At 45.0% G+C, this 72,089-nt stretch overlaps 3 protein-coding genes across 4 annotated transcripts; 1 reads left to right on the top strand and 2 right to left on the bottom strand.

Annotated features, from left to right (window-relative positions):
* Positions 1-16,382: 16,382 nt before the first annotated feature.
* LOC129863471 (phosphatidylinositol-binding clathrin assembly protein-like) lies at positions 16,383-25,793 on the bottom strand. 2 transcript variants are annotated; one of them, XM_055935494.1, is made up of 12 exons: positions 24,990-25,793; positions 23,280-23,422; positions 22,324-22,399; positions 22,014-22,116; positions 21,591-21,684; positions 21,372-21,483; positions 21,063-21,169; positions 20,054-20,095; positions 18,161-18,246; positions 17,469-17,562; positions 17,074-17,207; positions 16,383-16,836 (listed from the first exon to the last, which is right to left on the bottom strand). In XM_055935494.1, the coding sequence occupies exons 1-12, from the start codon at positions 25,117-25,119 to the stop codon at positions 16,398-16,400; spliced, it is 1,560 nt and encodes a 519-aa protein (XP_055791469.1). In that variant the 5' UTR covers positions 25,120-25,793; the 3' UTR covers positions 16,383-16,397. The 2 variants fall into 2 exon arrangements, with proteins under 2 accessions (XP_055791469.1, XP_055791470.1); XM_055935495.1 differs by lacking the exon at positions 20,054-20,095.
* A 7,482-nt stretch (positions 25,794-33,275) lies between these two features.
* On the top strand, positions 33,276-47,696 carry LOC129863467 (ras-related protein Rab-39B-like). Its single transcript, XM_055935490.1, has 3 exons — positions 33,276-33,625; positions 34,402-34,628; positions 43,610-47,696. Exons 2-3 carry the CDS (start codon positions 34,414-34,416, stop codon positions 44,034-44,036), a joined length of 642 nt encoding a protein of 213 aa, XP_055791465.1. The 5' UTR covers positions 33,276-33,625; positions 34,402-34,413; the 3' UTR covers positions 44,037-47,696.
* Positions 47,697-50,529: 2,833 nt separating this feature from the next.
* On the bottom strand, positions 50,530-65,163 carry LOC129863465 (cationic amino acid transporter 3-like). The gene is made up of 12 exons (XM_055935488.1): positions 64,958-65,163; positions 56,236-56,704; positions 55,930-56,091; positions 55,493-55,682; positions 55,187-55,305; positions 54,588-54,810; positions 54,323-54,462; positions 53,881-53,983; positions 53,482-53,705; positions 53,191-53,357; positions 52,969-53,077; positions 50,530-52,824 (listed from the first exon to the last, which is right to left on the bottom strand). Exons 2-12 carry the CDS (start codon positions 56,600-56,602, stop codon positions 52,676-52,678), a joined length of 1,953 nt encoding a protein of 650 aa, XP_055791463.1. The 5' UTR covers positions 56,603-56,704; positions 64,958-65,163; the 3' UTR covers positions 50,530-52,675.
* Between the last annotated feature and the right edge of the window lie 6,926 nt (positions 65,164-72,089).

Raw genomic sequence — 72,089 nt, 5'->3', positions numbered from 1 at the left:
AGAGAGAGAGGGACCCAGCAGGGATAGTTATCATAGAGAGAGAGAGGGACCCAGCAGGGATAGTTATCATAGAGAGAGAGAGGGACCCAGCAGGGATAGTTATCATAGAGAGAGAGGGACCCAGCAGGGATAGTTATCATAGAGAGAGAGAGGGACCCAGCAGGGATAGTTATCATAGAGAGAGAGAGGGACCCAGCAGGGATAGTTATCATAGAGAGAGAGAGGGACCCAGCAGGGATAGTTATCATAGAGAGAGAGAGGGACCCAGCAGGGATAGTTATCATAGAGAGAGAGAGGGACCCAGCAGGGATAGTTATCATAGAGAGAGAGAGGGACCCAGCAGGGATAGTTATCATAGAGAGAGAGAGGGACCCAGCAGGGATAGTTATCATAGAGAGAGAGAGGGACCCAGCAGGGATAGTTATCATAGAGAGAGAGAGGGACCCAGCAGGGATAGTTATCATAGAGAGAGAGAGGGACCCAGCAGGGATAGTTATCATAGAGAGAGAGAGGGACCCAGCAGGGATAGTTATCATAGAGAGAGAGAGGGACCCAGCAGGGATAGTTATCATAGAGAGAGAGAGGGACCCAGCAGGGATAGTTATCATAGAGAGAGAGAGGGACCCAGCAGGGATAGTTATCATAGAGAGAGAGAGGGACCCAGCAGGGATAGTTATCATAGAGAGAGAGAGGGACCCAGCAGGGATAGTTATCATAGAGAGAGAGAGGGACCCAGCAGGGATAGTTATCATAGAGAGAGAGAGGGACCCAGCAGGGATAGTTATCATAGAGAGAGAGGGACCCAGCAGGGATAGTTATCATAGAGAGAGAGAGGGACCCAGCAGGGATAGTTATCATAGAGAGAGAGAGGGACCCAGCAGGGATAGTTATCATAGAGAGAGAGAGGGACCCAGCAGGGATAGTTATCATAGAGAGAGAGAGGGACCCAGCAGGGATAGTTATCATAGAGAGAGAGAGGGACCCAGCAGGGATAGTTATCATAGAGAGAGAGAGGGACCCAGCAGGGATAGTTATCATAGAGAGAGAGAGGGACCCAGCAGGGATAGTTATCATAGAGAGAGAGAGGGACCCAGCAGGGATAGTTATCATAGAGAGAGAGAGGGACCCAGCAGGGATAGTTATCATAGAGAGAGAGAGGGACCCAGCAGGGATAGTTATCATAGAGAGAGAGAGGGACCCAGCAGGGATAGTTATCATAGAGAGAGAGAGGGACCCAGCAGGGATAGTTATCATAGAGAGAGAGAGGGACCCAGCAGGGATAGTTATCATAGAGAGAGAGAGGGACCCAGCAGGGATAGTTATCATAGAGAGAGAGAGGGACCCAGCAGGGATAGTTATCAGAGAGAGAGAGAGGGACCCAGCAGGGATAGTTATCATAGAGAGAGAGAGGGACCCAGCAGGGATAGTTATCATAGAGAGAGAGAGGGACCCAGCAGGGATAGTTATCATAGAGAGAGAGAGGGACCCAGCAGGGATAGTTATCATAGAGAGAGAGAGGGACCCAGCAGGGATAGTTATCATAGAGAGAGAGAGGGACCCAGCAGGGATAGTTATCATAGAGAGAGAGGGACCCAGCAGGGATAGTTATCATAGAGAGAGAGAGGGACCCAGCAGGGATAGTTATCATAGAGAGAGAGAGGGACCCAGCAGGGATAGTTATCATAGAGAGAGAGAGGGACCCAGCAGGGATAGTTATCATAGAGAGAGAGAGGGACCCAGCAGGGATAGTTATCATAGAGAGAGAGAGGGACCCAGCAGGGATAGTTATCATAGAGAGAGAGAGGACCCAGCAGGGATAGTTATCATAGAGAGAGAGAGGGACCCAGCAGGGATAGTTATCATAGAGAGAGAGAGGGACCCAGCAGGGATAGTTATCATAGAGAGAGAGAGGGACCCAGCAGGGATAGTTATCATAGAGAGAGAGAGGGACCCAGCAGGGATAGTTATCATAGAGAGAGAGAGGGACCCAGCAGGGATAGTTATCATAGAGAGAGAGAGGGACCCAGCAGGGATAGTTATCATAGAGAGAGAGAGGGACCCAGCAGGGATAGTTATCATAGAGAGAGAGAGGGACCCAGCAGGGATAGTTATCATAGAGAGAGAGAGGGACCCAGCAGGGATAGTTATCATAGAGAGAGAGGGACCCAGCAGGGATAGTTATCATAGAGAGAGAGAGGGACCCAGCAGGGATAGTTATCATAGAGAGAGAGAGGGACCCAGCAGGGATAGTTATCATAGAGAGAGAGGGACCCAGCAGGGATAGTTATCATAGAGAGAGAGAGGGACCCAGCAGGGATAGTTATCATAGAGAGAGAGAGGGACCCAGCAGGGATAGTTATCATAGAGAGAGAGAGGGACCCAGCAGGGATAGTTATCATAGAGAGAGAGAGGGACCCAGCAGGGATAGTTATCATAGAGAGAGAGGGACCCAGCAGAGATAGTTATCATAGAGAGAGAGAGGGTCCCAGCAGGGATAGTTATCATAGAGAGAGAGAGGGACCCAGCAGAGATAGTTATCATAGAGAGAGAGAGGGACCCAGCAGGGATAGTTATCATAGAGAGAGAGAGGGACCCAGCAGGGATAGTTATCATAGAGAGAGAGAGGGACCCAGCAGGGATAGTTATCATAGAGAGAGAGAGGGACCAAGCAGGGATAGTTATCATAGAGAGAGAGAGGGACCCAGCAGGGATAGTTATCATAGAGAGAGAGAGGGACCCAGCAGGGATAGTTATCATAGAGAGAGAGGGACCCAGCAGGGATAGTTATCATAGAGAGAGAGGGGGACCCAGCAGGGATAGTTATCATAGAGAGAGAGGGGGACCCAGCAGGGATAGTTATCATAGAGAGAGAGAGGGACCCAGCAGGGATAGTTATCATAGAGAGAGAGGGACCCAGCAGGCATAGTTATCATAGAGAGAGAGGGCCAGCAGGGATAGTTATCATAGAGAGAGAGAGGGACCCAGCAAGGATAGTTATCATAGAGAGAGAGGGGGACCAAGCAGGGATAGTTATCATAGAGAGAGAGAGGGACCCAGCAGGGATAGTTATCATAGAGAGAGAGGGGGACCCAGCAGGGATAGTTATCATAGAGAGAGAGAGGGACCCAGCAGGGATAGTTATCATAGAGAGAGAGGGACCCAGCAGGCATAGTTATCATAGAGAGAGAGGGACCAGCAGGGATAGTTATCATAGAGAGAGAGAGGGACCCAGCAAGGATAGTTATCATAGAGAGAGAGGGGGACCCAGCAGGGATAGTTATCAGAGAGAGAGAGGGACCCAGCAGGGATAGTTATCATAGAGAGAGAGAGGGACCCAGCAGGGATAGTTATCATAGAGAGAGAGGACCCAGCAGGGATAGTTATCATAGAGAGAGGGGACCCAGCAGGGATAGTTATCATAGAGAGAGAGAGGGACCCAGCAGGGATAGTTATCATAGAGAGAGAGAGGGACCCAGCAGGGATAGTTATCATAGAGAGAGAGAGGGACCCAGCAGGGATAGTTATCATAGAAGAGAGAGGGACCCAGCAGGGATAGTTATCATAGAGAGAGAGAGGGACCCAGCAGGGATAGTTATCATAGAGAGAGAGAGGGACCCAGCAGGGATAGTTATCATAGAAGAGAGAGGGACCCAGCAGGGATAGTTATCATAGAGAGAGAGAGGGACCCAGCAGGGATAGTTATCATAGAGAGAGAGAAGGACCCAGCAGGGATAGTTATCATAGAGAGAGAGAGGGACCCAGCAGGGATAGTTATCATAGAGAGAGAGAGGGACCCAGCAGGGATAGTTATCATAGAGAGAGAGAGGGACCCAGCAGGGATAGTTATCATAGAGAGAGAGAGGGACCCAGCAGGGATAGTTATCATAGAGAGAGAGAGGGACCCAGCAGGGATAGTTATCATAGAGAGAGAGAGGGACCCAGCAGGGATAGTTATCATAGAGAGAGAGAGGGACCCAGCAGGGATAGTTATCATAGAGAGAGAGGGACCCAGCAGGGATAGTTATCATAGAGAGAGAGAGGGACCCAGCAGGGATAGTTATCATAGAGAGAGAGAGGGACCCAGCAGGGATAGTTATCATAGAGAGAGAGGGACCCAGCAGGGATAGTTATCATAGAGAGAGAGAGGGACCCAGCAGGGATAGTTATCATAGAGAGAGAGAGGGACCCAGCAGGGATAGTTATCATAGAGAGAGAGAGGGACCCAGCAGGGATAGTTATCATAGAGAGAGAGAGGGACCCAGCAGGGATAGTTATCATAGAGAGAGAGAGGGACCCAGCAGGGATAGTTATCATAGAGAGAGAGAGGGACCCAGCAGGGATAGTTATCATAGAGAGAGAGAGGGACCCAGCAGGGATAGTTATCATAGAGAGAGAGAGGGACCCAGCAGGGATAGTTATCATAGAGAGAGAGAGGGACCCAGCAGGGATAGTTATCATAGAGAGAGAGAGGGACCCAGCAGGGATAGTTATCATAGAGAGAGAGAGGGACCCAGCAGGGATAGTTATCATAGAGAGAGAGAGGGACCCAGCAGGGATAGTTATCATAGAGAGAGAGAGGGACCCAGCAGGGATAGTTATCATAGAGAGAGAGAGGGACCCAGCAGGGATAGTTATCATAGAGAGAGAGAGGGACCCAGCAGGGATAGTTATCATAGAGAGAGAGAGGGACCCAGCAGGGATAGTTATCATAGAGAGAGAGGGACCCAGCAGGGATAGTTATCATAGAGAGAGAGAGGGACCCAGCAGGGATAGTTATCATAGAGAGAGAGAGGGACCCAGCAGGGATAGTTATCATAGAGAGAGAGGGACCCAGCAGGGATAGTTATCATAGAGAGAGAGAGGGACCCAGCAGGGATAGTTATCATAGAGAGAGAGAGGGACCCAGCAGGGATAGTTATCATAGAGAGAGAGAGGGACCCAGCAGGGATAGTTATCATAGAGAGAGAGGGACCCAGCAGGGATAGTTATCATAGAGAGAGAGGGACCCAGCAGGGATAGTTATCATAGAGAGAGAGGGGGACCCAGCAGGGATAGTTATCATAGAGAGAGAGAGGGACCCAGCAGGGATAGTTATCATAGAGAGAGAGAGGGACCCAGCAGGGATAGTTATCATAGAGAGAGAGAGGGACCCAGCAGGGATAGTTATCATAGAGAGAGAGAGGGACCCAGCAGGGATAGTTATCATAGAGAGAGAGAGGGACCCAGCAGGGATAGTTATCATAGAGAGAGAGGGACCCAGCAGGGATAGTTATCATAGAGAGAGAGGGACCCAGCAGGGATAGTTATCATAGAGAGAGAGGGACCCAGCAGGGATAGTTATCATAGAGAGAGAGAGGGACCCAGCAGGGATAGTTATCATAGAGAGAGAGGGGGACCCAGCAGGGATAGTTATCATAGAGAGAGAGAGGGACCCAGCAGGGATAGTTATCATAGAGAGAGAGGGACCCAGCAGGCATAGTTATCATAGAGAGAGAGGGACCAGCAGGGATAGTTATCATAGAGAGAGAGAGGGACCCAGCAAGGATAGTTATCATAGAGAGAGAGGGGGACCAAGCAGGGATAGTTATCATAGAGAGAGAGAGGGACCCAGCAGGGATAGTTATCATAGAGAGAGAGGGGGACCCAGCAGGGATAGTTATCATAGAGAGAGAGAGGGACCCAGCAGGGATAGTTATCATAGAGAGAGAGGGACCCAGCAGGCATAGTTATCATAGAGAGAGAGGGACCAGCAGGGATAGTTATCATAGAGAGAGAGAGGGACCCAGCAGGGATAGTTATCATAGAGAGAGAGGGGGACCCAGCAGGGATAGTTATCAGAGAGAGAGAGGGACCCAGCAGGGATAGTTATCATAGAGAGAGAGAGGGACCCAGCAGGGATAGTTATCATAGAGAGAGAGGACCCAGCAGGGATAGTTATCATAGAGAGAGGGGACCCAGCAGGGATAGTTATCATAGAGAGAGAGAGGGACCCAGCAGGGATAGTTATCATAGAGAGAGAGAGGGACCCAGCAGGGATAGTTATCATAGAGAGAGAGAGGGACCCAGCAGGGATAGTTATCATAGACAGAGAGAGGGACCCAGCAGGGATAGTTATCATAGAGAGAGAGAGACCCAGCAGGGATAGTTATCATAGAGAGAGAGAGGGACCAGCAGGGATAGTTATCATAGAGAGAGAGGGACCCAGCAGGGATAGTTATCATAGAGAGAGAGAGAGGGACCCAGCAGGGATAGTTATCATAGAGAGAGAGAGACCCAGCAGAGATAGTTATCATAGAGAGAGAGAGGGACCCAGCAGGGATAGTTATCATAGAGAGAGAGAGGGACCAAGCAGGGATAGTTATCATAGAGAGAGAGAGGGACCAAGCAGGGATAGTTATCATAGAGAGAGAGAGGGACCAAGCAGGGATAGTTATCATAGAGAGAGAGAGGGACCAAGCAGGGATAGTTATCATAGAGAGAGAGAGGGACCAAGCAGGGATAGTTATCATAGAGAGAGAGAGGGACCAAGCAGGGATAGTTATCATAGAGAGAGAGGGACCCAGGAGGGATAGTTATCATAGAGAGAAAGAGGGACCCAGCAGGGATAGTTATCATAGAGAGAGAGAGGGACCCAGCAGGGATAGTTATCATAGAGAGAGAGGGACCCAGCAGGAGATAGTTATCATAGAGAGAGAGAGGGACCAAGCAGGGATAGTTATCATAGAGAGAGATAGGGACCCAGCAGAGATAATTATCATAGAGAGAGAGGGACCCAGCAGAGATAGTTATATTAGAGAGAGAGGGGGACCCAGCAGGGATAGTTATCATAGAGAGAGAGAGGGACCCAGCAGGGATAGTTATCATAGAGAGAGAGAGGGACCCAGCAGGGATAATTTATCATAGAGAGAGAGAGGGACCCAGCAGGGATAGTTATCATAGAGAGAGAGAGGGACCAAGCAGGGATAGTTATCATAGAGAGAGAGAGGGACCAAGCAGGGATAGTTATCATAGAGAGAGAGGGACCCAGCAGAGATAGTTATCATAGAGAGAGAGAGGGACCAAGCAGGGATAGTTATCATAGAGAGAGATAGGGACCCAGCAGAGATAGTTATCATAGAGAGAGAGGGACCCAGCAGAGATAGTTATCATAGAGAGAGAGAGGGACCAAGAATGGATAGTTATCATAGAGAGAGAGAGGGACCCAGCAGGGATAGTTATCATAGAGAGAGAGAGGGACCCAGCAGGGATAGTTATCATAGAGAGAGAGAGGGACCCAGCAGGGATAATTATCATAGAGAGAGAGAGGGACCCAGCAGGGATAATTATCATAGAGAGAGAGGGACCCAGCAGAGATAGTTATATTAGAGAGAGAGGGGGACCCAGCAGGGATAGTTATCATAGAGAGAGAGAGGGACCCAGCAGAAATAGTTATCATAGAGAGAGAGAGGGACCCAGCAGGGATAATTTATCATAGAGAGAGAGAGGGACCCAGCAGGGATAGTTATCATAGAGAGAGAGAGGGACCCAGCAGGGATAGTTATCATAGAGAGAGAGAGGGACCAAGCAGGGATAGTTATCATAGAGAGAGAGGGACCCAGCCGGGATAGTTATCATAGAGAGAGAGAGGGACCCAGCAGGGATAGTTATCATAGAGAGAGAGGGACCCAGCAGGGATAGTTATCATAGAGAGAGGGGGGGACCCAGCAGGGATAGTTATCATAGAGAGAGAGGGGGACCCAGCAGGGATAGTTATCATAGAGAGAGAGAGGGACCCAGCAGGGATAGTTATCATAGAGAGAGAGGGACCCAGCAGGCATAGTTATCATAGAGAGAGAGGGCCAGCAGGGATAGTTATCATAGAGAGAGAGAGGGACCCAGCAAGGATAGTTATCATAGAGAGAGAGGGGGACCAAGCAGGGATAGTTATCATAGAGAGAGAGAGGGACCCAGCAGGGATAGTTATCATAGAGAGAGAGGGGGACCCAGCAGGGATAGTTATCATAGAGAGAGAGAGGGACCCAGCAGGGATAGTTATCATAGAGAGAGAGGGACCCAGCAGGCATAGTTATCATAGAGAGAGAGGGACCAGCAGGGATAGTTATCATAGAGAGAGAGAGGGACCCAGCAAGGATAGTTATCATAGAGAGAGAGGGGGACCCAGCAGGGATAGTTATCAGAGAGAGAGAGGGACCCAGCAGGGATAGTTATCATAGAGAGAGAGAGGGACCCAGCAGGGATAGTTATCATAGAGAGAGAGACCCAGCAGGGATAGTTATCATAGAGAGAGGGACCCAGCAGGGATAGTTATCATAGAGAGAGAGAGGGACCCAGCAGGGATAGTTATCATAGAGAGAGAGAGGGACCCAGCAGGGATAGTTATCATAGAGAGAGAGAGACCCAGCAGGGATAGTTATCATAGAGAGAGAGGGACCCAGCAGGGATAGTTATCATAGAGAGAGAGAGGGACCCAGCAGGGATAGTTATCATAGAGAGAGAGGGACCCAGCAGGGATAGTTATCATAGAAAGAGAGAGGGACCCAGCAGGGATAGTTATCATAGAGAGAGAGAGACCCAGCAGGGATAGTTATCATAGAGAGAGAGGGTCCCAGCAGGGATAGTTATCATAGAGAGAGAGAGGGACCCAGCAGGCATAGTTATCAGAGAGAGAGAGGGACCCAGCAGGGATAGGTATCATAGAGAGAGAGGGACCCAGCAGGGATAGTTATCATAGAGAGAGAGAGGGACCCAGCAGGGATAGTTATCATAGAGAGAGAGAGACCCAGCAGGGATAGTTATCATAGAGAGAGAGAGGGACCCAGCAGGGATAGTTATCATAGAGAGAGAGGGACCCAGCAGGGATAGTTATCATAGAGAGAGAGAGGGACCCAGCAGGGATAGTTATCATAGAGAGAGAGGGACCCAGCAGGGATAGTTATCATAGAGAGAGAGAGAGACCCAGCAGGGATAGTTATCATAGAGAGAGAGAGAGACCCAGCAGGGATAGTTATCATAGAGAGAGAGGGACCCAGCAGGGATAGTTATCATAGAGAGAGGGGGGTACCCAGCAGGGATAGTTATCATAGAGAGAGAGAGGGACCAAGCAGGGATAGTTATCATAGAGAGAGAGGGGGACCCAGCAGGGATAGTTATCATAGAGATAGAGAGGGACCCAGCAGGGATAGTTATCATAGAGAGAGAGAGACCCAGCAGGGATAGTTATAATAGAGAGAGAGAGGGACCAGCAGGGATAGTTATCATAGAGAGAGAGGGACCCAGCAGGGATAGTTATCATAGAGAGAGAGAGGGGACCCAGCAGGGATAGTTATCATAGAGAGAGAGAGGACCCAGCAGAGATAGTTATCATAGAGAGAGAGAGGGACCCAGCAGGGATAGTTATCATAGAGAGAGAGAGGGACCAAGCAGGGATAGTTATCATAGAGAGAGAGAGGGACCAAGCAGGGATAGGTATCATAGAGAGAGAGAGGGACCAAGCAGGGATAGTTATCATAGAGAGAGAGAGAGACCCAGCAGGGATAGTTATCATAGAGAGAGAGGGACCCAGCAGGGATAGTTATCATAGAGAGAGAGAGGGACCCAGCAGGGATAGTTATCATAGAGAGAGAGGGACCCAGCAGGGATAGTTATCATAGAGAGAGAGGGACCCAGCAGGCATAGTTATCATAGAGAGAGAGGGCCAGCAGGGATAGTTATCATAGAGAGAGAGAGGGACCCAGCAAGGATAGTTATCATAGAGAGAGAGGGGGACCAAGCAGGGATAGTTATCATAGAGAGAGAGAGGGACCCAGCAGGGATAGTTATCATAGAGAGAGAGGGGGACCCAGCAGGGATAGTTATCATAGAGAGAGAGAGGGACCCAGCAGGGATAGTTATCATAGAGAGAGAGGGACCCAGCAGGCATAGTTATCATAGAGAGAGAGGGACCAGCAGGGATAGTTATCATAGAGAGAGAGAGGGACCCAGCAAGGATAGTTATCATAGAGAGAGAGGGGGACCCAGCAGGGATAGTTATCAGAGAGAGAGAGGGACCCAGCAGGGATAGTTATCATAGAGAGAGAGAGGGACCCAGCAGGGATAGTTATCATAGAGAGAGAGACCCAGCAGGGATAGCTATCATAGAGAGAGGGACCCAGCAGGGATAGTTATCATAGAGAGAGAGAGGGACCCAGCAGGGATAGTTATCATAGAGAGAGAGAGGGACCCAGCAGGGATAGTTATCATAGAGAGAGAGAGACCCAGCAGGGATAGTTATCATAGAGAGAGAGGGACCCAGCAGGGATAGTTATCATAGAGAGAGAGAGGGACCCAGCAGGGATAGTTATCATAGAGAGAGAGGGACCCAGCAGGGATAGTTATCATAGAAAGAGAGAGGGACCCAGCAGGGATAGTTATCATAGAGAGAGAGAGACCCAGCAGGGATAGTTATCATAGAGAGAGAGGGTCCCAGCAGGGATAGTTATCATAGAGAGAGAGAGGGACCCAGCAGGCATAGTTATCAGAGAGAGAGAGGGACCCAGCAGGGATAGGTATCATAGAGAGAGAGGGACCCAGCAGGGATAGTTATCATAGAGAGAGAGAGGGACCCAGCAGGGATAGTTATCATAGAGAGAGAGAGACCCAGCAGGGATAGTTATCATAGAGAGAGAGAGGGACCCAGCAGGGATAGTTATCATAGAGAGAGAGGGACCCAGCAGGGATAGTTATCATAGAGAGAGAGAGGGACCCAGCAGGGATAGTTATCATAGAGAGAGAGGGACCCAGCAGGGATAGTTATCATAGAGAGAGAGAGAGACCCAGCAGGGATAGTTATCATAGAGAGAGAGAGAGACCCAGCAGGGATAGTTATCATAGAGAGAGAGGGACCCAGCAGGGATAGTTATCATAGAGAGAGGGGGGTACCCAGCAGGGATAGTTATCATAGAGAGAGAGAGGGACCAAGCAGGGATAGTTATCATAGAGAGAGAGGGGGACCCAGCAGGGATAGTTATCATAGAGATAGAGAGGGACCCAGCAGGGATAGTTATCATAGAGAGAGAGAGACCCAGCAGGGATAGTTATAATAGAGAGAGAGAGGGACCAGCAGGGATAGTTATCATAGAGAGAGAGGGACCCAGCAGGGATAGTTATCATAGAGAGAGAGAGAGGGACCCAGCAGGGATAGTTATCATAGAGAGAGAGAGACCCAGCAGAGATAGTTATCATAGAGAGAGAGAGGGACCCAGCAGGGATAGTTATCATAGAGAGAGAGAGGGACCAAGCAGGGATAGTTATCATAGAGAGAGAGAGGGACCAAGCAGGGATAGGTATCATAGAGAGAGAGAGGGACCAAGCAGGGATAGTTATCATAGAGAGAGAGAGAGACCCAGCAGGGATAGTTATCATAGAGAGAGAGGGACCCAGCAGGGATAGTTATCATAGAGAGAGAGAGGGACCCAGCAGGGATAGTTATCATAGAGAGAGAGGGACCCAGCAGGGATAGTTATCATAGAAAGAGAGAGGGACCCAGCAGGGATAGTTATCATAGAGAGAGAGAGACCCAGCAGGGATAGTTATCATAGAGAGAGAGGGTCACAGCAGGGATAGTTATCATAGAGAGAGAGAGGGACCCAGCAGGCATAGTTATCAGAGAGAGAGAGGGACCCAGCAGGGATAGGTATCATAGAGAGAGAGGGACCCAGCAGGGATAGTTATCATAGAGAGAGAGAGGGACCCAGCAGGGATAGTTATCATAGAGAGAGAGAGACCCAGCAGGGATAGTTATCATAGAGAGAGAGAGGGACCCAGCAGGGATAGTTATCATAGAGAGAGAGGGACCCAGCAGGGATAGTTATCATAGAGAGAGAGAGGGACCCAGCAGGGATAGTTATCATAGAGAGAGAGGGACCCAGCAGGGATAGTTATCATAGAGAGAGAGAGAGACCCAGCAGGGATAGTTATCATAGAGAGAGAGAGAGACCCAGCAGGGATAGTTATCATAGAGAGAGAGGGACCCAGCAGGGATAGTTATCATAGAGAGAGGGGGGTACCCAGCAGGGATAGTTATCATAGAGAGAGAGAGGGACCAAGCAGGGATAGTTATCATAGAGAGAGAGGGGGACCCAGCAGGGATAGTTATCATAGAGATAGAGAGGGACCCAGCAGGGATAGTTATCATAGAGAGAGAGGGACCCAGCAGGCATAGTTATCATAGAGAGAGAGGGCCAGCAGGGATAGTTATCATAGAGAGAGAGAGGGACCCAGCAAGGATAGTTATCATAGAGAGAGAGGGGGACCAAGCAGGGATAGTTATCATAGAGAGAGAGAGGGACCCAGCAGGGATAGTTATCATAGAGAGAGAGGGGGACCCAGCAGGGATAGTTATCATAGAGAGAGAGAGGGACCCAGCAGGGATAGTTATCATAGAGAGAGAGGGACCCAGCAGGCATAGTTATCATAGAGAGAGAGGGACCAGCAGGGATAGTTATCATAGAGAGAGAGAGGGACCCAGCAAGGATAGTTATCATAGAGAGAGAGGGGGACCCAGCAGGGATAGTTATCAGAGAGAGAGAGGGACCCAGCAGGGATAGTTATCATAGAGAGAGAGAGGGACCCAGCAGGGATAGTTATCATAGAGAGAGAGACCCAGCAGGGATAGTTATCATAGAGAGAGGGACCCAGCAGGGATAGTTATCATAGAGAGAGAGAGGGACCCAGCAGGGATAGTTATCATAGAGAGAGAGAGGGACCCAGCAGGGATAGTTATCATAGAGAGAGAGAGGGACCTAGCAGGGATAGTTATCATAGACAGAGAGAGGGACCCAGCAGGGATAGTTATCATAGAGAGAGAGAGACCCAGCAGGGATAGTTATCATAGAGAGAGAGAGGGACCAGCAGGGATAGTTATCATAGAGAGAGAGGGACCCAGCAGGGATAGTTATCATAGAGAGAGAGAGAGGGACCCAGCAGGGATAGTTATCATAGAGAGAGAGAGACCCAGCAGAGATAGTTATCATAGAGAGAGAGAGGGACCCAGCAGGGATAGTTATCATAGAGAGAGAGAGGGACCAAGCAGGGATAGTTATCATAGAGAGAGAGAGGGACCAAGCAGGGATAGTTATCATAGAGAGAGAGAGGGACCAAGCAGGGATAGTTATCATAGAGAGAGAGAGGGACCAAGCAGGGATAGTTATCATAGAGAGAGAGAGGGACCAAGCAGGGATAGTTATCATAGAGAGAGAGAGGGACCAAGCAGGGATAGTTATCATAGAGAGAGAGAGGGACCAAGCAGGGATAGTTATCATAGAGAGAGAGGGACCCAGGAGGGATAATTTATCATAGAGAGAAAGAGGGACCCAGCAGGGATAGTTATCATAGAGAGAGAGAGGGACCCAGCAGGGATAGTTATCATAGAGAGAGAGGGACCCAGCGGAGATAGTTATCATAGAGAGAGAGAGGGACCAAGCAGGGATAGTTATCATAGAGAGAGATAGGGACCCAGCAGAGATAGTTATCATAGAGAGAGAGGGACCCAGCAGAGATAGTTATCATAGAGAGAGAGAGGGACCAAGCAGGGATAGTTATCATAGAGAGAGAGAGGGACCCAGCAGGGATAGTTATCATAGAGAGAGAGAGGGACCCAGCAGGGATAATTATCATAGAGAGAGAGAGGGACCCAGCAGGGATAATTATCATAGAGAGAGAGGGACCCAGCAGAGATAGTTATATTAGAGAGAGAGGGGGACCCAGCAGGGATAGTTATCATAGAGAGAGAGAGGGACCCAGCAGAAATAGTTATCATAGAGAGAGAGGGACCCAGCAGGGATAATTTATCATAGAGAGAGAGAGGGACCCAGCAGGGATAGTTATCATAGAGAGAGAGAGGGACCCAGCAGGGATAGTTATCATAGAGAGAGAGAGGGACCAAGCAGGGATAGTTATCATAGAGAGAGAGAGGGACCAAGCAGGGATAGTTATCATAGAGAGAGATAGGGACCCAGCAGAGATAGTTATCATAGAGAGAGAGGGACCCAGCAGAGATAGTTATCATAGAGAGAGAGAGGGACCAAGCAGGGATAGTTATCATAGAGAGAGATAGGGACCCAGCAGAGATAGTTATCATAGAGAGAGAGGGACCCAGCAGAGATAGTTATCATAGAGAGAGAGAGGGACCAAGCAGGGATAGTTATCATAGAGAGAGAGAGGGACCCAGCAGGGATAGTTATCATAGAGAGAGAGAGGGACCCAGCAGGGATAATTATCATAGAGAGAGAGAGGGACCCAGCAGGGATAATTATCATAGAGAGAGAGGGACCCAGCAGAGATAGTTATATTAGAGAGAGAGGGGGACCCAGCAGGGATAGTTATCATAGAGAGAGAGAGGGACCCAGCAGAAATAGTTATCATAGAGAGAGAGAGGGACCCAGCAGGGATAATTTATCATAGAGAGAGAGAGGGACCCAGCAGGGATAGTTATCATAGAGAGAGAGAGGGACCCAGCAGGGATAGTTATCATAGAGAGAGAGAGGGACCAAGCAGGGATAGTTATCATAGAGAGAGAGAGGGACCCAGCAGGGATAGTTATCATAGAGAGAGAGGGACCCAGCAGGGATAGTTATCATAGAGAGAGGGGGGGACCCAGCAGGGATAGTTATCATAGAGAGAGAGGGGGACCCAGCAGGGATAGTTATCATAGAGAGAGAGAGGGACCCAGCAGGGATAGTTATCATAGAGAGAGAGGGACCCAGCAGGCATAGTTATCATAGAGAGAGAGGGCCAGCAGGGATAGTTATCATAGAGAGAGAGAGGGACCCAGCAAGGATAGTTATCATAGAGAGAGAGGGGGACCAAGCAGGGATAGTTATCATAGAGAGAGAGAGGGACCCAGCAGGGATAGTTATCATAGAGAGAGAGGGGGACCCAGCAGGGATAGTTATCATAGAGAGAGAGAGGGACCCAGCAGGGATAGTTATCATAGAGAGAGAGGGACCCAGCAGGCATAGTTATCATAGAGAGAGAGGGACCAGCAGGGATAGTTATCATAGAGAGAGAGAGGGACCCAGCAAGGATAGTTATCATAGAGAGAGAGGGGGACCCAGCAGGGATAGTTATCAGAGAGAGAGAGGGACCCAGCAGGGATAGTTATCATAGAGAGAGAGAGGGACCCAGCAGGGATAGTTATCATAGAGAGAGAGACCCAGCAGGGATAGTTATCATAGAGAGAGGGACCCAGCAGGGATAGTTATCATAGAGAGAGAGAGGGACCCAGCAGGGATAGTTATCATAGAGAGAGAGAGGGACCCAGCAGGGATAGTTATCATAGAGAGAGAGAGACCCAGCAGGGATAGTTATCATAGAGAGAGAGGGACCCAGCAGGGATAGTTATCATAGAGAGAGAGAGGGACCCAGCAGGGATAGTTATCATAGAGAGAGAGGGACCCAGCAGGGATAGTTATCATAGAAAGAGAGAGGGACCCAGCAGGGATAGTTATCATAGAGAGAGAGAGACCCAGCAGGGATAGTTATCATAGAGAGAGAGGGTCCCAGCAGGGATAGTTATCATAGAGAGAGAGAGGGACCCAGCAGGCATAGTTATCAGAGAGAGAGAGGGACCCAGCAGGGATAGGTATCATAGAGAGAGAGGGACCCAGCAGGGATAGTTATCATAGAGAGAGAGAGGGACCCAGCAGGGATAGTTATCATAGAGAGAGAGAGACCCAGCAGGGATAGTTATCATAGAGAGAGAGAGGGACCCAGCAGGGATAGTTATCATAGAGAGAGAGGGACCCAGCAGGGATAGTTATCATAGAGAGAGAGAGGGACCCAGCAGGGATAGTTATCATAGAGAGAGAGGGACCCAGCAGGGATAGTTATCATAGAGAGAGAGAGAGACCCAGCAGGGATAGTTATCATAGAGAGAGAGAGAGAGAGACCCAGCAGGGATAGTTATCATAGAGAGAGAGGGACCCAGCAGGGATAGTTATCATAGAGAGAGGGGGGTACCCAGCAGGGATAGTTATCATAGAGAGAGAGAGGGACCAGCAGGGATAGTTATCATAGAGAGAGAGGGACCCAGCAGGGATAGTTATCATAGAGAGAGAGGGACCCAGCAGGGATAGTTATCATAGAGAGAGAGAGGGACCAGCAGGGATAGTTATCATAGAGAGAGAGGGACCCAGCAGGGATAGTTATCATAGAGAGAGAGAGGGACCAGCAGGGATAGTTATCATAGAGAGAGAGGAAACTGCATTAGGGACACAACTGGACATTTCACTTCTTCTAACAAAGGTTGGGTTCAATTCCACTTCAACTCAATTAACATCAATTCAGGATTATACAATTCACAAGCTGTTAAAATGAGCTTGACTTGGTTAGCTTGAAATAATGTGTGTAAGACTTCAGGATTATACAGTGTGTGTTTGTACTGTATGGATGTGTAGTCTGTGAGCCTCACCTCCCCAGGCGTTGCTGTTAGACGGTACAGTGTGTGTTTGTACTGTATGGATGTGTAGTCTGTGAGCCTCACCTCCCCAGGCGTTGCTGTTAGACGGTACAGTGTGTGTTTGTCCTGTATGGATGTTTAGTCTGTGAGCCTCACCTCCCCAGGCGTTGCTGTTAGACGGTACAGTGTGTGTTTGTACTGTATGGATGTGTAGTCTGTGAGCCTCACCTCCCCAGGCGTTGCTGTTAGACGGTACAGTGTGTGTTTGTACTGTATGGATGTGTAGTCTGTGAGCCTCACCTCCCCAGGCGTTGCTGTTAGACGGTACAGTGTGTGTTGTCTGGATGGTTGGGTTGTACGCGGGCTGGACGTTGAATAGGTCGCTGGTGAGGTTCGGCACGCTGGGGAGACAGAGGAGAGAGTCAGACAGCAGAGATAAAAAATGATAGCAGAGCAGACCCCTTCGGGGGGGGGGGGGGGGGCGGGGTTCCTATTCACCAATAACCCAACTAATATACTATAAAGTGATTTAGCTAGCTCCCATTTTTAATAAAATACATAGTGTAGTTATACAGAGCAAACAAACTGAATGAAACATACCCATATGTCTTAAACATGACAATTATCAGACAGCTTACTTATTTGTACCGGATAGAACAGATGAGTTGGAGAAGAGTTCTGTGACCCCACTGCTGCTGTTGGCACTGCCCACTGGCTGGGCACCGGGAGAGATGGTGGGCATCTGCATGTCAATCACCTTGGCTCCCTCATCCTGTGGGACAGACACACAGGAGTGAATCCACATGAGACAAAAGAAAGTACAACTGGGCTGGGTTTTACATGTGTTTCCTAATTAGTCTATATACGAGTACATTATGTGAAAGAACAATGTATAACAAGTGTTTATAATATGTAAATTATAAGCGTTATAATTTATTCTCATTTATATAAGTATTCATACAGTAATACATTTACATTGTACTGGGCTATTCAAGAAAGTTGTTCTACAGTGGTAGCAGTGACCCTGTCTGACCTGGAGGCTGTTGGGGTCCTCCTTCTGTTCCATGAGGCTGAGGGAGATTCCAGTACTGGACAGTGACGATACAGCACTGGTTAAGGTGCTGGCTCTAGAGAGACCACACAGCGCTTGTCAGGGACCACCACGCACACTAACTGTCACACATAACACTCTGGGACTAACCACAGGGATCAGAAAAACACTAATAATGTGTCTGACTATGTGCCTTTATTTTCAAGACATGACATACTAACTAATGGTGGAGCAGTGACTGATAAATATGTTGACGTGCCTGCTTCATTCAATCAATTCAATCAATTTTATTTTATATAGCCCTTCGTACATCAGCTAATATCTCGAAGTGCTGTACAGAAACCCAGCCTAAAACCCCAAACAGCTAGTAATGCAGTCATTGACTGATAAATATGTTGACGTGCCAGCTTCAGTGACTGATAAATATGTTGACGTGCCAGCTTCAGTGACTGATAAATATGTTGACGTGCCTGCTTCATTGACTGATAAATATGTTGACGTGCCTGCTTCATTGACTGATAAATATGTTGACGTGCCAGCTTCAGTGACTGATAAATATGTTGACGTGCCTGCTTCATTGACTGATGAATATGTTGACGTGCCAGCTTCAGTGACTGATAAATATGTTGACATGCCAGCTTCAGTGTAAATGCCTCCTTCAGACTCAGTGTTACCTGGTGTCTGTGGAGAGCTCCTTGGTTCTCCTCCCCTCCAGAGAGGCCAGATGCTGCTCCAGAGCTTCCAGGAGGCTACTAGGGGCCTGATGGAGAAAGGGGGGGGGGGGGTGAAGTAACAATACTTTACCAAGGGAGAACAGCATTGTGTAAAAAGATTGGGGTAACACACACACCCAAAAGCGTGCTGTCAGACACACAGGTGCGGTGCGTACAAATTTTTGCACGCACAGGCACACAGACACGCACAACGAGCCAAATAACACATTGTTCAGCATAGTCTCCATATTTGCAGCTATTTTTACATATCAATAGATCTGGTATAATTGGGTTTGGCTTCACGCCAGACATGCACAGATCAGTCATCTCTCTCATGCAATCAAGTAGACAGGCCTGTGAGGTCATTACAGTGTATGGGCCTGAGGGGTTCAGAATACAGAAAAGAGCTTAGCCCATGCATCTATGCCCCCACACACATCACAGTCCATTAATGGCCAGTTAACCAATGGATTCCGTTTTATATGCTAATTTGAGTATCACTATTCATTCATGAATATTCATTTAATAAATTGTATTTTACAGGTTAGAGGAGACATAATATTAGTGGATGCTACAATTTTGTCATTAGCTTAGTGTCCAATTCAAAAAGGGTTTGGGAGCCAAACAAGTTAACTGACAGAAAAGCCAAATATCTGATGAAAATCAGGTAAACACATTTGGCAAAAGAATAGCATATTTTATAAAGATATAAAAAAAGATGGTTGAAAAAAACAAGGATGAGCAAATTAATTTTGCACATGTCATACCCATGTTTCAACCAGAGGCTTGCTTTTCATTACAGAACACAATCTTAACTCATGCAGCAACTTGTAGAATAATTTGAGGGAAACATGAATAATTAGAATTCTGGATATCCTTCTTCAGAGAATGCTAGAATATTCTAAAAGTTTAAAGTAAAGAAAAAAACATCTACAGTTCAGTAAAGACATGGGTTACTATTTAGTTGAACAGGGATACATAAGGTCTTCATAAGCACTGCAAACATGACATAACAGTTGACAGAAACATTTGTTCATGATTATTTTTCCCAATGTGGAGGGAAACACCATGAGTGTCATTGAAGAAAGCTTCAACAAGTGTTTGTAGCGTCACATCAGCTGTTATGCACTGCTTAGGACGGCATTACGGACACTTTTCAAGAAATATTTGCAGAAACCAATTTGGTAGAAACCATTCGCTGCTCTCCCCACAGCTATTTCGATGGGATATCTTTTCAGGAAAAATAGGTACAATAGTGTTCATTTTGAGGCAACACAAAGTTAAACTGTATGAGAAATCATGAAGGGATGTACAAAAGGCTTATATGGGCAAACACCCTAGGCCCATATCTGCTAGGACAGAGGCTGAATTTGCCTGACTTTTCAGTGTCATTTCAAAATCAAACTAAATGTATTTTGTGATTATGTGATTCAACTAGAAAAAAATACTAAAATCAAGGTAAAGCAACAACAAGAAAATCACCAGCACTTGACCCTTTCTAGCTCTGACTCTACTGACAGCTACTTCATTGAGGTAAAATGTACTTTCTATGCCTGTGATATGTGGTTGTCCCACCTAGCTGTCTGAAGATGAATGCACTAACTGTAAGTCGCTCTGGATAAGAGCGTCTGCTATATCACTAAAACGTATGTTTTGCACAATCTTCAAAATTAGAAAGGGTCACATATTTGGAACCCATTTTGAAAGTAGCCCCCTCTGTACCCCAGAGCTCAGAGAGAGGGGGGTGCATCAGAATGAGAGGAAGGGCTTGTGGAAGTCTGTAGGGTGAGTAGGGAATGAGAGCGTTTACAATGGAGCCACATGGGAGATATTGAGATGAAATGTACCACTGACCTGTGTGAGATCGGGGATGTCACCCTGATCAATTCCAACTTGCTGTGTCACAAAAAAGGAGGGAAGGGGAGGTGGAGGGCAAAAACCAAACATAATAAACAAACAAACAAATAAACAAACAAACAAATAAACAAACAACCACGGAATAAAGGGGGGGTAGGTGTGTGGAGGAGGGAAAAAGAAGAATCAAACCAAAGGATCCATTACTCCATGCACTGACTACAAACAAAACAATAAAAAGACAACAGGGGAATTGGCATGCCCACACGTACATACAGTACACACACACAGGATCTGAAGACTGGTTTGAAATGAATGTTTACACACTGAAATGCCACTGACAGGTGGGCCGGGTACATTGGGCTGTAATACTCATGTGACTGCAAGGTGAGAAACATCCAAAAGAAACACACAACTAATGTTGACTTTGAAGGAAAAAGGCAGGGGCACAAATGACAAACACATTGTTAGATGACTAAATGAATGGGCCCTTAAAGTCAACGTTAGCCCGTATTTGGATAGAACCCCACCCCCATCACCCCAAACCTTCCTCCAAATAGTAACCAAATCAGTAAAGACAGCAAGAACGCCTTTTAATAAAAGAATGCAGGAGAAACTATAAAACTACAGAGAGATACTAATTATCTTCGCAATTTGGCCTTCTGAATTGCAAGTAGTACTTTACTTGGATAACAGCAGACATTCATCATTGCAATAGAGAGAAAGGGAAGGAAAGAGTAAGAAAAAACCTCTTGCTTAGACATGCAACGCAGGCATCAGAACAGGCAGCACATGGAGGGGCCTTCACTGTGAGATTTCTATGCCCACTAATAGGCTAACCTCTGCATTCATGACCTCAGCATTAGCCTCCACCACACGGCAACAGAGGGACAGAGAGAAAGAGAGAGAGACGGAGAGGAGCAGAGGTCTGGGAGAAGAGCCCTACCTTCCTGCTGGATCCATCTGAAACCTTCCTTTCCTCAACACAAGCGAAACAGGGAAACATTACCTCTGCAACTTTGAGAAACTCTGACAGCTTGGTCATTCTGTTCAGAAACGTCTTATAGATTTCCAGGGCGTCTTTGCATTGGTTCTTCTTCATGTCAAAATATTTCTCTTTAGGATAAGAAAAGAGGATATGTTAACTAAGCAAAGAACAAAACAAAAAGGGACAAAGGATTTTAGCTAGTTATTTTCTAGATACATTTACAAACATCCTAGAGACATGCTAGTAACATCCTAGTGACACCATAGTAACACCATAGTGACATCCTGGTAACATCCGAGTTCTCCTCTAACTAACAGATAGTGTACTTACCCAGCATGTTGATAACTCCTTCATTGTAGGCAGCAAAGAGGCGGATGGAGTCTTTAAAGAGCAGCAAGAAGGCGTTGTTGATGACGCCATTGGTCAATTCATTAGAGTTAGCCTGGGAAGAGAACAAATGAGACATTGAGAGTTCATACTGACAGCTAGCTCACTGTCATCCTGAAGCCCATATTATGGACCGCTCAACACCCCAACCATGCAGCCTACCTGAAAGTCCAGCAGAGCATCCAGCTGATTCTGAATGATAGGTAGAGTCTTGATCAGCTTGTCAACGGTCATGGTACGCATCATACCATCAACCCTGTCAGCAAGAGACACGCAGCGCCACTTTAACAGGACAAGTGATGACTGACTAACATGTTCATACAGAATGAATCAAACAACTCCCTGTCAATCATGTTGATACCTAATATAATTCACACATTATCCAAAGAGGTTGCTGAAATAAATGACTTGTTTAGCTGGATTACCTTGAATCTATTTAAAGGCTTGTCCCCAATTTTTGCCACTGTTTCTATGACAAAGTCACTGTTTCTCCCTCTTGAGGTGGGCCTGGCCACTGAGGTAAACTATGTATCCCAGTGTGACAATGTGGAGGTTTTCCACACTAGCCACTACAGGACATCTTACCCTCTCTTCATCTTGGTGAAGTCCACAGCCACCAGTCTGTAGGACAGGGCCTTCTCATTCAGATACCTGCTGTAGCGTCTGATGAACGTTGACATGTCATAACCTGGCAGAGAGGGAGCACTTACATTCATATTTAGAGTGCTGGCCTGGCAGCTTACAGAGCCACACCTCTGCAGCGCATTCAGAGTGACAGTTTGAATTGTTGTACTGCACACTGTTGTTCATGCATTGCACGATTATAATGTTTTTTATGCCTGTGAATTCAGTATGTCTCTGGTGTGAAATGGCGTTGAAAAATTCCCTACAGTACCTTGTAATGCCCCCTTATCCAAGAAGTTGCTCAGGTTAAAAAGTGTGTTTCTGGACGCCAGGTACTGGATTAATCGCTGGTGATAAAATACAGAGAGAGTGGGATCAAAACCAGTAGGAATAAAGATTAAATCAAATGTTTGAATTCCAGATGACTTGAACAGTGCATAATATAATAATACATTATATGCCATGTAGCAGACACTTTTAACCAAAGTGACTTACAGTCATGCGTGGATACATTTCACATACAGGTGGTCCCGGGAATTGAACCCACTATCCTGGCGTTACAAGTGTCATGCTCTACCAGTAACAATTAGGCTACAGTGAAGCCAGTCATTGCCGTACATCATTGGGCTCCCAAGTGGCGCAGCGGTCTAAGGCACTGCATCTCAGTGCTAGAGGTGTCACTACAGACACCCTGGTTCGAATCCCGCTGTATCACAACCGGCTGTGATTGGGCGGCGCACAATTGGCCCAGCGTCATCCGGGTTTGGCCGGTGTAGGCCGTCATTGGAAATAAGATTTTGTTCTTAACTGATTTGCCTAATTATATAAAGATAAAATAAAAAAATAATGAGGTGGTGTGATGAGGGTCTTGAACCCCAGCTACTAGTGTATGTGTGTGTTTGTTTTTAAACAAGGAAAAATCGGACAAGTGGGGACATTTTGCAAGTCCCGACAAGGAAAAATCGGACAAGTGGGGACATTTTGCAAGTCCCGACAAGGAAAAATCGGACAAGTGGGGACATTTTGCAAGTCCCGACAAGGAAAAATCGGACAAGTGGGGACATTTTGCCAGTCCCCATAAGGAAAAATGCTATTTTAGGCTTAGGGGTTATGGTTAGGAGTTTTTATTTTATTTAGTTAGGGTTAGGTCTAGTTTTAGGGTTAGGCTTAGTGTTAAGGTTAGGGTTAGGTTAAAACTGTGTGTGTGCGTGTATGTTTGTTACGCACCTCGTTGCCGTACATCATGAGGTGGTGCGTGGTGATGAGGGATTTGAACACCACCACCCAGCTGTTGTTGGCCGTCCTCTCAAACAACGTGTCAGCCAGGTGGGGGACACTCACGTTCAGCTCGTTGGTGCAGTGGATCAGGTCTGCCAAAAAACACGGCATGTGGACAATTAAACATTGGATAGTGCTTTCTGTGCTTTACATATAGTCTACTTTACAGGTTGATCAACTCATGCTGAACATTCCTAACAGCAGTTGGATCTCTGGTCGGCACCTCCCACCCTTGAAAAAGATCCTGTTACTAGTGAATTAACTATCACTTATTATACCTTAATTACAGTGACTAACCAGCAATTAACATTTCAAACTGGAAATCTGATTGTAAAGCAGACGGTGATCAAAATAACTCAAATATAATTATGTATTCCTTCTAGACATTTGACTGTAGGAGGGATTTCCCTCCCAGGAGTTTAAGCTTATGCTAAACCGTACAAGAGAATATAAAAGTACATTTCCTACATTCTTACCCACAGGATTTTCCCACTTTCCTCAAAGACTGAAATTTGAACTACGTGAGGAATCAGGATAATCCATAGCAGTACAGACTCTTTCAATAACTACATTTGCTGTAGGCTACCACATTTTGAAGTCCCATTTGAAGTCTTCGATTCCACTCAGAAATTACTATTTTTATTATTATAGCTTATGTAATTGCACACAAAATGACTCTAACATGACTCAAATTTGCACAATTGATTAGTTTCAATAAAGATTGGGTAAATAGAGAATTCTACAATGAAAAATTCCTTCCCAGAAAATAACCAGACCGGCAACACAAGATTTGTTAATTGAACCAATAACCCTCTGGGTCTACAGGACAGGACTGATTGAGCTTAATTGATTGACTGGACACAGTAATTATTTGGGTAGAAAGCCACCTAACCGAATCATCAGCAGTTAAATGTGGAGAAAATAGTTAATATCCAATACACACTCCAGTTCCACACCACACATAGATCAACAGAAATGTTGAGATCAAGGTTGTCTATGATACTTTTGTCATTGCACTAATATGAATGACCCATGGACACCAGCTCACCACAAACTAAAGTAGCTGAGAAACCTCAAAGGCTACATACAGCACAATATACTGTACCTTTAAGGCAGCAATAATATCTGAATAATACCATTGTTAATAAGTTATTAGTCTTAAGTTAGACTTATTTTAGTCTAAAACTCAGTAGGAAAAAGAGGAAATAATAGGTAGATGAACTCAAATTATGCCTCTAAACCTAAACTGCCAGAAAATGTTAGCCTACATAGCCGGTCCTATTAAAAGGGGAATTGATTGCATTATTATTTCATACAATGATGAATAAGGTAATAGGCTATGTATGATCACAATGTGTGCATTTACATGTATGACACTGAGTAATAACCTATTTGTCTCATTATGTTTAGGCTACAATACGATAGCCTACTGTAGGATGATGACACTGTAATGATTGACTACATGAACTGTTGAAGGCTATGATGCGCAATTATTCATAGCCTATTACCATAGAATGTCGAAAACCGTGCTATTAAAAATACACCAATGGCCAATCAAACATGATGAACATACAGGTCTTTTTGAATATTCAATGTTACCAATGCTTTTGTTGCGAAATATGTAGCAACGGCGGGACACTGGTGGTTTACTTAACCTACAGTCAAGGTGTTTCTTCTTGGGTCCGCTGACTTCATGCGTCGTGGCCTTGCAGACGGCTTTGCTTATAGCGGATCCTGTCATGCTGTGCTGAGCCGCAGCGATCCGATCCGTGATAGACTGTCCAGACATGTTCCAAAAGCAAGTAATCGGGGAATTAGAAATCAAAATGTCTTTAGTGGTGATTGGGAGCGTGCCCTCTAAACTGATTGCCCGTCTGAAAACAAAAAACGTACACTGACGCGAATCCGATGGTAGAATTCATACGGCAGCCAAATAAAATAGACGGCTACAGTCAGTAAACCATATATTTTATTGGCAATCCAATGGTCCACACATACAAATCCAAAAACCTTATCCCAAACGGACCACACCGAAATCAGCCGATAATGATTCGTTCGGATGGTCGTGAATGTATCCCAGTAAAAGCTTTCTAAGGGTGATGATGCCAGTTAGTGTACAGCCAGTACAGTATACTACATGAACAGCAGCAATCATTGATTAGTTAGCCTACCAATGCTCGGTTGGTGATCACACAACGTTCGCGCTGGTTAGATGATTGCTGCTAGACTGATTTTGAAGACGTTACAAAATAGCATATGATTAGTGTATTTTCTCTCGAGCTTCCCTGTGTTCGTGTCGAGGTCTTGTAGCAGTGACACCGAGTTTTTCCATATCCTATGGTTTAATCTGAAGACATTTACAAATGGTTCTTACATCTTACAAATGTTTTTTTGTTAGGTAGCTGATTATTCATTTTTTCAGTTAAACTTCATGTGTAAAATGGCAGTATCGCCTATGAATCAGGTGACTTAGAAAGGGGTTGATTGGCCAACACAGAAAGGGTCCGGGGAGGGCATCTTAAAGTGGAACACTGCAATTTAATTTTAGGAAGCTGGTTCATGATTTGAAGTGGATGGAATCTGTCTAAAACTCAAACCGATTAGGCCTGCAGTAGGCATGTTGTCCAATCAGATTCAGACACATCTGAAGACAAACCCCTGGGCTAGTATGGTATTGATGTTATATCATTAGTATTTGGCTATAAGAACAACCTTTCACAAAGCACTAGCTTCTCAGTTTCCTGGCTCTCGCTACAGTAGGGTTCTCCTAAGCAATAAAACCAAAAATATACAAATTATGGACAGCTAGGAGATAAGCTAGGAGACAGCTAGGAGACAGCTGGGAGACAACTAGGGGACCGCTAAGGGACAGCTAAGAGACAGCTAGGAGACAAGCTAGGAGACAGCTAGGAGACAACTAGGAGACCGCCAAGGGACAGCTAGGAGACAGCTAGGGGACAGCTAGGAGACAGAAGACAATAGATCTCAGATGGGGAGTAATCCCAGGGCAGATCTGCTCAGGATTTTAAATCCTTTTACATCAGACAGAAGGTTTCTTCTAATCTTTCATAATCTTTATCAATGTAAGCTATCAGCTGGGTTGGCCTCAGTGACATGTTCACCCAATCAACCTTCACACTGAACTGAATAACTCGCTAGAGAGTAGCTGTGAGTGTTCCCTTTCTCTCAGGTTCAGTCTGTGAGGAGGGAACACGCATTACACAGCCTGCTGGACCATTTTACATGTTCCTGTTCACATTCCCCTTGGCAAACTAGCCTGCGTTCTTCTCAAATGCCCCGCGGCATGCTAGCGTTTCATTCCAATTGATCGCATGTATTTGTGATTACATTCGAATGAGTTAAGTTAACCCAAGCTGACAATCAAAGGCTGCTGTCAAATGTGTTTGTGTTCTTTGTAAGAAATAGAGACCATTGTACAAAGTGATCTTCCATAGGACCAAGACTGTCAAATGTTATCAGCCAGGGAGCTCCCCAGCAGTCTGAAATGTGTTTAGATTAGAATCATTAATATACTGAGGCTAGTCTGTCTCACACACAGACACACACAGACACACAGACACACACACCATTTAAGTGTATCTTATCTTAGCCATTGTAAAGATACCCTCTAGAGCAGCCCACAGATGGCAGTTGTGAGAGACTAGGAGGACTACAGTAAGCTGAAGCGTTTCCCTATTTGTGTCATTATCTTCCTCCCTTACCTTGGCTGAGGTCTCAAACCAGCCCACAAATCCTTTTCCCCCACAGAATGTGTCCAGCACCACAGCTGGGACAGGTTTGCCATGACTGAGGGTGACCTTAGTGTCCAGGTCGTTCTTCCACTTGAGCACTGCATCAACTGTGGAGGCGTGGGTCACGTCACGTGTACTTATAATCTAATTACATTGCATTATGATTTGGCACATTCCAAAAACAGCAGAAAAGGTCAGGTTTTCATAGTACAGACACACACACATACAGAGAGCGAGAGAGTAACTGTAGTGCCCATATAGCTCTAATAAGCATGAGACCAGGTGAACCCTGTCATTGTCTGTCAGTGTATCAGTGTTTTGTTACTTGTCATGTTTTTTGTGGACCCCAGGAAGAATAGCTGCTGCCTGTAAAAGCTAATGGGGACCCTAATAAACAAATAGACAAGACACATGTTGCTCCACAGCACACATGAAATTCTGTAGGGAGAAAAACTGTACACTGGTGATTATGATGATACATGTATGGATAAGACAAAATATAATTATCAAAAGTGTGCTAATTCATTGATATTGAGTTGTTAAAAACATAAACTTGAATAAAGTCTGATGTAGACTGATTGTCTGCAGTTTTGTCCAAACCACTGGTGTTACAATGAATTGATAATATATCAAGTAATATCAAAGTAAAATGAAGTGGTTTGACATACTGGCAATAAAATGAAGTGGTTTGACATACTGGCAATAATCCAACTTGATTCCATAGTCCGTACATGAAAGGTCAAATTTTAATTTTATAAACTTGTCATTATATGTTCTCGTCAAAATATATACAGTACCAGTCAAAAGTTTGGACACACCTACTCATTCCAGATATTTTCATTATTTCTACTCGGGATACCTTATCAGAGTCGGTACAGCCACCCGATTTCTTCACGCATTGCGCCGACAGAAACAAACATCTCTCTGGTAAGAAGAAGGGCGGGGGTGTATGCCTTATGATTAACGAGTCGTGGTGTGATCATAACAATATACAGGAACTCAAGTCCTTTTGTTCACCTGACCTAGAATTCCTTACGATCAAATGCCGACTGCATTATCTACCAAGAGAATTCTCTTAGATTATAATCACAGCCGTCTATATCCCCCCCAAGCAGACACCTCGACGGCCCTGAATGAACTTCATTGGACTCTATGTAAACTGGAAACCACATATCCTGAGGCTGCATTTATTGTAGCTGGGGATTTTAACAAGGCTAATCTGAAAACAAGGCTCCCTAAATTTTATCAGTATATCGAATGCGCGACCCGGGGCTGGCAAAACTCTGGATCATTGCTACTCTAATTTCCGTGACGCATACAAAAGCCCCCCCTCGCCCTTCTTTCGGCAAATCTGACCACGACTCCATTTTGTTGCTCCCAGCCGATAGACAGAAACTAAAACAGGAAACGTCGTGCTCAGGTCTGTTCAATGCTTGTCTGACCGATCTGATTCCACGCTTCAAGATTGCTTCGATCACGTGGACTGGGATATGTTCTGGATAGCATCGGGAAAATAACATTGATGTATACACTGTTTCGGTGAGTGAGTTTATTAGCAAGTGCATCGGTGATGTGGTACCCACGATGACTATTTAATCCTTCCCCAACCAGAAACCGTGGATTGATGGCAGCATTCGCGCAAAACTGAAAGCGCGAACCACTGCTTTTAATCATGGCAAGGCGACTGGGAACATGACCGAATACAAGGCAATCAAACAAGCTAAGCGTCAGTATAGAGACAAAGTAGAGTAGCAATTCAACGGCTCAGACCCGAGACGTATGTGGCAAGGTCTACAGTCAATCACGGACTACAAAAAGAAAAACAGCCCCGTCGCGGACACCAATGTCTTGCTCCCAGACAAACTAAACAACTTCTTTGCTTGCTTTGAGGAAAATACAGTGCCATTGACACGGCCTGCTACCAAAACCTGCGGGCTCTCCTTCACCGCTGCCAACGTGAGCAAAACATTTAAACGTGTTAACCCTCGCAAGGCTGCCGGCCCAGACGGCATCCCTAGCCACGTCCTCAGAGCATGTGCAGACCAGCTGGCTGGGGTGTTTATGGACATATTCAATCAATCCCTATCCCGGTCTGCTGTTCCCACATGTTTCAAGAGGGCCACCATTGTTCCTATTCCCAAGAAAGCTAAGGTAACTGAGCTAAACGACTATCGCCCTGTAGCACTCACTTCCGTCATCATGAAGTGCTTTGAGAGACTAGTCAAGGATCATATCACCTCCACCCTACCTGACACCCTAGACCCACTCCAATTTGCTTACCGCTCCAATAGGTCCACAGACGACGCAATCGCAATCACACTGCACACTGCACACTGCCCTAACCCATCTGGACAACAGAAATACCTATGTAAGAATGCTGTTCATCGTTTACAGCACAGCATTTAACACCATTGTACCCTCCAAACTCGTCATTAAGCTCGAGACCCTGGGTCCCAACCCCGCCCTGTGCAACTGGGTCTTGGACTTTCTGACGGGCCGCCCCCAGGTGGTGAGGGTAGGAAACAACATCTCCACCCCGTTCTCAGCCCTCTCCTGTACTCCCTGTTCACCCATGACTGCGTGGCCATGCACGCCTACAACTCAATCATCAAGTTTGCAGACGACACTACAGTGGTAGGCTTGATTACCAACAACGACGAGACGGCCTACAGGGAGGAGGTGAGGGCCCTCGGAGTGTGGTGTCAGGAAAATAACCGCACACTCAACGTCAACAAAACAAAGGAGATGATCGTGGACTTCGGGAAACAGCAGAGGGAGCACCCCTCCATTCCATATCGACGGGACAGTAGTGGAGAAGGTGGAACATTTTAAGTTCCTCGGCATACACATCACGAACAAACTGAATTGGTCCACCCACACAGACAGCGTGGTGAAGAAGGCGCAGCAGCGCCTCTTCAACCTCAGGAGGCTGAAGAAATTTGGCTTGTCACCAAAAACACTCACAAACTTTTACAGATGCACAATCGAGGGCATCCTGTCGGGCTGTATCATCGCCTGGTACGGCAACTTCTCCGCCCACAACCGGAAGGCTCTCCAGAGGGTAGTGAGGTCTGTACAACGCATCACCGGGGGCAAACTACCTGCCCTCCAGGACATCTACACCTACCACCTGATGTCACAGGAAGGCCACAGAGATCATCAAGGACAACAACGACCCAAGCCACTGCCTGTTCACCCCGCTATCATCCTGAAGGCGAGTTCAGTACAGGTGCATCAAAGCAGGGACCGAGAGACTGAAAAACAGCTTCTATCTCAAGGCCATCAGACTGTTAAACAGCCATCACTAACATTGAGTGGCTGCTGCCAACATACAGACTCAATCTCTAGCCACGTTAATAATTAATAATTGGATGTAATAAATGCATCACTAGTCACTTAAACAATGAAACTTTATATAATGTTTACATACCCTACATTACTCATCTCATATGTATATACTGTACTTTATACCATCTACTGCATCTTGCCATTGCCGGTTGGCCATCGCTCATCCATATATTTATATATACATATTCTTAATCAATCCTTTACACTTGTGTGTATAAGGTAGATCTTGTGATATTGTTAGATGACTTGTTAGATATTACTGCACGGTCGGAACTAGAAGCACAAGCATTTTGCTACACTCGCATTAACATCTGCTAACCATGTGTATGTGAGCAATAACATCTACTAACCATGTGTATGTGAGCAATAACATCTACTAACCATGTGTATGTGACCATTAACATCTGCTAACCATGTGTATGTGACCAATAACATCTGCTAACCATGTGTATGTGAGCAATAACATCTACTAACCATGTGTATGTGAGCAATAACATTTGATTTGATGTGATTAGAATAATAGTGAAGACATCAAAACTATGAAATAACACATATGGAATCATGTAGTAACCAAAAAAGTGTTAAACCCTTTGCCTTGATGACAGTTTATCTCAACCAGCTTCATGAGGTAGTCACCTGGAAGGCATTTCAATTAACAGGTGTACCTTGTTAAAAGCTAATTTGTGGAATTCCTTTCCTTCTTAACGCATTTGAGCAAATCAGTCGTGCTGTGACAAGGTATGGGTGGTATACAGAAGATAGCCCTATTTGGTAAAAATCCATATTATGGCAAGAACAGCTCAAATAAGCAAAGAGAAACAACAGTCCATCATTACCTTAAGACATGAAGGTCAGTCAATGTGGAATATTTCAAGAACTTTGAACATTTCTTCAAGTGCATCTGCAAAAACCATCAAGCACTATGATGAAACTGGCTCTCATGAAGGACCACCACAGGAATGGAAGACCCCGAGTTACCTCTGCTGCAGAGGATAAGTTCATTAGAGTTACCAGCCTCAGAAATTGTAGCCCAAATAAATGCTTCACAGAGTTCAAGAAACAGACACATCTCAACATCAACTGTTCAGAGGAGACTGCGTGAATCAGGCCGTCATGCTCGAATTCCTTCAAAGAAACCACTACTTAAGGACACCAATAAGAAGAAGAGACTTGCTTGGGCCAAGAAACACGAGCAATGAACATTAGACCGGTGGAAATCTGCCCTTTGGTCTGATGAGTCCAAATTGGAGATTTTTGGTTCCATCCGCTGTGTCTTTGTGAGACGCAGAGTAGGTTAAACGGATGATCCTCCGCATGTGTGGTTCCCACTGTGAAGCATGGAGGAGGTGTGATGTATGGGGATGCTTCGCTGGTGACACTGTCAGTGATTTATTTAGAATTCAAGGCACACTTAACCAGCATGGCTACCACAGCATTCTGTACTGATACGCCATCCCATCTGGTTTGCTCTTTTTCAACAGGACAATTACCCAAAACACACCTCCAGGCTGTGTAAGGGCTATTTGACCAAGGAGAGTGCTGCATCGGATGACCTGGCCTCCACAATCACCCGACCTCAACCCAATTGAGATGGTTTGAGATGAGTTGAACCGCAGAGTGAAGGAAAAGCAGCCAACAAGTGCTCAGCATATGTGTGAACTCCTTCAAGACTGTTGGAAAAGCATTCCTCATGAAGCTGGTTGAGAAAATGCCAAGAGTGGTCAAAGCTGCCATCAAGGCAAAGGGTTTGTTCAGCACTTTTTTGGTTACTACATTATTCCAAATGTGTTATTTAATAGTTTTGATGTCTTCACTATTATTCTACAATGTAGAAAATAGTACAAATCAAGAATGAATAGGTGTGTCTTTGAATGAGTAGGTGTGTCCAAACTTTTGACTGGTACTGGATATAGATATATGTTATATGGATATATGTTATAGGTCTACTCGGTAGCTCTGCAACACGTCCGCAATGAGTTTCTGGCCCTCCAGTCACCTCGAGACCAGTGTGCTTTCTACCCGATGTCGGATGTCATAATAAACATAGTTGTTGTTTTTTACTGCCAAGCCACACTCATTCTCTTGTATCCTGCAGCCTACTGTAGACCTAACTCAGAGCATGATTCACACCCTAGCTATTTTGATCGTTCAGGTGGTTACACAGTCTAACATCTGCTTCAAACTCACACTCTCAAACACGTAGATCCCCTGAACGCAGCTCACTCTCCAGATCCCAATCACCTAAATGCTAATCACCTGTTCACACACCTGTATGTCATTATCACACACTATTTAGTTCAGTTCCCTGGACGTATTGTTTGTGACACACTTCTATTCGGAGTGCTGGTTTTCCCCTGTAATGTAATCCTTCAGTGTATGATAGTTTTGGCCTGCCTCACTAACAATGCCTTTTGCCTATTCCCTGCCTGTACTTTAGCTTATTGGATTTCCTGTTATAAACCTATTGCCTGATCTCCCGGATGACGTTACTAGCCTTTTCCTTGCTTGTACTGTTGCCTTTTTGGACCCCCTGTGTATGACCTTCTGCCTGCTGCTGGGCCCAGCTACCTGCCTCCTCCTGTGGTCCTTTATCAATAAACACCTGCTGCGCCCTGCACTTGGAACCAGCTCTATGTCTCCCCTGGTGTTCATGACACACAGTTGTCATCCTTTTTTTTCTCCCACAAAGACATTCCGTTTATGTCAGGTATGATAACCCGAATCTGATCTTCATGGGACTCAATTTAAATGCCCATTTGTAGCACCCAATGTAGTGCCCTCTGAGGCATAGAGATGTTTACTGCGTTGATGTGTGAGTTCTTACGGTAATGGTGCTGATGAGGAATGAGTAATGCTATGTGATGCTGTTGTTACTGCCATTTCATCAGCGGATTTTCACAAACATCTCCATCTTTAAACATGAAATTGCTATGAAATTAAACCATCGACAAGTTGTAAGGACGGCCATTAGCCAATTTTACATCAAACTCGCCATCACAGTAACAGTTCCCTGTGTAGAATAAAATAATACAAAAGGATACTAGGACAAGTCTTATTTGCGTATCACTGCTTGGGGTAAATCAGTGTTTGACTAGGCCTCCTGAGATCACTGTTTCAGAGAGCATCTTCGATATACGCGATTTCTCAAGATCATGGGGTTTGCTATTTCCAGCCGTTGATCGCTCATCTAACAAGGTAATTAATAGCACATAAATTAGTACACGACCATGTTCTAAAATGTATTATGGATTAATATGCCATTGCCACAGATAATACCGTTGTAAATCGATTTTAGATTAAGACTATTGTCTACGAAGAGCAGAAAGAAGATAAGTTAAATGTGTTTTAAATGTTAGGACTCGTTCAGATTTATGTAGCCCATAACTAATACGTTTTTTTTTTTTGCAATGGTGAAATTAGTATTCAATACGTAGCCTATTGTTTGTCCATAAAAATGTGCATAACTGCCCTTTTAATTGTGTTTTTAAGAAAAACGGTTTTTATGTCAACACATATTATTGCACTTGATCGGCTTTGCTATGCAACAACTGTGTATCCACATGTGAGCTGAATATGCGAGTGTTGTTTTTTAAGAGCTGTCTGTGCATTTACCAGGAAAGAGGAGAGGCCTTTCCCTCGTAATGTAGGGCAGGCAGATACGTTTTTCAAGAAAAAGCAAATAAACCGTGCGCTGTGGGCTATTGAGCTTTTAAAGTAGGGCAAACAATCAAGCCGGCTTTCGATGTTGTGCGCGGTTCTGCGGACACATCCTCACTAATAGGTTTTAAAAATATAGGCAGGCCTACCACACAGAACTACATTTGTAAAAAATAGCCCGATAAAGATATCACTGATAGTGGATTGGATAGCCTACCCTTAGGGCCAAAACAAGTGTTAAGTTATTTGATTAGATGTAGACGGGTCATGCCCATGATTTACTAATCGTCAAATGTATCATTTTTTCCCCATAGATTCTATGAGAGATGGAAGCGATATGGCTGTACCAGTTTCGACTCATCGTCATTGGGGACTCGACAGTAGGAAAGTCGTGCCTGATCCGGCGATTCACAGAGGGACGCTTTGCGCATGTGTCCGACCCCACAGTAGGTGTAGACTTCTTCTCACGCCTAGTGGAGATAGAACCAGGCAAACGCATTAAACTTCAAATCTGGGACACAGCCGGACAAGAGCGATTCAGGTGACACTTTTTAGATTTTTTTTTTATCTTCCATTGTAAAGACCACACATTTTGTGAAATAAATCACAATTATTTTTTTTATAGTCATCTGTAATTATTATTACACTGCCAGTCAAAAGTTTTTGAACATCTACTCATTCAATGGTTTTTCTTTATTTTTACTATTTTCTAAATTGTAACGCTTTTCCAACAATCTTGAAGGAGTTCCCACATATGCTGAGCACTTGTTGGCTGCTTTTCCTTCACTCTGCGGTCCGACTCCTTCCAAACCATCTCAATTTGGTTGAAGTCGGGGGATTGTGGAGGCCAGGTCATCTGATGCCGCACTCCATCACTCTTCTTCTTGGTTAAATAGCCCTTAAACAGCCTAGAGGTGTGTTGGGTCATTGTCCTGTTGAAAAACAAATGACAGTCCTACTAAGCCCAAAACCAGATGGGATGGCGCATCGCTGCAGAATGCTGTGATAGCCATTCTGGTTAAATGTGCCTTAAATTCTAAATAAATCACAGACAGTGTCACCAGCAAAGCACACACACACACGTGTCCTTTAGTAGTGGTTTCTTTGCAGCAATTTGACCATGAAGGCTTGATTCACAGAGTCTCCTCTGAACAATTGACGTTGAGATGTGTCTGTTACTTGAACTCTGTGAAGCATTTATTTGGGCTGCAATTTCTGAGGCTGGTAACTCTAATGAACTTATCCTCTGCAGCAGAGGTAACTCTGGGTCTTCCATTCCTGTGGTGGTCCTTCATGAGAGCCAGTTTCATCATAGCGCTTGATGGTTTTTGCGGGTGCACTTGAAGAAATGTTCAAAGTTCTTGAAATATTCCACATTGACTGACCTTCATGTCTTAAAGTAATGATGGACTGTTGTTTCTCTTTGCTTATTTGAGCTGTTCTTGTCATAATATGGACTTTTACCAAATATGGCTATCTTCTATATACCCCCACCCACCTTGTCACAGCACAACTGATTGGCTCAAACACATTAAGGATGAAAGAAATTGCACCAATTAACTTTTAAGAAGGCACAACTGTTAATTGAAATGCATTCCAAGTGACTACCTCATGAAGCTGGTTGAGCGAATGCCAAGAGTGTGCAAAGCTGTCAAGGCAAAGGGTGGCTATTTGAAGAATCTCAAATATAAAATATATTTTGATTTGTTTAACACTTTTTTGGTTACTACATGATTCCATATGTGTTATTTCATAGTTTTGATGTCTTCAAGATTATTCTTGTCACGCCATGATCTGTTTCACCTGTCCTTGTGCTTGTCTCCACCCTCCATGTGTCGCCCATCTTCCCAATTATCCCCTGTGTATTTATACCTGTGTTCTCTGCTGTTGTCAGTTCATCTTGTTCGTTCAAGCTTACCAGCGTTTTTCCTGTCAGCTCCTATCGTTTCCCAGCCTCTCTTTGCTAGTCCTCCCGGTTTTGACATTTGCCTGTCCTGACCCTGTACCCGCCCGCCTGACCTCTCTGCCTGAGCCTGTCTGCCGTCCTGTACCTTTGTTCCACCTCTGAATTACTGAACCCTGCCTGACCCTGAGTCCGCCTGCCGTCCTGCCGTCCCGTCCAGGATTTCCGACCCCTGCCTGCCTTGACCTGTTTTTGCCTGCCCCTGTTGCTACAATAAATAGTGTTACTTTGACAGTCTGCATCTGGGTCTTACCTTGATTCCTGATAATTCTACAATGTAGAAAATAGTAAAAATAAAGAAAAACCCTTGAATGAGTAGGTGTTAAAAAACTTTGACCGGTAGTGTATAACAATATATAATTTTATCTATAATTTGTCTCATCACACTATTTTCCAAAGAAGGTCACAGTAGCCTCAACAGCACTCTGTAGGGTAGCACCATGGTGTAGCTGGAAGACAGCTAGCTTCCGTCCTCCTCTGGGTACATTGACTTCAATACAAAACCAAGGAGGGTCATGGTTCTCACCCCCTTCCATAGACTTACACAGTAATTATGACAACTTCTGGAGGACGTCCTCCAGCCTATCAAAGCTCTTGCAGCATGAACTGACAGGTTGCCCACCCATTCAAAGGATCAAATAATGAATTTAGTACTGAAAGCATAAGCTACAGCTAGCTAGCACTGCCATGTATAACATGTGGTGAGTACTCGACTCAAAGAGAGGGAAAGACAATAGTTGAACAGTTTAACAAATTAAGTTCTTACAAAATTAAAAAGCAAGAGAGAAATAGTGAGAGTCATTTTTTTCACTTTCAGTTTCTATCATGTTTCAGGTATAACCCAGATGCAGACAGTGTCGAAGGAACCAACGTTTATTTCTAATACAGGGCCAGGCAAATGACAGTTCAAAGGCAGGCAGGGGTTAATTATCCAGAGAGGGTGCAAAGGGTCCAGAAGGGCAGGGAGTCTCAGGGTCAGGGCAGGCAGTGGTCAATAATCCAGTGAGGTGGGGCAAGATACAGAAGGGCAGGAAACAGGAGACAAGGGGCTGTGAGACATGGGTTTAACTCTGGACACATGAAAGGGGGGATGTATATGGATGGTACGGGGCAACAGAAGACAAACAGCAGAGGGGCTAATAACCTTGGCGATGGGAAAAGGGCCGATAAATCGGGGGGAGAGTTTGTGGGATTCCACCCGGAGGGGCAGATCCTGGGTGGACAGCCATACCTTCTGCACGAGATGATACCGTGGAGCGGGGGTCCAGTGGTGATCCGCTTGTGGTCAATACCTGGAGGTGGTCTTGAGGAAGGACCGACCAGGCTCTCCTCCAGGTACGACGACAGCAGCGGACAAACATCTTGGCCGAAGGTATGCTTACCTCTTCTTCCTGCTCAAGGAAGAGCGGGGGCTGATACCCCAGAGAACATTCAAAAGGTGATAGGCCCGTGGCAGAGCAGGGAAGGGTGTTGCAGGTGTATTCGACCCACACAAGCTGCTGGCACCAGGTGGTGGGGTTGGCGGAAACCAGGCAGCGCAGAGTAGTCTCAAGATCTTGGTTGGCTCACTCCGACTGGCCGTTGGACTGGGAGTGGAACCCGGAGGACAGGCTGGCCGATGACCCAATGAGGGTGCAGAACGCCTTCCAGAACCAGGATGAGAACTGAGGACCCCGTTCGGAGACCATGTCAACTGGCAGTCCATGGATCCGGAAGACATGCTGCACCATGAGCTTTGCCATCTCTTTGGTAGAGGGTAGCTTGGGGAGAGGAATGAAGTGGGAGGCTTTGGAAAACCGATCCACAATGGTCAGGATGGCGGTGTTGCCATCAGATGGGGGGAGACCCGTGATAAAGTCCAGGGAGATGTGAGACCAGGGACGGTGAGGGACAGGCAGAGTTTGGAGGAGACCAGCCGGAGCTTGCCGAGGAGTCTTGTTCTGTGCACAGACCGTGCAAGCGGCGAAGAATGCGAGACGTCAGGAACACTTGTAACGCCACCTAACTTGTAACGCGTTGTCTCACAAAAGCCAGGGTCTGACAGGAGCCCGGGTGACAGGCAAGCATCGCGTCAGGAACAAACATCCGGTTATCTGGACCCCCCCCCCCCCCTAGGGTTCGGCTGGGAACGCTGCGCCTCACGAACATGCTTCTCTATTCCCCAGCTGAGCGCCGTCGCCAGGCACGAGGTGGGAAGGACGCTCTCAGGTTCCGGGGTAGTAGTCGTGGGGCTATAGCGGCGTGACAGCGCAGCCGGTAGGAGAGGGAGAAGTTGAACCGGGTGAACAGTAGGTCCCACCTAACCTGCCTGGAATTGAGGCGCTTGTCGGTGTGGAGATATTCCAGGTTCTTGTGGTCGGTCCACACAATGAATGGATGTTCCAACGCCATCTTCACCGCGAGAAGCTCACGATTCCCCACATCATAGTTCCTCGCCATGCCGTTGAGGCGGTCAGAGAATAAGGCGCAGGGATGTAACCTGAGGTCCAGGGCAGACCCCTGGGACAGGACCGCCCCCACTCCGACATCCAAAACATCGGCCTCCACCACGAACTGGCGGGACGGGTCAGGATGAACCAAGATGGAAGCTGTGGTGAAGTGGTGTTTGAGATCCCGGAATGCCAGGTCAGCAGCTGGAGACCAAGTGAACGAAACCTTGGGAGAGGTGAGGGGGGAAGTCAGGGTGCTGTAGCCCAGGATAAAGCGGCGATAAAAGTTGGTGAATCCCAGGAAACGCTGCAACTGTACTCTGGATGTAGGTTGGGGCCAATCCACCACCGCTCTCACCTTCCCGGAACCCATCTGTTTCACTTACTTAGCTAGTAATGCAGCTAACTAGTTTAGCCTACTGAATCACTCTGCTCAAACAGAGGGATGCTATGTTAGCTAGCTGGCTATGACTTTCCAACACCACGCGGAAACTATTCCAAGTCAAAGTAAGCTTTTGGTATTACTAATTTATTGCCACCGGGGCCCGCCTTGTAACTGCTAACTGACTGTACACTAACGTTACTGCATGATTGTATCGGTTTACTAACGCATTAGTTAAATTAGCTATGCTGACTAGGACGTTACTTTAGCTAATATGGTGACAACGATGAAGGCTGTTTATAGAGGTTTGTCTTGGAAAGTGTTTTTCACCTGGTCACATACAGCTGATTTGTTGTGCATTGAAGTCCACAAGCGACAACGTGGCTGATATGAGTGAACTCTGTTTACGTGTGATCAGGGGTGTATTCATACTGAAGATTCTGTTAAAACGTTTGTTAAACAGAAGCAAACGGAAGAAAACGGGGATAAACATACCTGAATTTGTCCGATAGAAACTCTAATTTGCAACTGTTGGACTAATGATTACACCCTATATCAGCTATATGCAGGCAAGAGTGTGCAAGGTGGTATGAATGTCACTCACCTCAAATTTGTCTCTCAACCTGTGTGCACATACATTGTAAACTTTCATTAACTCGCTAGGTTGTAGGAACCTCATGATGGGAACAGGGAAAATTTGAGTATCATGTAGTAGCCAAAACCTATCGCTGTTATATTGATTGGGTGAATGGAATATGAATGAGAGTCATCCAATATGCTGTAATAGAAATAAGGCCATGCTCATAAATTCTTTAAAAAAAATAATAATAATAGCACTGACCTCCACTGTTCTCCATGTCACATCCTCTGTTTAAACAGCACTGACCTCCACTGTTCTCCATGTCACATCCTCTGTTTAAACATCACTGACCTCCTCTGTTCTCCATGTCACATCCTCTGTTTAAACAGCACTGACCTCCACTGTTCTCCATGTCACATCCTCTGTTTAAACAACACTGACCTCCACTGTTCTCCATGTCACATCCTCTGTTTAAACAACACTGACCTCCTCTGTTCTCCATGTCACATCCTCTGTTTAAACAGCACTGACCTCCACTGTTCTCCATGTCACATCCTCTGTATAAACAGCACTGACCTCCACTGTTCTCCATGTCACATCCTCTGTTTAAACAGCACTGACCTCCTCTGTTCTCCATGTCACATCCTCTGTTTAAACAGCACTGACCTCCACTGTTCTCATGTCACCTCCTCTGTTTAAACAGCACTGACCTCCTCTGTTCTCCATGTCACATCCTCTGTTTAAACAGCACTGACCTCCTCTGTTCTCCATGTCACATCCTCTGTTTAAACAGCACTGACCTCCACTGTTCTCCATGTCACCTCCTCTGTTTAAACAGCACTGACCTCCTCTGTTCTCCATGTCACATCCTCTGTTTAAACAGCACTGACCTCCTCTGTTCTCCATGTCACATCCTCTGTTTAAACAGCACTGACCTCCTCTGTTCTCCATGTCACATCCTCTGTTTAAACAGCACTGACCTCCACTGTTCTCCATGTCACCTCCTCTGTTTAAACAGCACTGACCTCCTCTGTTCTCCATGTCACATCCTCTGTTTAAACAGCACTGACCTCCACTGTTCTCCATGTCACATCCTCTGTTTAAACAGCACTGACCTCCTCTGTTCTCCATGTCACATCCTCTGTTTAAACAGCACTGACCTCCTCTGTTCTCCATGTCACACCCTCTGTTTAAACATCACTGACCTCTGTTCTCCATGTCACATCCTCTGTTTAAACAGCACTGACCTCCTCTGTTCTCCATGTCACATCCTCTGTTTAAACATCACTGACCTCCTCTGTTCTCCATGTCACATCCTCTGTTTAAACATCACTGACCTCCTCTGTTCTCCATGTCACATCCTCTGTTTAAACAGCACTGACCTCCACTGTTCTCCATGTCACATCCTCTGTTTAAACAGCACTGACCTCCACTGTTCTCCATGTCACATCCTCTGTTTAAACATCACTGACCTCCACTGTTCTCCATGTCACATCCTCTGTTTAAACATCACTGACCTCCTCTGTTCTCCATGTCACATCCTCTGTTTAAACAGCACTGACCTACACTGTTCTCCATGTCACATCCTCTGTTTAAACAGCACTGACCTCCACTGTTCTCCATGTCACATCCTCTGTTTAAACAGCACTGACCTCCTCTGTTCTCCATGTCACATCCTCTGTTTAAACAGCACTGACCTCCACTGTTCTCCATGTCACCTCCTCTGTTTAAACAGCACTGACCTCCTCTGTTCTCCATGTCACATCCTCTGTATAAACAGCACTGACCTCCACTGTTCTCCATGTCACATCCTCTGTTTAAACAGCACTGACCTCCTCTGTTCTCCATGTCACATCCTCTGTTTAAACAGCACTGACCTCCTCTGTTCTCCATGTCACATCCTCTGTTTAAACAGCACTGACCTCCTCTGTTCTCCATGTCACATCCTCTGTTTAAACAGCACTGACCTCCACTGTTCTCCATGTCACATCCTCTGTTTAAACAGCACTGACCTCCTCTGTTCTCCATGTCACACCCTCTGTTTAAACATCACTGACCTCTGTTCTCCATGTCACATCCTCTGTTTAAACAGCACTGACCTCCTCTGTTCTCCATGTCACATCCTCTGTTTAAACATCACTGACCTCCTCTGTTCTCCATGTCACATCCTCTGTTTAAACATCACTGACCTCCTCTGTTCTCCATGTCACATCCTCTGTTTAAACAGCACTGACCTCCACTGTTCTCCATGTCACATCCTCTGTTTAAACAGCACTGACCTCCACTGTTCTCCATGTCACATCCTCTGTTTAAACAGCACTGACCTTCACTGTTCTCCATGTCACATCCTCTGTTTAAACATCACTGACCTCCTCTGTTCTCCATGTCACATCCTCTGTTTAAACAGCACTGACCTACACTGTTCTCCATGTCACATCCTCTGTTTAAACAGCACTGACCTCCACTGTTCTCCATGTCACATCCTCTGTTTAAACATCACTGACCTCCACTGTTCTCCATGTCACATCCTCTGTTTAAACAGCACTGACCTCCTCTGTTCTCCATGTCACATCCTCTGTTTAAACAGCACTGACCTCCTCTGTTCTCCATGTCACATCCTCTGTTTAAACAGCACTGACCTCCACTGTTCTCCATGTCACATCCTCTGTTTAAACAGCACTGACCTCCTCTGTTCTCCATGTCACATCCTCTGTTTAAACAGCACTGACCTCCACTGTTCTCATGTCACCTCCTCCGTTTAAACAGCACTGACCTCCTCTGTTCTCCATGTCACATCCTCTGTTTAAACAGCACTGACCTCCTCTGTTCTCCATGTCACATCCTCTGTTTAAACAGCACTGACCTCCACTGTTCTCCATGTCACCTCCTCTGTTTAAACAGCACTGACCTCCTCTGTTCTCCATGTCACATCCTCTGTTTAAACAGCACTGACCTCCTCTGTTCTCCATGTCACATCCTCTGTTTAAACAGCACTGACCTCCTCTGTTCTCCATGTCACATCCTCTGTTTAAACAGCACTGACCTCCACTGTTCTCCATGTCACCTCCTCTGTTTAAACAGCACTGACCTCCTCTGTTCTCCATGTCACATCTTCTGTTTAAACAGCACTGACCTCCACTGTTCTCCATGTCACATCCTCTGTTTAAACAGCACTGACCTCCTCTGTTCTCCATGTCACATCCTCTGTTTAAACATCACTGACCTCCTCTGTTCTCCATGTCACATCCTCTGTTTAAACATCACTGACCTCCTCTGTTCTCCATGTCACATCCTCTGTTTAAACATCACTGACCTCCTCTGTTCTCCATGTCACATCCTCTGTTTAAACATCACTGACCTCCTCTGTTCTCCATGTCACATCCTCTGTTTAAACAGCACTGACCTCCACTGTTCTCCATGTCACATCCTCTGTTTAAACAGCACTGACCTCCACTGTTCTCCATGTCACATCCTCTGTTTAAACATCACTGACCTCCTCTGTTCTCCATGTCACATCCTCTGTTTAAACAGCACTGACCTCCTCTGTTCTCCATGTCACATCCTCTGTTTAAACAGCACTGACCTCCTCTGTTCTCCATGTCACATCCTCTGTTTAAACATCACTGACCTCCTCTGTTCTCCATGTCACATCCTCTGTTTAAACAGCACTGACCTCCACTGTTCTCCATGTCACATCCTCTGTTTAAACAGCACTGACCTCCACTGTTCTCCATGTCACATCCTCTGTTTAAACAGCACTGACCTCCACTGTTCTCCATGTCACCTCCTCTGTTTAAACAGCACTGACCTCCTCTGTTCTCCATGTCACATCCTCTGTTTAAACAGCACTGACCTCCACTGTTCTCCATGTCACCTCCTCTGTTTAAACAGCACTGACCTCCTCTGTTCTCCATGTCACATCCTCTGTTTAAACAGCACTGACCTCCACTGTTCTCCATGTCACAGTCTCAGTTTAACCATTTGTCTCCGAGACAGTCTCCGCCAGGAATTTACGACCTGAGATAACAGAACAGTAGGAGAGAGTGAGAAGCCATGATCTATATACAGAAAGGGCCACGTCATGACAACATGTTATATTTTTTTCAGTGTATTTACCATTTATCTAAATGCTGTCCCTCTTCTTTGCTTATCCTCTCACCCTCTCTAGGTCTATTACCAGGGCTTATTACCGTAACTCTGTTGGGGGGCTGCTGCTGTTCGACATCACCAACCGTCGCTCCTTCCAGAATGTGCATGAGTGGCTGGAGGAGGCCCGGAGTCACGTCCAGCCTCACAGCATTGTCTTTCTGTTGGTGGGCCACAAGTGCGACCTGGAGCCCCAGAGGCAGGTGAGCCAGCAGGAGGCTGAGAAGCTGGCAGGTACCTATGGCATGCGCTACGTGGAGACATCGGCTCGCGACGCCATCAACGTGGAAAAGGCCTTCACTGAGCTAACGCGGGACATCTTCGAGCTCGTGAAGAGCGGTGACATCAACATCCAGGAGGGTTGGGAGGGGGTGAAGAGTGGCTTGGTGCCCAACGTGGTGCACTCCTCAGAAGAGGTCACCAAGAGCGGCCGCCGGTGCCTCTGCTGATTAGCCTGTCTGTCTAGTTGGCTTCACTCTTCCCAGCCCATGCAGTCCTGTTATATTATGTCCCACTAGCTCGCAATCTTGTCACATATATAGCTCTCTCACTCCCATTCTGACTACTGGAAGGCCATTTCTGCTCTAGTCTACCACTGAATAAAACATGAATACAGCTACTTTCCACAGTAACCTTCCTGGCATCTGTCTTACCTGTTACAGGCACTTGAAAGACAAGAAATGGCCTGTTTTATGATTTTGTTGTCCTCCCTGTATTTATGCTTCATCTTGTGCCCCATATAAGGAACACACCTCAAACTTTACACGTCTGTTCTGTGTTCTGGAGTCTGGAGAGCTCACACAACTTTCAGGGGGGGGGTTCAATACAAGGGGAAAACACCAGATCTATCACAGCTTATTCCACCTTGTCTATGGAAAGAGCCAGTACACTGAGGAAAGCGTGTGTTGTATTGCTGGCTGTGTGCAATGCCTCCTCTGCTTTTGGTGTGAGACTGATGGCACCACCAGACACATGAACAACCAAGAACACTATAGTGTATTGCCATCATCCTTTTCATCACAGATGGAACCAAAGCTTGCGTGGACTGAATCAGTTCTACATGAGTATCAGCAGGGAATTTGTACAGTTGAGTGTTGGGTAGGCTGCACTGTGAGATGCCTAACATCAATGTTTTTCATTTGCCATTTTCTTCATCGTTGCTCATATTAAATGCACAGTTGGGGACACAAGGTACTGTATAAGATATCACCTTTTTTAACTACCCTGGCCATCCACCATAATCGTTAGAGAATGCGTCCCATGAGAAAGACATTGTATATACTCCATTGGCTTTAACAGTAAGCCCACCCCTTAAACATTGACATCTACACAACGATAGCGCCTCCTGATGTTATGAACACCAAGCTTTAAATGGGGTCAGCTGTTCTAGAGTCGTTTTTTTATTTAGTTTATTAATACCTGCATACTGTAGGGTCGTATGCTTGTAGTTTTAACATGATCCTAAGCAACATTCCACAGGTGTCCAATATTTCTTCCCAGACTATTGCACTCAGACCTGTGCTTTATCTAACCGTTATATCTTCCAACCACAACCTTTAGTACCTCTAAAATGTATTTTTTCTCAATGCCAGTTTCCACCCTCCCCATTGAACTTTTTGGGTTAGATATGATCCCATTTGCTGCCAGGTCCATGTCCATATACAACGTTAATGCAAGCAGACCATATCTGAGAGCAATTTAAAGAGCCTCCTAGGTTCAAAGTATCTATGCAGCAGGAAACTAACCATTTGCTCAAAAACAAAGCTATAACATGTATTAATCGACCTGAATTTTACTCTCCTTCAGGGTTCAATACTGCATGTGTATAGTTGCATTTTATCCATTTGTAAATAGCCTGGGTGTTCTGGATCAATTTCTCATCTCATTTCTAGAACATGAAATGTCATAATGGTGTGATAGAAATGGGAAATTCCATGACTTTCAATATTTGTAGGAGATGCAGTGCATTTGGAAAGTATTCAAGACCCCTTGACTTTTTCCCAATTTTTTTACGTTTCAGCTTGTAGTGTCATACCCAAGAAGAATCAAGGCTGTAATCGCTGCCAAAGGTTCTTCAACAAAGTACTGAGTAAAGGGTCTGAATATCAGTTTGGGCACACCTACTCATTCAAGGCTTTTTATTTATTTTTACTATTTTCTACATTGTAGAATAATAGTGAAGACATCAAAACTATGTAATAACACATATGGAATCATGTAGTAACCAAAAAAGTGTTAAACAAACAAAAATATATTTTAGATTCTTCAAAGTAGCCACCCTTTGCCTTGATGACAGCTTTGCACACTCTTGGCATTCTCTCAACCAGCTTCACCTGGAATGATATTCCAACATTCTTGAAGAAGTTCCCACATATGCTGAGCACTTGTTGGCTGCTTTTCCTTCACTCTGTGGTCCAACTCATCCCAAACCATCTCAATTTGGTTGAGGTCGGTTGATTGTTGAGGCCAGAATGTTGATGCAGCACTCCATCACTCTCCTTGGTCAAATAGCCCTTACACAGCCTGGAGGTGTGTTGGGTCATTTTCCTGTTGAAAAACAAATTATAGTCCTACTAAGCGCAAACCAGATGGTATGGCGTATTGCTGCAGAATGTTGTGGTAGCCATGCTGGTTAAGTGTGCCTTGAATTCTAAATAAATCACTGACAGTGTCACCAGCAGAGCACACACACACCATAACACCTCCTCCTCCATGCTTCACGGTGGGAACCACACATGCGGAGATAATCCATTCACCTTCTTTGCATCAGACTAAAGGGCAGATTTCCACCAGTCTAATGTCTATTGCTCATGTTTCTTGACCCAAACAAGCCTCTTCTTATTATTGGTGTCCTTTAGTAGTGGTTTCTTTGCAGCAATTCGACCACGAAGACCTGATTCATGCAGTCTCCTCTGAACAGTTGATGTTGAGATGTGTCTGTTTCTTGAACTCTGTGAAGCATTTATTTGGGCTACAATTTCTGAGGCTGGTAACTCTAATGAACTTATCCTCTGCAGCAGAAGTAACTCTGGGTCTTCCTTTCCTGTGGCGGTCCCCATGAGAGCCAGTTTCATCATAGCGCTTGATGGTTTTTGCGGCTGCACTTAAAGAAACTTTCAATGTTCTTGAAATGTTCCGCATTGACTGAACTTCATGTCTTTAGGTATTGCTGTCGTTTCTCTTTGCTTGTTTGAGCTGTTCTTGTCATAATATGGACTTGGTGTTTAACCAAATAGGGCTATCTTCTGTATACCACCCCTACCTTGTCACAACTGATTGGCTCAAACGCATTAAGGAAAGAATTTGCACAATTTTCCAAAAACCTGTTTCTGCTTTGTCTTGTGTGTAGATTGATGAGGGAAAAAACCTATTGAATCTATTTTAAAATAAGACTAACGTAACAAAATGTAGAAAAAGTCAAGGGCTCTGAAAACTTTCTGAATGCACTGTATCTTACAACAACTGGAGTGTTGCTCTGTTCAGGGTAATAAGATAGTTTGGTTTCCCCTCTTTCACTTAAGTCACACCCTCTGATTATGAAAGGAGAGAGATCCCTGGGGAAGTCCACAGCCTTTAGAGAGACATCCGTTACCTACATATTATACATGCGTATTGAGCCTCCATGTGCCAGACACATGTGAATACCCTCCCCACCACAGGTGGCTGGTGGCATCTTAATTGCGAAGGACGGGCTCATAGTCATGGCTGGAACGGAATAAATGGAATGGTATCGAACAAATGAAACGTGTTTTCCATGTGGTTCATACCATTCCATTAATTTCATTCCAGCCATTATTATGAGCTGTCCTCCCCTCAGCAGCCTCCTGTACTCCCCACCTATGTCGTTGAATGGACTCTCCTGACTGTATTCTCTGCTAGGCCAGGTACCAGATCAGCTGCTGAATTCACAACACTGGCGCTAAACCAACTTTGTTTTTCATTCTAAACCATTGAACGACTGTGATATAGGAATGTAGAGAGAACAATCTTATCATATTTCATGTTCTCTTGCTATACTCCTGTCATGCAGAGGTTTGAAATGGCTATGAATCACGTCTTGATAAATCTAGTGAGAGCTAAGATGTATTCCAATTAAATTGTGACTTGTAGATGTCATTTCTTTTTTGAAACAAACGTAAAGCAGACCATGTTTCTTTAGCGGTGTGTAGGTTTGGAGTGCAGAGCACAAGGGCAGGTTCGATGTCTCCTATGCTTGTAAGAAATAAACATTTGATCTCAGCAAAGGCATGGTCAATATTCCAGTGCTCTATGATGCCCATCCAAAATACATGTGCTCAGTGTTAGTTGCCTTTGCATGCACACACATACTCCAATTCATTTCAAAATATTCCCCCAGCCTGGAAAAACACTGTTTATTCAACAAGCAGTTGAAAGAAATTGATATTCCGAAGGTTAAACTGGATGTACACTCTATATAAAAATAAGTATGTGGACACCCCTTCAAATTAGTGGATTCAGCTATTTCAGCCACACCCGTTGCTGACAGGTGTAGAAAATCAAGCACACAGCCATGCAATCTCCATAGACAAACATTGGCAGTAGAATGGCCTTACTGAAGAGCTCAGTGACTTTCAACGTGGCACCGTCATAGGATGCCACCTTTCCAACAAGTCAGTTCATCAAATTTCTGCCGTGCTAGAGCAGTCCCGGTCAACTGCTGCTATTGTGAGGTGGAAACGTCTCGGAACAACAACAGCTTAACCCCGAAGTGGTAGGCCACACAAGCTCACAGAAAGGGACTGCCGAGTGCTGAAGTGTGTTGCACGTAAAAAATTGTCTGTCCTCGGTTTCAACACTCACTACTGAGTTCCAAACTGCCTCTGAAAGCAATGTTAGCACAAGAACTGTTCGTCGGGAGCTTCATGAAATGGTTTTCCATGGCCGAGGAGCCGCAGACAAGCCTAAGATCACCATGCGCAATGCCAAGTGTCGGCTAGTGTGGTGTAAAGCTCACCACCATTGGACTCTGTAGCAGTGAAAATGTGTTCTCTGGAGTGATGAATCATGCTTCACCATCTGGCAGTCCGACGGACAAATCTGGGTTTGGCGGATGCCAGGAGAACGCTACCTGCCACAATGCATAGTGCCAACTGTAAAGTTTGATGGAGGAGGAATAATGGTCTGGGGATGCTTTTCATGGATCTGGCTAGGCCCCTTAGATTCAGGGAAGGGAAATCTTAATGCTACAGCAAACAATAACATTCTAGACGATTCTGTGCTTCCAACTTTGTGGCAACAGTTTGGGGAAGGCCCTTTTCTGTTTCAGCAAGACAATGCCCCTGTGCATAAAGCGAGGTCCATAGAGAAATTGTTTGTCAAGATCGGTGTGTAAGAATTTGACTGGCCTGCACAGAGCCCTGACCTCAACCCCATTGAACACTTTTGGGATGAATTAGAACGCTGACTGCAAGCCAGGCCTAATCGCCTAACATCAGTGCCCGACCTCATTAATGCTCTTGTGGCTGAATGGAAGCAAGTCCCCGCAGCAATGTTCCAACATCTAGTGGAAAGCCTTCCCAGAAAAGTGGAGGCAGTTATAGCAGCAAAGGGGGGACCAACTCCATATTAATACCCATGATTTTGGAATGAGATGGTTGACAAGCTGGTGTCCACATACTTTTGGTCATTAATGTTAAGACAGTGATGTATCTATTTGTACTACAAAGATAATATATACTCCCTATTAAATTGTGAACACTTGATAAGAAAATAACCAAATAATTTTTGTATTAACTAAAGTTAGACCACAACCTGTTGTTTCCAATGGAAGCAACTGAATCATAGTGGGCGGAACAAGCAAGGAGGTGGGCAGAGCCAAGCCGCGTTCTGGCATGTATTTGCATATTTCCGTTAGGAAACGGCTACTCTTTGAAGTGCGCATGTGCAATAACTCAAAAAGAAAACTGTATTGAGATCAAATGTTTAATCGATGAGAATATTAGCAGAAGGTTGGCCAAAATACATCTCACTCCATCTTTCCCCACTGCCGGCCACTGGGCTTCCTCTCATCACCATATTTGGTAATGGGTGGAAACGCCAACCGGCTGCTTCACATTAATACATCTGGTGAAACATCCGTCTCATTGTTCTATCTGTGAAACAACTGTTTGAAGTCTCCATTAGTACAATGCCATATACAAACACAAGAGGGCAGCACACACTAAATCATTTACCTTGTGAATGGTTACAAGGCACAACATTAAATGTTTTATTTTATTTAACCTTTATTTAACTAGGCCAGTCAGTTAATTAAGAACAAATTCTTATTTAAAAGTTCAAGAACATTAAAGTTCAAATATAGAGTGGCCAAATCATATGGGATTCTATTGTGAACTTAGAAACAATTCTTATTGATTGTGTATAATGTAACGTTAACTCCCCAATGGCCATCCACACAGCGAAACGGCACCACGTAGCCAGGTCCAGCTGCATCATGAGGTAGATGTTGACAAAGACACTGAACAGAGGCAGCCAAGGCAGTAGGGGCACCTAGAGGGAAGAGGGACAGGTTAGTCATACTTTTACTGCATATCAAGCTGGATTATAAACTGGTTGTAAAACATGAATAAACACTGGACCTGTTTAAATAGTCAGAAACTGACCTTGAAAGTGAGAGCTTCCTTGCTCTCTGGTTGTCTCCAGATGATAATGACACAAAGGATACAGAGCCAGGAGAATCTGAACGCTTGTCATGTTTAACACATGAACCAAAATAAATACTTTCAGGTAGATATTAGGCATTCAATGCCATTCCAAAAGTTGCAACATTTAAGTGTTGTGAATCTGTAGATGTGGAGGAAATGGATATGGATTTTCCCTCGGTTTGATAAGCTTATTGATTTTTATAACATTTATTTAATTAATAAAAAAATTATACTAAAATAATTCAATCTACTGTTGAGAATCAACAAAGGCATAGAATGTCATTATAATAAACATTTATTTAGAAAAGACATTGAAAATACAGCTCATTTCTACATGACATATATTCACAGTATATAAAACCAAAGACCAAAAATATAATTGATATTTATGTGACAGCATTTAGAGTAGTACTGATCAATCAGTACTATGGCCTGATATGAGCCTTGGTTTACCAGCCCCTGGTATCTGAGGCGGGCGGTATTTTCAGGCACTGGTTTCTTTTTGAGATTCTTACAAGTTCTCAAGAAACAATAGTTTGTTAAAATGTATGTTAAGAAGCACAAGTATAAAACACCTCCTTTGAATTAGTGTCCATTTGTATAATATACAGCTTTATACAAATATGTTACAGCTATACACATACTGTACATTAGCTTTTACTGTACTACAACAACTCACTTAAAAGGAAAACTCCACACAAATACTATTTTGGTATTTGTTTCATTAGTCCATTGTTGATATCGGCCCAACATCTTTTGCAAGTCAACAATCAAGTTAAGATATCATTTTCTAAATACAGAAATACAGTTGGTATGATGCATTTTGCATCATATAATGCATCAGTTTTTGGATGGCATTTTCCTTTAAGAAACCATAGAACTCAATTATCCTCACCAACTCGTGTCTTTACAGCTGAGCACAAATATACTTCAGATTTAGAGAGCAGATTTTGCTGGTCAAATTCCTTATGTCCTTGACCTAGTGTCTTCAATGCCCACTGCATTTTGGTCAAGCAGCACCACAACTAGTGATTAATAGCAAATGGAATCACGAGTTGAAGTCTCACTCATTTGGTGGTGGAAAAGTTTTGCTATATAAAGTAAATCATTAAAGAAAGGGGGTCATCAAGAGTACTTTAAAAACTGTACATGTAAGAATACAATAACATCTATAAAATGACATTACTTGATTAATGTAATTTGAAAGGCATAAAAGAACTACATATAAAACAATTCTACAGAATAGAATGTTTAGATAAAATGATGCAAACTCGACAGCTAAGCTCCCAAGAACAAGTTTCAACAGAAACTAAAAAAAAACATTTGCTAACATGTTTTCACAAGAATCTATAACTAAAGTTACATCAGTGGTAGTGCATGACCAGGACTAAAGTTACTGCCTTTTAGATTCAACACAGAGCCAGTGAATAGACCCCCGGAGTACTGGTCTTTATTACACATCTGTAGACAGCTCAAGCATTCGAGGCAGGCAGAAATCTCAAACTCAAGTATGTCCATATAAACAAAAGGGTAGTTCTGATTTGTAAAGCCAAACTCCAGAGAGATAAACAGAGATACATGAAGGGTGAGGGTACAAGAGTACAGTACGGCCCAAAATATATCAAATTAAGATGACACAGCAGCCAGCTAAATGTAGTGGTGCCAGGATGTCGTTTCATCAACTTTAAGGAAGAGCTACAATATCTCCATGTATTCTTCGGATGAACCTAATATGCATATAATGCTTCAGTTACACAGGGACTAACCACCGTGAAGACAATAACTTACATCATTACTTTGACTAGTTTACCATATGTTTAAAAACATTTTAAGTGACAAAGACATGACAACAGATTGTTCATAAATGCCTTTAGGATATTTAGTTCCCACGTCTCTGTGGTGATATCTCATCTTACAGAACAAGCGGACACCAACGATAAATACTCGTTTCTGCCACAAGGCATACAAGGCCCTACTGTTAAATACATTGCTCTGTGACAGGTGATGGAGGACAGTTTGTCTACGCCAGCGATCCACTAGCCCTGTGCTGTTGATCAAAGTACACCGAGGCTCTGACCAAGATTGTAAACCCCATAGACACACTGGTACTCTGTTTACACATGGCCCTAACCAACACTCCTGGCCAGCTGAAGTTCATATTGCTGCTGGACACCAGGAGCTAACAATTAGAGGCACAGACACAATCAAATTGGAAGAGACTAACTTCTAATAAATAAAATCACTAGTAATGTTAATAGCAATGTTTCAACTGTTAAAAATAGCATTCCTCAACTGTCCAATAAAGCTTAAAACAGAGATATCCCAAAAATGAAAGAAGGAAAAACTGATGAATTGTAGTGTCAGTCAGTTGAATTGTCTGCCTTCACTGCAGAGGTATAATGTGTGGGGTTTCCTCCAGCCGTTCAGGGGCTCATCCCCTCCACCTCACTCTCGTCTCCCCCCAGGTAGATGGGCTTCTTCTTGGTCTGGAGGGCAGGCTCATATTTCCCAGGGGTGCTGCTGGCTGCAGCACTGCTGTGCCAAATCCCATAAAAGAAGTAGATTGCAAATCCTGAGGGCAGGAGTAAGAAGAATGGTTAGAGGAGTTCACACAAATTAAGTTAACATTCTGCTGCTCATAAAAACAGACTTAGCATGTGATTCTATTGTGACTTTAGAAACATTTCCTATTGTGTATAATGTCACGTTAACTCACCAATGGCCATCCACACAGCGAAACGGCACCACGTAGCCAGGTCCAGCTGCATCATGAGGTAGATGTTGACAAAGACACTGAACAGAGGCAGCCAAGGCAGTAGGGGCACCTAGAGGGAAGAGGGACAGGTTAGTCATACTTTTACTGCATATCAAGCTGGATTATAAACTGGTTGTAAAACATGAATAAACACTGGACCTGTTTAAATAGTCAGAAACTGACCTTGAAGGTGAGAGCTTCCTTGCTCTCTGGTTGTCTCCAGATGATAATGACACAAAGGGCACAGAGCAGGGCCAAGACTACACACACAGTGACCCACACAGGCTGAACCTCCATCAACTCATCCAGCTTCCCTGCCAGCACCACACACAGCACAGTGATGAGCACCGCTAGAAAGGATGAAGAGAGAGCGAGTTAAAAGTAGCTTTCTCAACAACAAAAAGAGCTGCTTTGAAAACAACCAATGGTCAACCGCATAAGACGGTAAGTGTGGGTGAGAGAGGTGTCACTCACAGATAATAGCCGTGGTGGCATAGACGATGTTCCCGGAGGTCTTGGTGGGTAAGGCACCACTGGGGAAGAGGAGGAGGCAGGGGGTGAATTTTTCCCTGAGGGGGCAGTCCTCCAGATCCAGGCCATACTCATCTCCACTGTCCCCCCGGGCCACCTTCTCCCCTCCAACCAGCTCCACTAGCTTTTCTGTCTGACTGGATGAGCTCAGGGTGCCGGGCTGGTACCTGAACAGACAGACAGGTCAGTCTCCTGGAACATGGGAGGTATTCACACTGAGCATGCCATGTAAAATACTATAAGCAAATCCAGTATAGGAGGATAATCCCCATTTCAATATCATAAATGCTAGGTTAGGTATTAAACTATGTTTAAAATAATGTGGTATAAGTCATCACCTACCTGAGGATAAGCACACAGATGGCCACTAGTGAGTAGGCTAGCAGTGTCCCTATAGACATGAGATCAACCAGGGCAGCCAGGTCAAAGAGGAAGGCCATCAGAGCTACAGGGAGAGGTAACAAAATTAGCATTACCATCATACTCACTACATAAAGACAATCTACTCCATGAAGTTGCTTCATTACCATCATTCTCACTATATAAAGACAATGTACTCCATGAAGTTGGTTATTTACACTAGTTATTCAAAAATAATGGAACAAAAAACAGCATTCCGTTGTTCAGAGAATATTTTTCTACGGTCTTCCCTCATGCTGTACATTCCTACTTTCATACATAAACACGAACACAGAGAACAGCAGGAAATGACTACAGTGGAACCCATAGGTAGTAGAGCAGAACCAGATGTATGAACAGAGAGAGGGCGGAGGGCTGAACTCACATGCCACACAGCCAGAGACAATGGTGGCCATCACGGGGGTCTTGGTGCGCGTGTTCATGCGGGACAGGCCACGGAACAGGAGCCCATCCTCTGCCATGGCGTAGATCACCCTCGGCATGGGGAACATGGACCCAAGCAGGCTAGGAAAACAACAAACATTAACTACATAGCAAAACCAGAGTGACTTAAGTACCGATGAGCGTAGTGGATACGTTAAGGGAGCTATAGAACAGTAGCCATAGTGTGATCTATCAGCCTAACTGACCTGGTGGAGAGAGCACAGAGGGAACCCACAGCCACGATGTAGCGAGCAGGATACCAGCCCACGTAGTTGAAGGCCTCTGGCAGGGGGCTCCGGGTGTCCAGCATGTAGTAAGGCATCATGAGGGTGAGGGCTGCAGACACCCCGAAGTAGGCGAAGAAACAGATGAGCAGAGAGGCCACGATGCCCACGGGGATGGAACGCATGGGGTTCTTAGCCTCCTCGCCTGTGGGAAAATACAAGGCAGCACTATGAGACAGGACCACCAAAGAGAACTTCAAGGCAGCAACTATTTAAAATTGGCAACCATTTTAAAAGTTACATTTTGAATAACGGAATGTAAGTGACTCGAGAAGAAACGAGGTGGACCTATCTAATGTTTAGCGCTAGTGCAAAGTAAATAGCTCAATTAACTTGATAAAGTATGACTAGAATTTATATATAAATACCTTGACTATTTTAATTTTGGAGAATCTCTTATAAAATGGGTTAAAGTTATGTATAGTAACCCTAGGTGTAAAATAGTAAATAATGGCTACTTCTCAGAAAAGTATTAAACTGTCAAGAGTTTGTTTAGCTCTGGAGCAAAGTAAGTAACTCACTGGTAGTGGCGATGCAGTCGAAACCAACGAATGCGTAGAAACAGGTAGCAGCACCGGACAGAATGCCACTGAGGCCAAAAGGAGCAAAACCACCTGAGCCAAACATCTTATCCACAACCCTGAGTGGCAGAGAGGACGCAGGGGGACAAAATCCAATTGTATGGTTATACTGTTATATTTCTGAAACCAAATGCAGAGATCAAACACAGCTAGTCACATAGGAACATGATTTACTCCGTACGATTGGTCTATAATGGAATCTACAGCTAAATCTCAGCTGGTAGCCATATTAAATGAAGGACTCACTCCTGGGATATGCTGGAGGTGTTGGTGTAGTTGGGGTAGGTATTAACAAAGTCCTCCAGGGTGAGGTTCCAGTGGTCTGTGTCTCCCTTCACAAAGCCTGAGATGATGATGAAGCCCAGCACCACCAGGTTGACCCCAGTGAAAATCTTATTGATCAAGGCAGACTCACTCACTCCAAATGCCAGCAGTCCTGGAGGAAGCAACATGATGGCATGAATAACACAAATTTACATTTGTACATTGAGTCATTTCGCAGATGCTCTTATCCAGAGCGATGTACAGTTAGTGCTTTCATCTTTCAGGTAGCTAGGTGAGATAGACCAAGTCACATTACAATACAGTACATACAGCTTTTATGACGGGGTTATTAGTTATGTGCTGCCTCCCCGGGCCCCAACATTATCCATGTTGGTTGACAATGCTGGAGGAGTCCTCACCAGTTAATAAGAGCACGATGATGAGTGCAAACAGGTCAGGGTATTCAGCCAGCACGCCCCCCGGGACCTTCATGGCCATGGAAGACCTGAAGAAGGAGGAGATCTTCTCCTCCACTAGATTATCAAATGTAGAGCTCCAGGCTCGGGCCACACTGGCTGTACCTTAAGGACAGAGGACCAAGGAGAATAGGTTAACATGACGCAAAACATCAACCAAACTAAAGAGGATAAGCCATCCTAGAAACAAACCTCCATCCATGAACATAGTAGCTCAATGGGAAGCCGATTTCCTATCTACCAACTCACCGATGACATAGGAGAGGATGAGGTTCCATCCCGTGATGAAGGCCCAGATCTCACCAACCGTCACATAACTGTACAGGTACGCCGAACCCGTCTTGGGTACGCGGGACCCAAACTCGGCGTAACAGAGTCCGGCCAGCATAGAGGAGAGTGCAGCGATGAGGAAGCAGAGAACGATGGCAGGTCCAGCCTTCTCCCTGGCCACTTCACCAGCCAGGACGTACACCCCTGCCCCCAGGGTGGAGCCCACCCCCAGGGCTACCAGGTCCAGTGTGGAGAGGCAGCGGGCAAAGCGGGTTCCCTCATCGGAGCAATCCAGTGCCCTGCGTCGCAGCAGGATCCGGCCGAAGGAGGCCATCTTTTCTACCATGGTTGTCTGTGGAGGGAGCTGGGGCCGAGGCTGTGAAGCCGAGGCAGTTGCTGATCAGAGCAGTGAAAACGCGTCACGAGCTGAGATGCAGCAGGAGAGATCCTAAGGTCAAACACAGTAGAGAAGCAGATTCATGAGTATATAAGAAAGTCTATAGCCAAAATGTATGCTATTAGTTCTTGCTAATGACATGAAATATGATTATTTATTTTTTTACTTTGTTTTGTGTGCAATCCTTGTTTGCAAACCAACTGTCTCTGGAATAACAAACTGATTAACTGATTAGTGAGCAAACAACATTCAAGAAAATTTCCCTGGCAAAGGAATAGCCTACTGCTAAGATGGATAATATTTGGTCAAGTCGGGACATTACAATTGTGTTTGATGCCACACTAGTGGTTCCTCCTAATCTGGTAATTCCAGTAATTCTTCCATTTTGGGATTTGGTCCATGTTTTAAATTTCCCTCCTGCATGTTTCCAGACAACCAAACCACACATTCTTCTAAGAAACAGCATGCTGGTATTATGGAACTTCCCAGAAATACATTTATTCGCCTTAGGGCTTTATGAAAATAAAAAACGAACTGACAGAGAGAGCTTTGAGAAGCAGACATGGACGCGAACACCAATATCTCTGTGCGTCGCAATCCCCTTATAACCTTCCTGGAGGACTACTGAGTTAAAGACATGCTGACCAACTTTCAGTCAGAAACAATTGTTGTGTAGTCTATTATAAACTGGGTGGTTACAACCCTGAAGGCTGATTGGCTGACAGCCATGGTATATCAGACCATCTACCACTGGTATGACAAAACATTTATTTTTACTGCTCTAATTACATTGGTAACCAGTTTATAAAAACAATAAGGCACTTCAGGGGCTTGTGGTATATGGCCAATATACCACGACTTAGGGCTGTGTCAAGGCACTCCGCGTTGCGCATAAGAACAGCCCTTAGCCATGGTATATTAGCCATATACCACATTTCCCCTCGTGTCTTATTGCTTAATTATACTCTAGTACATAATAGGCTATATTCTATCACATATTCAAGTCCATATCAAGTTTCCAGAATACAGATAGTAAAAAATGTTATCCTAATGAAGTAATACCACGTGGTAAGACAACCACTTTGGCATTTAGCCTACATAGATTAAAAAAATATATATATATATTACCAAGTTCAACACTGTCACAAGGTTCATTTGCATTCCACCAAGAGCATGTATCAGCGTTTCCCCTGTATTCATTCAGCAGCGGCGGGCCGCCAATGCCAAAAAATTGTCTCCACTCCAAAATATATATATAAGTTTAATTAATTTTATTTTTATTTAGACACACATGGTAAAAATTATTTCAGTGTAAGCTTAAACGACTAAACCCATATATAATGTATGTACAAATTATAATGGAGCTATATACACTGCTCAAAAAAATAAAGGGAACACTAAAATAACATCCTAGATCTCAATGAATGAAATATTCTTATTAAATACTTTTTTCTTCACATAGTTGAATGTGCTGACAACAAAATCACACAAAAATTATCAATGGAAATCAAATTTATCAACCCATGGAGGTCTGGATTTGGAGTCACACTCAAAATTAAAGTGGAAAACCACACTAAAGGCTGATCCAACTTTGATGTAATGTTCTTAAAACAAGTCAAAATGAGGCTCAGTAGTGTGTGTGGCCTCCACGTGCCTGTATGACCTCCCGACAACGCCTGGGCATGCTCCTAATGAGGTGGCGGATGGTCTCCTGAGGGATCTCCTCCCAGACCTGGAGTAAAGCATCCGCCAACTCCTGGACAGTCTGTGGTGCAACGTGGCGTTGGTGGATGGAGCGAGACATGATGTCCCAGATGTGCTCAATTGGATTCAGGTCTGGGGAACGGGCGGGCCAGTCCATAGCATCAATGCCTTCCTTATGCAGGAACTGCTGACACACTCCAGCCACATGACGTCTAGCATTGTCTTGCTTTAGGAGGAACCCAGGGCCAACCGCACCAGCATATGGTCTCACAAGGGGTCTGAGGATCTCATCTCGGTACCTAATGGCAGTCAGGCTACCTCTGGCGAGCACATGGAGGGCTGTGCGGCCCCCCAAAGAAATGCCACCCCACACCATGACTGACCCACCGCCAAACCGGTCATGCTGGAGGATGTTGCAGGCAGCAGAACGTTCTCCCGGCATCTCCAGACTCTGTCATGTCTATCACATGTGCTCAGTGTGAACCTGCTTTCATCTGTGAAGAGCACAGGGCGCCAGTGGCGAATTTGCCAATCTTGGTGTTCTCTGGCAAATGCCAAACATCCTGCACGGTGTTGGGCTGTAAGCACAACCCCCACCTGTGGACGCCGGGCCCTCATGGAGTCTGTTTCTGACCGTTTGAGCAGACACATGCACATTTGTGGCCTGTTGGAGGTCATTTTGCAGGGCTCTGGCAGTGCTCCTCCTGCTCCTCCTTGCACAAAGGCGGAGGTAGCGGTCCTGCTGCTGGGTTGTTGCCCTCCTACGGCCTCCTCCACGTCTGCTGATGTACTGGCCTGTCTCCTGGTAGCGCCTACATGCTCTGGACACTACGCTGACAGACACAGCAAACCTTGCCACAGCTCGCATTGATGTGCCATCCTGGATGAGCTGCACTACCTGAGCCATTTGTGTGGGTTGTAGACTCCGTCTCATGCTACCACTAGAGTGAAAGCACCGCCAGCATTCAAAAAAAGTGACCAAAACATCAGCCAGGAAGCATAGGAACTGAGAAGTGGTCTGTGGTCACCACCTGCAGAACCACTCCTTTATTGGGGGTGTCTTGCTAATTGCCTATAATTTCCACCTGTTGTCTATTCCATTTGCACAACAGCATGTGAAATGTATTGTCAATCAGTGTTGCTTCCTAAGTGGACAGTTTGATTTCACAGAAGTGTGATTGACTTGGAGTTACATTGTTGTTTAAGTGTTCCCTTTATTTTTTTGAGCAGTGTATTTAGGAACTATCACCAAAATAAAAACCAAACAGTCACGGAGAAACAAAAATCACAAAAATGTTATGGCGTGGGGCCTCCACTGATTTTGTTCATGTTTGAGCCCCATGGCAAAATGTGTAGAATAGCAGGAAATCATACTGAACAAAAATTATTTATGTCTGTACTAAAGCCCTTTTGTGGGTGGGCCTGGCTTCCCAGTGGGTGGGCCTATGACCTCCCAGGCCCACCCGTGGCTGCGCCACTGCCCAGTCGTGTGAAATCCATAGATTAGGGCCTAATTAATGAAGTTCAATTGACTGATTTCCTTATGTGAACTGTAACTCAGTAAAATCTTTGAAATTGTTGCATGTTACGTTTATATTTTTGTTCAGTATAGCTCTAAAAACTGTTCTAAAACACGGAAAGCATGACTGTGCTCTCTAGGGGTTGATTTAACACCTGAATAGTTACGCAAGACTGACATGCTGAAACAGATACCAGTGTGCTCTGCTCGGCGTGAAGAGTTAAACTAGCAATTACCCGCCTTGGGCAAGTAACCGAAAAGTTACTTGTTCGAATACCCGAGCAGACTAGGTGAATAATCTCTTGATGTGCATTTGAGCAAGGCACTTATCCCTCCCTGGATAAGAGCATTTGCTAAATTACTCAAAATGTAAAACGTAGCCATTTTAGAGTTAGGCAGGCCGCATCTCTGGCCCTGGGAATGTGCCCTCTGGGAATCTCCCTGCCAGCGATTCATGCGCAATGCCTGAGAGGTTTAGTCTTTTGTTCTGCCCACACAATAAGCTCTCGAGATAGCCTCTATGGTCTGAGTGACGCAGGGTGGCTGGCCTGTGTGTATGCGTGAGTGGATGTGTGAAACCAGGTTGTGAAGAAGCTAATGCTCAACTCTTCTAATGTTACGTCTGAAAGCTCAAATCAGACATGCTCGTTGGAGCCTCCAGGCTGAAAGGGTTTAGTGTCCATCTGCCCTTTTCTGTAATAGGTAGGCTGTAGTATACAATGGATAGGACTACTTCAGCAGACTTTAATTACTAGGCCTAGGCTAATTGGCCTAATACCATTTGGATTGCATTTAGCCTTTTGCTGTGGTGCTTTTTACTACCCCCCCCCACCTTCCCTCTGTAGTACAGTAGGTAGTGAATATTAGGTGCCTCACTGAGCTTTTGTAAACATATCTAAAAGGATTATCCCAAGACTAACCAACCTGTTAATCTCATTAGGGACTGTTGCTCACTCTACACAAAGCATGTTATTGTTTTGACTCTCACTGTCAACAACATGTCTGTTTACTTCAGGTCTAGCCCCTTCTCTGCCAGTATGACAGTTTTTTGTTATCATGGTGTCCTAAACTTGCTAGTGCTAAAAGATAACACACAAAACACTGAAGACCAAATGATTTGCTTAGTTATTATAGTGTACAAGTAAATGGAAAGAGTGGGTTCCCTTAGTGGTTATAGACAGTGTTCCTGCCCACTGGTAAAGTTCACTATTCTTCTTTTTAAACCCACATGGCAGTCATAGACACTGAAATACATAGATATTGGCTACCATTAGGCTTACACACAATGTAGATGAGAAGACCCACAGAAATAATATTAAGGTGGAAGTAGTATGGTATGGGGGATTTATTGTCTCTCTCAGTCCCGGCGTGTGGGATAGAGAGGAGTGTTGGTCGACGGGTTGTTCTGCCGGTCACTTGCCCTCACCAGTCTCTAAAAGGGGGATTTGTAGAGAGATTGCACAGGTTGATCAATATTGTACTACATTGTTGAGGAGAGTTATGCAATTAACTAATATACTTAGATTTTTCTCTACTCTTAAAAAAACACATTTTAACTGTAACAAACATACCCATTAATGGGTACACTGTTCAACATGACTGGATCAGAAAATTGCAGCCCTACATTTCATGTTTGACTAATGACTGCAGACTTCATGACCAGAAGAATCACGTGACAAACCGGGTCACTGTGTAATGCGGGTAGAGTAGCGTTAATTGGGGAGTGGATACTTTTTAAGAGGTTTGTACAAATGCGGCACTCTGTCAGTGTGGGGAATTCAAGAGTGTCCTTTCAGCATTCTAATCTCAGTGGGTAGCTCACCCTTGGAGCTACGTGATGGGCGGCTACATTTCATATGTCATTGTCAATAGTTGTCCAGCTGTTTGAAGTTATGGAACAATCTGTTTTCTAGGCAAAGAAGGACATACTGCTGTGAGTGAACTGCGCAACCTCAAACCAATGGAACCAAGCCAACAGGGTCCCTCCCTCCTTCCTCAAGGTCCAATACATTCCCTATGACAACTGACCAGTCTAGGAAATACACCAGGCTAGGGGCAAATTTGCCCCCAAACATTTCTGAAAATGTCCCTGTAATTATCATGACGAAAGCATTTTTATTTCCATCGATCAGCTTAGAATACTAAGGTGAACAAATAAACACCTCCAATGCAAAGAGCGACCCCATGAAAGAGTCAGAAGGTGCAAAAAAATAACAATTTGTCCTCTGCATAATGACCAACCTGAACATCAAACTCAGTGAGCGCAAATAAAAATTGAAACCTATTGCCAGCTAAACCATTCTAAAACAGGTGGGAAGAACAAGAATAGGCCTATTGAAAATGAGAGTGATATCATCCTGGTTATAGAAGTGACACCATCCTGTCCATGCACAACTGACTAAAGTCAAAACACCACAACTGTCAACACATGATCCTCAATTTGAAAATTAAATGTAAAAAATGTTGCTACTGAAGTGGCTAGCTACAACTGTAAAATGCAGCCATCAAGATAGCGTAAGCTACCTGCCAGTAGCCCAAACTGATGCAACACATCAAAAAGTGCTAGCTGCAGCTAACAGACAACAGTCATGCCAAGCTCAAGGACCTGTCTATTGGCTACTAAACTCAGCAAAAAAAGAAAACTTCCCTTTTTCAGGACCCTGTCTTTCAAATATAATTTGTAAAAAACCAAATAACTTCACAGATCTTCATTGTAAAGGATTTAAACATGTTTCCCATGCTTGTTCAATGAACCATAAACAATGAACATGTACCTGTGGAACGGTCATTAAAGACACTAACAGCTTAGACTGTAGGCAATTAAGGTCACAGTTGTGAAAACTTAGCACACTAAAGAGGCCTTTCTACTGACTTTGAAAAACACCAAAAGAAAGATGCCCAGGGTCCCTGCTCATCTGCGTGAACGTGCCTTAGGCATGCTGAAAGGAGGCATGAGGACTGCAGATGTGGCCAAGGCAAAAAATTGCAATGTCCGTACTGTGAGACGCCCAAGACAGCGCTACAGGGAGACAGGACGGACAGCTGATCGTCCTCGCAGTGGCAGACCACATGTAACAACACCTGCACAAGATCAGTACATCCAAACATCACACCTGCGGGACAGGTACAGGATGGCAACAACAACTGCCTGAGTTACACCAGGAACGCACAATCCCTCCATCAGTGCTCAGACTGTCTGCAATAGGCTGAGAGAGGCTGGACTGAGGGCTTGTAGGCCTGTTGTAAGGTAGGTCCTCACCAGACATCACCGGCAACAACGTCGCCTATGGGCACAAACCCACCGTCGCTGGACCAGACAGGACTGGCAAAAAGTGCTCTTCACTGACAAGTTGCGGTTTTGTCTCACCAGGGGTGATGGTCGGATTCGCGTTTATCGTCGAAGGAATGAGCGTTACACCGAGGCCTGTACTCTGGAGCGGGATCAATTTGGAGGTGGAGGGTCCGTCATGGTCTGAGGCGGTGTGTCACAGCATCATCGGACTGAGCTTGTTGTCATTGCAGGCAATCTCAATGCTGTGCGTTACAGGGAAGACATCCTCCTCCCTCATGTGGTACCATGACAATGCCACTAGCCATACTGCTCGTTCTGTGCATGATTTCCTGCAAGACAGGAATGTCAGTGTTCTGCCATGGTCAACGAAGAGCCGGGATCTCAATCTCATTGAGCACAACCTGTTGGATCGGAGGGTGAGGGCTAGGGCCATTCCCCCCAGAAATGTCCTGGAACTTGCAGGTGCCTTGGTGGAAGAGTGGGGTAACATCTCACAGCAAGAACTGGCAAATCTGGTGCAGTCCATGAGGAGATGCACTGCAGTACTTAATGCAGCTGGTGGCCACACCAGATACTGACTGTTACTTTGGACCTCCCCTTTGTTCAGGGACACATTATTCAATTTCTGTTAGTCATATGTCTGTGGAACTTCAGTTTATGTCTCAGTTGTTGAATCTTGTTATGTTCATACAAATATTTACACATGTTAAGTTTGCTGAAAATAAACGCAGTTGATGATGAGAGGACGTTTCTTCTTTTGGTGAGTTTATTACACTAACCTGTGAAAGTTGTCTAAGATCGGTTTGCTAGTTAGCTACCTTAGTGCGCGTTCGTAAATTCACTCTGGCTATCTACTCCGATTTCAGAGCACTCTCGTCTGAGCGTGCAAGAGCGCAGAATAACTGATGACTAACGCCCAACACCCGTTGAATATGGGCGGTGCCAATAAACATCGACAAAAAAATCTGTTACACAGTTACATACACCAACGCTCTGGATAACATGGAAACAGACTAACCAGCTCTGCTTGGGCGAGTAAAATGGTCAGAGTGAGGTATACTCTCATTTGTGTCTCGAAGTAGCTAACAAGCTAGCCAACCGTAGCTTGTTAGCTTGGGTGCCTCTGTGTGGTCGGGACGCTCGGATCAACGCTTCTCCTAGGCCAGAGCGTCCAATTGAACGCTCCGAGAGCGAAACACACCAACGCCCAGAGCGCACTCCAGAGCGAATTTACGAACGCTTCCATATGTATGCTACACACATCCACACAGTGCGTTGATGTGTAGTTTCCTAGTTAACTAGTTAAATATATACATTACATTGTTAACGAACGTTAGATAACGTTTGTTAGTTGACTCAATACTGTTTGTTTGCTAGCTAGCACGAGCTGGCTAAGCAATAATTAATTAACAATTTCACACGGCAAACAGTTGCAGTAATGTAAATTTAAACTGCACGTATTTAATGAAATTGATCATTACAATACAATATTAGCAATATGCTAGTTAGCTATCGTCTAAAACAACCGCCTAGCAACCGCCTAATGATGGTAACGTTCGTTGTCAGATGTTTGGTAAACATCTATTGGTTTCAAACAAATAAATACCACCGATCATTCTAATACCAAAACAATAACCATGAATGTATTGTTTCAAAAGCGAGTAACATGAGTACATCTGACAGCACACGAGAAATAATTGCGTCAGAGTTTTAGTAAAAGACTACAGAGGCTCGTGCAGTTCATGCAAACACATGGACCACGATATCAAAAGGTATAAAGCAGACATACTTTACGTTGCTCTTCACTCTGAAGTGTTCGGCACCACAAAATACTGCTGACTTCCATAGGCTGATGAAACATCCCAATTTCCTTGGTCAAATGTCCTTGTGGACGTTTTGATTTGAGGGCGGAGCCAGTGACGTATAAATCAAAGTATAAACAAGCCCTTCTTTATGGGGCAGTGCTATCCGTGATTCTTTGGACCTCCACACCCTTAACCGTTACCTAACCATTTTACATTTCAACTTCAAAGGGGGGTATGGACGTCCCAAGGATTCTAGATAGCAGGAACCCTTCTTTGAGGGGTGGAGCAAACTATTCATGAATTCCAGGGTGCTTCTCAATATTCTAAAGTGGCTTCCTCTGTGTGTGTGTGTGTGTGTGTGTGTGTGTGTGTGTGTGTGTGTGTGTGTGTGTGTGTGTGTGTGAGAGAGAGAGATTACACAGACCCACAAATAATTAGAAAATAAATCAAATTTGGATAAACTATCTATTGGGTGAAATACCACAGTGTGCCATCACAGCAGCAAGATGTGTGACCTGTTGCCACACTAAAAGGGCAACCAGTGAAGAACAAACACCATTGTAAATACAACCTATATTTATGTTTATTTATTTTCCCTTTCGTACTTTAACAATTTGCTCATCATTACAACACTGTATATATACATAATATAATTTTTGAAATGTCTTTATCCGTTTGGAACTTTTGTAAATGTAATGTTTACTGTAAATGTTTTATTGTTTATTTCACATTTGTTTATTATCTATTTCACTTGCTTTGGTAATGTGAACATATGTTTCCCATGCCAATAAAGCCCTTTAAATTGAATTTAATTGAGAGAGGAAAACTCATCATATTCATGTCTCCTTCGCCCAAATACTGGTTCAGGCAGCAGCCTGCCATCCCCAAAAGAGGCTTACCCAAGTATGGAAAGAGAGGGTCATTCTCTTTTCAAGATCTTTCACTCCAGCCACTGACCTGGCGCCAAGGACTTTCCACGATATCCTCTGTAGCCTTATCACCCAGATGAATAGAAGAAAAAAGGTTATTCATCTCTGCCCCCAATGCCCTTGTGTGGAGTGTTAGAGGTGCAATGACCATGTTAAATGAGGTCATACTGATGGTGTCACCAAATATTACAACTAAACCAAATGGAAACAAATGAGTCATGTGGGCAGAACAAGCAAGGAGGTGGGCAGAGCCAAGCACAAGTTTACGAGATCCTATTGGCGAATTTTAGCATATATTTGCATATTTACATTAGGGAACGCCTACTCTGTGAAGTGCGCGGTTGCAATAACTCAATTCGCCTTTGCACTCCTTCGAAACAATAACATTTTAAAAACTTTAGCAAAAGGTCAAGTCTACATGTCTTAGTCCACTCTGTTCGTAACAGATTCTAGTTTTGGGAACAGAAAACGGTATTGAGATCAAATGGTTCATCGATGAGAAAATGTGCAGAATGTCATCCAAAATCCATCTCGTTCCAGCTTCTCCCACTGCCGGACACATGGCTTCCCTATTTGGTAGTGAGTGGAAACGCCAAGCGGATGCTACACATTGATACATCCGGTGAAATATCTGTCTCATTGTTCTGTGGTGTCACTATATGTATGACATATGGCATCCCAAGTCCTCATATCTCATTGGGCATGCAAACTCTCCATAACAGACCATGATAAGAAAGAATAAAACAGAAATTAAAATATGCATTGACTAATTATATCCCACAATGCTTCAATTGGTTAGTCTTTCTATTTGACTATTTTCAGTTTAACTTTGGTTAATACCCAACCTATTGTCCTTGCTCAGTGACGTCTGCCTCCCTCAAGGCCGGCATTGAGTTGCTCTTTCAATTAACTTCCACTTTATCAAGCTAACAAAACTGTGTGTTTCCCTAAATAAAACAAGCGTCGTCACCACTAGCCTTACGCTCTGGGATGGTATCTCCATCTGCACCATTAACATAACACTGCTAATCTCACTACTGTCCCATGCAGTTCAAACATTCTGCCCCCTTTCATTGCACAGGACAAGGCCTGTAGATCAAGAGAGGCTTGTTTTTTTTGCCATCAGTAGATATTCTCAGTCTCGATTGACATCAAACATAAGCTCTGCAGTTTTGGTAATGGGTTCTCCAAAAAACTCAACTCTTTACTTCACACATACATTGTTTTTGTTTAGCACTATATTCTAAGAAATATGACATGGGGACATTATCTAAAGCATGTTTAACTGAAAAAAGTATGTAGTGTTTGTGCTCAAGCATTCTTTTATAGCATGAACAGCCCATTGTGAATAATTTCGTCCACCCACATCTTATCCCCTGCTACAGTAACTAACTGACCACACCTGCATACTGTATGTGGGGTGGCTACAAAGGAGCAGAAAATCCTGTTAGTCTTAGTGCTACTTTCAATTAAATCTTAACAGATGGTTATTTGGGACAATTGTGTCATATTACAGTCAACTTTAATTAGATTTTTGAGCCATGAACCATACAGGTCAGGTATTTTTGGGAGAAGTTTAATCCCCTTGACTAAACTTTCCTTCCCCCTGTTAATCCCACAAATTCCTAGAGTATGCTACTAAGAAATTAAAGTTCAAGTTTAACAGAGCAAGTAACCCAAATCAAATTTATATAGCCCTTCTTACATCAGCTGATATCTCAAAGTGCTGTACAGAAACCCAGCCTAAAACCCCAAACAGCAAGCAATGCAGGTGTAGAAGCACGGTGGCTAGGAACAACTCCCTAGAAAGGCCAAAACCTTTGGAAGAAACCTAGAGAGGAACCAGGCTATGAGGGGTGGCCAGTCCTCTTCTGGCTGTGCCGGGTGGAGATTATAACAGAACATGGCCAAGATGTTCAAATGTTCATAAATGACCAGCATGATCAAATAATAATAATCACAGTAGTTGTCCAGGGTGCAACAAGTCAGCACCTCAGGAGTAAATGTCAGTTAGCTTTTCATAGCCGATCATTAAGAGTATTTCTACCGCTCCTGCTGTTTCTAGAGAGTTGAAAACAGCAGGTCTGGGACTGGTAGCACGTCCGGTGAACAGGTCAGGGTTCCATAGCCGCAGGCAGAACAGTTGAAACTGGAGCAGCAGCACGGCCAGGTGGACTAGGGACAGCAAGGAGTTATCATGCCAGGTAGTCCTGAGGCATGGTCCTAGGGCTCAGGTCCTCCGAGAGAGAGAAAGAAAGAAAGAGAGAATTAGAGAGAGCATACTTAAATTCACACAGGACACTGGATAAGACAGGAGAGGTACTCCAGATATAACAGACTGACCCTAGCCCCCGACACATAAACTACTGCAGCATAAATACTGGAGGCTGAGACAGGAGGGGTAAGGAGACACTATGGCCCCATCCAATGATACCCCCGGACAGGGCCAAACAGGAAGGATATAACCCCACCCACTTTGCCAAAGCACAGCCCCCACACCACTAGAGGGATATCTTCAACCACCAACTTACCATCCTGAGACAAGGCCGAGTATAGCCCACAAAGATCTCCGCCACGGCACAACCCAAGGGGGGGAGCCAACCCAGACAGGAAGATCACGTCAGTGACTCAACCCACTCAAGTGACGCCTAGGGACGGCATGGAAGAACACCAGTAAGACAGTGACTCAGCCCCTGTAATAGGGTTAGAGGCAGAGAATCGCAGTGGAGAGAGGGGAACCGGCCAGGCAGAGACAACAAGGGAGGTTCGTTGCTCCAGAGCCGTTCCGTTCACCTTCACACTCCTGGGCCAGACTACACTCAACCATATGACCTACTGAAGAGATGAGTCTTCAGTAAAGACTTAAAGGTTGAGACCGAGTCTGTGTCTCTCATGTGGGTAGGCTGACCATTCCATAAAAATTGAGCTCTATAGGAGAAAGCCCTGCCTCCAGCTGTTTGCTTAGAAATTCTAGTGACAATTAGGAGGCCTGCGTCTTGTGACCATAGTGTACGTGTAGGTATGTACAGCAGGACCAAATCGGAAAGATAGGTAGGAGCAAGCCCATGTAATGCTTTGTAGGTTAGCAGTAAAACCTTGAAATCAGCCCTTAACAGGAAGCCAGTGTAGGGAGGCTAGCACTGGAGTAATATGATCACATTTTTTGGTTCTAGTCAGGATTCTAGCAGTCGTATTTAGCACTAACTGAAGTTTATTTAGTGCTTTATCCGAGTAGCCGGAAAGTAGAGCATTGCAGTAGTCTAAACTAGAAGTAACAAAAGCATGGACTAATTTTTCAGCATCATTTTTGGACAGAAAGTTTCTGATTTTTGCAATGTTACGTAGTCTTGATATGTTCGTCAAAAGAGAGATCAGGGTCCAGAATAACGCCGAGGTCCTTCACAGTTTTATTTGAGACGACTGTACAACCATCAAGATTAATTGTCAGATTCAACAGAAGATCTCTTTGTTTCTTGGGACCTAGAACAAGCATCTCTGTTTTGTCCGAGTTTAAAAGTAGAAAGTTTGCAGCCATCCACTTCCTTATGTCTGAAACACAGGCTTCTAGCGAGGGCAATTTTGGGGCTTCACCATGTTTCATTGAAATGTACAGCTGTGTGTCATCCGCATAGCAGTGAAATTTAACATTATGTTTTCGAATGACATCCCCAAGAGGTAAAATATATAGTGAAAACAATAGTGGTCCTAAAACGGAACCTTGAGGAACACCAACATTTACAGTTGATTTGTCAGAGGACAAAACATTCACAGAGACAAACTGATATCTTTCCGACAGATAAGATCTCAACCAGGCCAGAACTTGTCCGTGTAGACCAATTTGGGTTTCCAATCTCTCCAAAAGAATGTGGTGATCGATGGTATCAAAAGCAGCACTAAGGTCTAGGAGCACGAGGACAGATGCAGAGCCTCGGTCTGAAGCCATTAAAAGGTAATTTACCACCTTCACAAGTGCAGTCTCAGTGCTATGATGGGGTCTAAAACCAGACTGAAGCATTTCGTATACATTGTTTGTCTTCAGGAAGACAGTGAGTTGCTGAGCAACAGCTTTTTCAAAATGTTTTGAGAGGAATGGAATATTCGACATAGGCCGATAGTTTTTTATATTTTCTGGGTCAAGCTTTGGCTTTTTCAAGAGAGGCTTTATCACTGCCACTTTTAGTGAGTTTGGTACACATCCGGTGGATAGAGAGCCGTTTATTATGTTCAACATAGGAGGGCCAAGCACAGGAAGCAGCTCGTTCAGTAGTTTAGTTGGAATAGGGTCCAGTATGCAGCTTGAAGGTTTAGAGGCCATGATTATCCTCATCATTGTGTCAAGAGATATAGTACTAAAACACTTGAGTGTCTCTCTTGATCCTAGGTCCTGGCAGTTGTGCAGACTCAGGACAACTGATCTTTGGAGGAATACGCAGATTTAAAGAGGAGTCTGTAATTTGCTTTCTAATGATCATGATCTTTTCCTCAAAGAAGTTCATGAATTTATTACTGCTGAAGTGAAAGCCATCCTCTCTTGGGGAATGCTGCTTTTTAGTTAGCTTTGCGACAGTATCAAAAATAAATTTCTGATTGTTCTTATTTTCCTCAATTAAGTTGGAAAAATAGGATGATTGAACAGCAGTGAGGGCTCTTCGATACTGCACGGTACTGTCTTTCCAAGCTAGTCGGAAGACTTCCAGTTTGGTGTGGCGCCATTTCCGTTCCAATTTTCTGGAAGCTTGCTTCAGAGCTCGGGTATTTTCTGTATACCAGGGAGCTAGTTTCTTATGACAAATGTTTTTAGTTTTTAGGGGTGCAACTGCATCTAGGGTATTGCGCAAGGTTAAATTGAATTCCTCAGTTAGGTGGTTAACTGATTTTTGTCCTCTGACGTCCTTGGGGAGGCAGAGGGAGTCTGGAAGGGCATCAAGGAATCTTTGGGTTGTCTGAGAATTTATAGCACGACTTTTGATGCTCCTTGTTTGGGGTCTGAGCAGATTATTTGTTGCGATTGCAAACGTAATAAAATGGTGGTCCGATAGTCCAGGATTATGAGGAAAAACATTAAGATCCACAACATTTATTCCATGGGACAAAACTAGGTCCAGAGTATGACTATGACAGTGAGTAGGTCCAGAAACATGTTGGAGAAAACCCACTGAGTCGGTGATGGCTCAGAAAGCCTTTTGGAGTGGGTCTGTGGACTTTTCCATGTGAATATTAAAATCACCAAAATGTGAATATTATCTGCTATGACTACAAGGTACGATAGGAATTCAGGGAACTCAGTGAGGAACACTGTATATGGCCCAGGAGGCCTGTAAACAGTAGCTATAAAAAGTGAAAAAAACTTTTAAGTCTTTACTGAAGACTCATCTCTTCAGTGGGTCATATGATTGAGTGTAGTCTGGCCCAGGAGTGTGAAGGTGAACGGAAAGGCTCTGGAGCAACGAACCGCCCTTGCTGTCTCTGCCTGGCCGGTTCCCCTCTTTCCACTGGGATTCTCTGCCTCTAACCCTATAACAGGGGCTGTGTCACTGGCTTACTGGTGCTCTTTCATGCCGTCCCTAGGAGGGGTGCGTCACTGACGTTGATCTTCCTGTCTGGGTTGGCGCCCCCCCCCCCTTGGGTTGTGCCGTGGCGGAGATCTTTGTGGGCTATACTCGGCCTTGTCTCAGGATGGTAAGTTGGTGGTTGAAGATATCCCTCTAGTGGTGTGGGGGCTGTGCTTTGGCAAAGTGGGTGGGGTTATATCCTTCCTGTTTGGCCCTGTCCGGGGGTATCATCGGATGGGGCCATAGTGTCTCCTGACCCCTCCTGTCTCAGCCTCCAGTATTTATGCTGCAGTAGTTTATGTGTCGGGGGCTAGGGTCAGTCTGTTATATCTGGAGTACTTCTCCTGTCTTATCCGGTGTCCTGTGTGAATTTAAGTATGCTCTCTCTAATTCTCTCTCTCTCTCTCTCTCGGAGGATCTGAGCCCTAGGACCATGCCTCAGGACTACCTGGCATGATGACTCCTTGCTGTCTCCAGTCCACATGGCTGTGCTACTGCTCCAGTTTCAACTGTTATGCCTGTGGCTATGGAACCCTGACCTGTTCACCGGACGTGCTACCTGTCCCAGACCTGTTGTTTTCAACTCTCTAGAGACCGCAGGAGCGGTAGAGATACTCTTAATGATCGGCTATGAA

The sequence above is a fragment of the Salvelinus fontinalis genome, chromosome 10 (genome assembly GCF_029448725.1).
Source record: "Salvelinus fontinalis isolate EN_2023a chromosome 10, ASM2944872v1, whole genome shotgun sequence".
Lineage (NCBI taxonomy): Eukaryota > Metazoa > Chordata > Actinopteri > Salmoniformes > Salmonidae > Salvelinus > Salvelinus fontinalis.
This window is presented reverse-complemented; position numbering and strand designations above follow the sequence as displayed.

Excerpts from the sequence above, each read along its gene's own strand:
- LOC129863471 (XM_055935494.1), bottom strand. The coding sequence starts at position 25,119 with ATGTCTGGACAGTCTATCACGGATCGGATCGCTGCGGCTCAGCACAGC. Across the intron at positions 22,117-22,323 it reads GGATAAGGGGGCATTACAAG|GTTATGACATGTCAACGTTC; the intron begins GTACTGTAGGGA and ends CCTCTCTGCCAG. Across the intron at positions 17,208-17,468 it reads AGGACCCCAACAGCCTCCAG|GATGAGGGAGCCAAGGTGAT; the intron begins GTCAGACAGGGT and ends TCTGTCCCACAG.
- LOC129863467 (XM_055935490.1), top strand. The coding sequence starts at position 34,414 with ATGGAAGCGATATGGCTGTACCAGTTTCGACTCATCGTCATTGGGGAC. Across the intron at positions 34,629-43,609 it reads GCCGGACAAGAGCGATTCAG|GTCTATTACCAGGGCTTATT; the intron begins GTGACACTTTTT and ends CACCCTCTCTAG.
- LOC129863465 (XM_055935488.1), bottom strand. The coding sequence starts at position 56,602 with ATGGTAGAAAAGATGGCCTCCTTCGGCCGGATCCTGCTGCGACGCAGG. Across the intron at positions 53,984-54,322 it reads TGTCTCTGGCTGTGTGGCAT|CTCTGATGGCCTTCCTCTTT; the intron begins GTGAGTTCAGCC and ends CTCTCCCTGTAG. Across the intron at positions 53,358-53,481 it reads TGCCACCACGGCTATTATCT|CGGTGCTCATCACTGTGCTG; the intron begins GTGAGTGACACC and ends CATCCTTTCTAG.